We start from the raw sequence: 70,206 nt of genomic DNA on the forward strand, positions 1-70,206 counted from the left end.
GAAGGTTACTGTATTTATAAGTTTTTTTGGCGCCGGTTTCACGTAAGGGGGATCCCCAGGTGACCCACGAGCTGAAAGGGCATGCCCTAGGTGGGCACCCTCAAGGCTTGTGGCTCCCCTAGCAGCCCTCTGGTCCTTCTCCGAGTCTCAGTGGGTCTCTTCTGGTCTATAAAAAATCACCATAAAATTCCATGGCATTTGGACTTTGTTTGGTAGGGATTTTCTACGAAACAAAAAATAGCCACAAAACAGAAACTGACACCAGGCACTAGGTCAATAGGTTAGTTCTCAGAAATCATATAAAAATGCACTAAAAACATATAAAATTGTTGCAAACATGACATGAATACTTTATAAATTATCGATATGTTGGAGACATATCAGTCTTCTGATTACTCACTGATAGCTTGGCCCGCATGACGAGGACCGCCTTGGCAAGAAAGGATAACATGCTCACGGAGGCCTGCAAAGTTGTAGCCTTCTACTCGTAACAACATGACTGCGGAAGTGGAAGAAGCCGAAGCATCCACCGCTTGTGAGGTAACTCCCAAACAGAGGAACAAACCAAATTATTTATAGTCCACTTGTTGAAATCCTACTAGATATTCTTGTTGAAATCAGATTATGTACTTGCGTGTAGCCTCGACAACCTCATAATATTTATGGAGGGCGCTGCATATGCATTATGGAAGCTGACAATAAAGTGACTCCTAGTGTCGCTTTTAGAGCATCTCTAGTGGACTGAGAAAACCTGACATCATGTATATTTGCGGATGCGCCAATGGATAGCGTCGTCTCGCCTTTTATTTGTCTGTGTCGGCAATTGTCCCTTCATATCCAACCCCAAATCGATACAATCCCACGCGACTTAGATCAACACATCGTATCTAAATTTAACACAGCATAACATTGTTACATCGGACATAACAAGTTCATCATAAAACCGGAGCAAGCAAGTTCAAAACATAGTTAGTTCACGACTAGGACATACTAGATACGAGTACATAGGGATAAATTTCACCACTTCCTCACCTTCCCCTTCCCCTTGTCGTCTCTGAAGCGATGGAGTATGAGTCGAAGTCGTCGTATGCACTGTCGTCTAGAGGACCATTGAAGTTGCGAAGGTGCCAAACAAGGAGTTGAGCTCGACCAGACGTCAGGCGACGCATGCCTGCTCCTTGGCGAGGTGACTTGCCTTCGGCGGTGGACATCGCTTTCTAGTTCGCGAGGCACTCGGACTCCTAGAGGCCGAGCCACAATGCTTTTACATTTTTGTGGCCGTGGTGGCAAGCATCCATCTCAGCCTTGGTCAAGGACTGGTGCAGGGACCAGTGCATATATGCAAGAGTCACAAACAGAGCGAATAGATCCGACCAGAGTCGCCTACCTCACAGAACGATCTACCCGCACATTTTACTCATGGAGTCGCAGTCACGAGCTTGGAGGTGCCGTGACCAACACCTAACACCGGCCGAGAGGAACAAGGTCTGAAGGGTGACATCCCGGAGGTGCAAGAGCTCCACCGAGATGATCTCACACCATGAGGCACAATGTTGGATGAGCCCTGGGGAGCCATAGGGATGGCCAACTACTCGTTCGAATCCATGTTGAGGGCATCCCAATCATCGGTGTCAGCTTTAGAGGAGGAGCTGCTGTCAGATCCGGCCATGGTGGCGATGAAAGGTGGCGAGAGGAGAGGCCGGGGAGGAGAAAGGACGGGAAGTAGTGGTCGAGTGAAGTGAGGCTAGGATTTGGTCACGTGAGGTGGGATGAGGTTTACGTAAGGTTAGGGTGGGCCAACTGGATCAATCTAATATGACAGCCGTGTCGAGATCATATATGAGGGATGCCGCATAGTCCACACAATAAGCTCGATATAGGGCTCTAGTTTGATGTTTTTTTTTCTCGAATTGTTTGTTTCAACATATAAAAAAAGTGATGGATCCGATTAAAGATGCTCGTACGTTTTATTATGCCTACTATATTCCATACTATTCATCCTCTCGTGTCAAGTCCCAACCGACCTTAACTAAGCCAAATTTGCCATCATTTGCATAAATATCACACTTAAGCTTTGTAATTCATTTATTGTGTTGGGTTTTTCTATTTTCTTTTAAAATCCGGTCAAAATACATTTCAAACTCACCAAAACATGACTAGATTTCTTGAATCTTCAAACTTGGACAAATCTCACCTGAAAACTCAAACACGAATAATAATGGAAACTTGATGGAATGTGGTTTAGTCGCCTCATAGAATTGGAAGATCTTTGACATATCAGGCCCAAACTTTAAACCCTAGAGGAGGAAAAATCTGTCCCCGACACAAAATCCCCCAAAACCCTTCCCCCCCTTCCCCCCCTTCCCCCCGCCGCCATGAAGCGGAAGCAGAGCGCCGCCGCCGCCGCCGCCGCCGAAGTCGACGCCGACGAGCCATCCCAGGCCCCGCTGCCCCTCGACGACTACTCGGGCGACGTCTGCGCCGCCCTCACCGCGCGCTACGGCCGCTCCGCCTCGGCGCAGCACCGCCACCTCCTCGCCACCGCCGCCGCCATCGGCTCCATCCTCACCGACGACGGGAAACCCCTCACCGCCGAGTCATACCTCCCCGCCGTCGTCTCCGCGCTCGGAGCCGCCGGCCCCTCCGACCCCGCCGCCGCCGCCGCCCTCGCGTCCCTCCTCGTCATCCTCATCCCCCACATCTCCTCCCTGCCGCCGGCCTCTGCCTCGGAGCCCGCCTCCTCGCTCGCCGCCTTCCTCGCCTCCCCTGACGCCTCCAAGCTCCCCACCGGCACCGTGCGCTCGGTGGTCAAGTCGCTCGGCCAGCTGGCCCTCCATCTCGACGCTGCAGCCGATTGGGGCGCTGTCGCCGCGCCTCTGGAGGCTCTCCTCGCTGCCTCTGTGGATCAGCGGGCCAAGGTGAGGAAGCCAGGATTGGAGTTCCTGTTGCTGATATAGAAATCACACTCATGTGCACGCCATTTCTCACTTTGCTAGGTCCGAAGATGTGCACAGGAGAGCGTGGAGAAGCTATTTTCTTACTTGGAACGTTCCGGTTGTGCGAAGAAAGCTAGCAGTGCTGCAACTGACTTGTTTGAGAAGCACATTTCATCGGTGAGAAGTCCTGCCAAGTTGGATTCAGACGCTTCCGAGGCTAAGGAGATGGAAGCGGTTCATATGCTAGGCGCGGTCACAGTTTTAGTCCCATATCTATCCAAGAAGGCAAGGAGTACGGTTTTCTCGGGTGCTTATCGGCTATTGAGACCCCGTTTTAGCCCACTCACAAGGCATGTCCTCAGGCTTATGGAGACCTTGTTGGAGCATCTTAAGGCTGAGAATATTGAGTCTGAGTTGGAGAAGCTCATCTCCTTAGTGTTGGCTTACCTGCCTTATGATGAGAAGAAGCCTGATGATACCATCATCGCAGCATTACAGCTGATGAGAAATTGTTTAGGGAAACTGGCTGGTCGCCCAAAATTGTGGACAAAGTTTCTTCCGTCTGCATTCGAGGCAGTTTCAGGTTTGCATCTTCTTGCTTTTCATGCGCCAGGATTTGATGCAATGAGCTTCTTATAGATATCCATATGGCCAGTTAAAAGAATCATGACTCTACAGTTGACATACCTAGGCGTTTGTCGTTTAGGAATAATGTGTTCTTCTGGTTATCATAATTTTTTCATGTTGAACAAGTAGTCCTCAACCATGCTTTGTCCAGTGTTATATTTCATGGGTGCATTAGGGGGCAAACTTATCTCTTTGCTCGGTTATGAAAGTTAGCACTTGCCATCTTGTTTTTTGGGTTGCCTTTGAGAGCGCATCTGTTCAAAGTTTGCACGCAGTCCCTATGTAAGGTGTATGACCTGTGAGAACATATTTATGGGGATATTTGTAAATCATGTTGATTAGCATCTTTGACCTTTTCAACACTTCCGATTGGTGATAGATATATCTGGGTTTATCTTATGTCACATATGTATTGTAACACTTACCAACTTAACTTATTTGTAATGCTTCTCAACTTGGCAGGATACCTAATTCTGGACAGTAAATGTTCTGAAGATGTAGCGGAACTGTTAATAGAGTGCATCTATTGTCATGTCGACCAAAGTATTTTTGTGACCAATGAATCAGGGTGTGATGCTGAGGATTCGATCGATGGGGCTGCCATCAAATCAATCTGTTCGTCTATCAATAAAAAACTTAGAAAGTGTGCTTCTCCTCCTCGTAATGTCTTAACAATTGTCTTGGCTCTGTTTCTCAAACTCGGTACGTCTTCAGTTATTTCAACAAGAAAATCTCCTGCCTTAATAATTGGATCACATAAGTAATCATTTGAGAGAATCTTTTGAATTCCAAGTAGTAGTTAACCTGACTCTATAAGGTTTGTTTTGTTTAACGTGGTTTACCTCTACATAGAACAGCACATGCCTTTATATTATCTCTTGCACATGTATTGGAATTTTTTGTCATTTTGAGTACAAATAAGTACACGTGGTGCTACAAAAGGTACATCAAACATGATGCTAAAGTACTTAGTATTTACTCCTGCTAGGCTGCAACTACCTAGCAAACTGTTAAGACATATGCAAGGTTGACAAAACTCTCCGAGCACCTTTTATCCTGCCATATTTTGTCATGCATTTAGTACCCTTTCCGCATAACTGTTCTTCCATTTTGTCATAACATAACTGTTATGTTGATATTACCCTGCTTTACACATCACCACTTTTGATTCACCAACTCTTTGGTATTTGTTAATTTGTCTGCAGGGGAGAGTTCTTATGTCTTTATGAAAGATATCCTACTAACTTTGTCACGGCTTGGTTCGAAAATACACAAAGAACCACACCTGAAGAATGTAAGTTCATTTCTAGATTATTATCACGTCCAAAAAAGGGAACATCCTAGTTTTGTATGTACATCACCTCTTGTGACCCTAAAATATTATCGTATGTCTTTTCCTTTTCCTTGCTTTTCTGCAGATTTTGTCTTTTTTCCCTAAACATGTAAATTGCACATGATAGGATAATACTGTGTTGATGTTATAAATTTATTCCTGATTTTTTATCACCATTTATGGCGCCAATTCGTCGTTGGTATCACAATATCCCTAAAGAGCGGTATCACTGGATATGTTCTCCTTGAGTTCCATATAGTGCAAAATGTAAATAACAGTATAGAATGTTTTAGTATACAGTCAATATTTACTCCACACATATTTGCACTTCACATTTTTAACCTTCCATTTAACTTAGCTTTTCTGTTGTCACATTCGCAGGTTGAGGAGTGCATTGGGGCAGCAATAGTTGCTATGGGGCCAGCTAAAATTCATTCTCTACTTCCAATATCTTTTGAGGAGGCTTGGTTTACATGCTCAAATATGTGGATTGTACCCATTTTAAACAAGTATGTTTATGGGGCCTCACTGCAACACTTTTTAGAGTACATTGTACCGCTAGCAAAATCTTTACGAGAGGCTTCAAGCAGGGGTAAAGACAATCAATTCAATAGGCGCTAAATTCACATGTTAGTATGTTATACGACTTCATGAAATTTTCCTTTATTCTTTCAGCCAAAAAAGCACGGAAATGTAAGGAATTGCAAGGTTGGAGTGATCAATTGTGGAATTTGCTTCCTGCCTTCTGCCGCTATCCGTCTGATGTATATCAGAATTTTGGTTCCTTGTCCAAACTGCTGCTAGAGATGCTAAAGTCTGATCGGTGTCTCTACAAATCCGCTAGTAAAGGCCTGCAGGTTTAGTTTTATACACTGCGATTTTCTTATATTTAATCTTATAGACTCGTATATATTACAAAACTGCTTCATTTCTTCTCTCAAACAATTTATCTATTGTTCGCCAGCAACTTATAGATGGAACTAGAAGATTAAGCAGCAGTGATGAAGATGTAGAAGTCCCTGCAGAAGTTTCAGCCTTGTTCTCCTCGAAGACTAGTAACTTAAGCTGTCTAAGCTTACAACAGTGCTCTAAAAAAGATGCTCGTAAAAGCATGAAGGTCTTGGCATCACATTCTGTGGATCTTCTTTGCACTTTTGCAGATGATTTCCTTGAATCATCAGAAAAGCGTCTTTATTTGAAGGTGCACCACTTACTCAGTTGTTTATTTTACCAGACGATTCTCTTTATAATTTTTTATTTCTCCAAAATACTTGACTCTGTTGCATACACACATTTTGAAACAGCATCTCATGCTTGTGGACAAACATTTATGATTCTATTAATCTCTGCATGTTAGATGCGTGGATCATGGATGCCTGTTAAAGATGTTAGATTTAGGAAACATTTTGTCACTGAAAAGAGAGGCCATTAGAGGCATGTATGCTCGTTCAGTTTGAAATTTGAAACCATAGGCTGAGCTTTAAGTTTCACGCAGATGCAAGACTAAGTGCATTGTGAATGGGGAAGAAAAGAGGGACCTTTTGGAATCCTGTTTGCCTATCCTTACGGATCCTTAATTACGTGGCCGTGTGACTATGTATTAACTAAACAGTCGCATGACTATGAAGTGTGAATTGCTTTACAACATGCAATTTAAAACTCATGCATGGAGTTTCGTTTCTGCATAAAGGAATAGTTTTCTTGTACTTAATGATTGTTCTATTATTTTTTCCTGTGTATGCCGTGCACATGATTTAAAGCTTGTTGTTGAAAGACTAAGAGCATCTCCAGCCGTTAGGTGCCCCCAGGGGCCGAAATAGCTCCGCCTGGGGGCCAACCGGCGAAAAAAACGACTTGGGAGGGCTCGGGTTCCCAGCCGCGCCCCCACCCAGCCGGCCACATGAGGAGAGAGATAGAGAGATAGAGGAAAAAATCCCTTTTTACATGCACATGGTGGGCCTAGCAGAAAAAGAGAGGAGAGAGGCTGACCGGTGGGGTTTGTGCATGCAAAAATAGCGCCGGTCGCCCACAAGCGCCTCCCGGGGGGCTGGGTTTGGCCTGGGACCGCCGGGGCTAGTTTTGGCCAAATCCGGCGCAAAACGACGTCCTGGGGACGCGACTGGGTGATTTTTTTAACGCCGGCGATTAAAAAGGCGCTTGGGAGGGCGTTCTGGGGCACGGCTGGAGATGCTCTAAGTGCAGACTTGTGTAAGGTGGTTCTCACACATGTTAAGAGCCTCAAATCTCTATGTGTATGGCAACAGTATGCCTCCAGCTCTCCGATCCTGAAAGTTTTTTGCTGCACTATGCATTTTTGGCATGATTTCTAGCTACCTGTAAGCGTATACCTTTGTTTGAAAACAAGCATTTATGGGCCACTACTTTTCTTCAGCGTTGTTGAACAATTCCTGTGATACTTTCTATGGTTACCAACACTCCCTTTCAGACCACACATTCTGTGATATTTATCGGGTTATCTTTATCGTTTTACAGGATGCGCTGAGACCCCTGGCTCAACTTTCTGGTAGCGCGAACATCTGTAACCTTTTTCTTTCACTACTTAAAAAATGTGGTTTGGAAGATACTCCATCAACACCAGAGAATCTAGAATGTGAAGCAAATGAGGTAGATGGAAAAGGCGAAGAGAATACTGATTCAACAGCGGAGATAAATAATAAGAGGTTTTCTATTTATCCTTACCCATCTATCGGGTCTGATCTTTTTTTAGTCTAGGTTAAACATTCTGTAGAAAAACACAAAGTGAAAACCAAAATATCAGGTCTCAGCAGTGTCAGAACTTTCTACCATGTAAATAGGTACCTACAAGCCATCATTTTATAAGGAAATCAATGTTGTTAATCTGTAACCTTCTAGGGTGATCTTCCCATCCAGTTAAATAATATCATGACGCTGTTCTCAGAAAATGAAAATGAATCATGGAACAATCATGACATCGAAACTAGGATTTTTCTCGGAGTTTTACCACACATATAGGAAGTTTGTTATATGATTATATGCATCATCATGTATTCACATGTGGTAACTATGTGGTAGCCAACACATAAATGCATCCCATCCGGAAGCTTGTTATGCATGATATGATTATGATTTTGCTTGTGCAGGTCACTTCTGATGGAACTCATTTCAACACTAGCTGAAGCTGCCGATGAGGATGTGCTTGATTTGTTTTTTGGATTCATCAAATCTTCTTTACTGGTATCCTTGCTATTCTCTGCTCTTATTATGCCCCAATGTCCAACTGTTAGTAGGGAGTTCATTGCTCACACTACTTATCGTTTCTCCTCAGGATAGCAGCAAGTCATGTGAGAGCAAAGCTCTCTTTGCATTAAGCACAATTTTGAAGGTCAGCATGAGTTCCTCATATGCAACTTCCAAATTTGACATGTATTTTTTTTTTGCCTTTTAACCCCTTTCTTTACTTTCAGGAACACTATGAATATTCGTTAGCTCAGTTGGATGAAATAATGATGCTTCTTCATGGAATAAAGCCAGATTCTAACAATGCAGTTTTAGAAGGCCAATTAGTATGCTACAAGTATCTGTTGGTTCACATGATTAAGGTATGGCTGTTGCACTTGTAAAAAAATGCAACTACAGGTCTTTGAGCAGTGAGTACCATAAAGAGCACAAATGCTTGTTAATTAGAGGTGCACCCTTCATCTATTAATCTTCCATTGCACATATTAGAATAACCCGACGTCTTAGTTCTGCAAAGTGGATATTATGGACCTTGGTCCACAGCGGTATAAATTGGCTAGGATAAAAGGTCGGAACACCGAGAATAGGGCAAATATAGCGGCAGGGCGCATCCCTGACATAGAAGAGAGGCTCTGAGACTCTTTTGTAATCTACAATGCTTCCTTGTCCATCTTCGCCACTTGCACCTATCCTGCTGCCACTACTACTAGTTGTATCTTCTGGAATACTAGCCATACCCAAGTAGCTAGCAGGCTAACTCATCCGTACCCTTCACCTTCCTTAGTGGACGCACACTGGATGCACCTGCTACCAAGAGAGCATCAAAATCGGCATGATGTTCTTTGACTGCAATACTGCATGCATGTTTTCTTGTGTTACTTTAGTCTAGTTCTATGTTTCATCGATCCTGCTTGCTGAATCATGTGCCATGGTTTTTTACTTAACTTCTACCATTCTGAAGGTTAATGAAGAGAGCACAAGCAAGAAGGCATTCTTGATTCTAAATGAGTTAATACTTGCATTGAAGGTCTGTTACCATACCCTCATATTTTGATCAATTATCAGTTGTATATTAGGTTGCTAACATCATGTCATACATATGACATCACCATTTATACAAGGATAAATTTATACTGGCTTAAAGCAAGGCCATGAAAAAGCTCACGTGATAAGATTCTTTCTTCATCTTGCCATCGACTGCTTTGGTTCATTCCCACTGTTTTCTTTTAAATGCAGTCTAAGAAGGAAAGTAGAAGACTAGCATACGATGTACTCCTGGCTATTAGTACTAGCTTGAGGAGTTCTGACTCGAATAACGGAGATTCAGATCTTCAACGGCTATTCACAATGGTTAGCTAACGAACTTCTTCTCTGCTCTTGAGATATTTTCCTATGGTTTGAGGAGACAATTATTTCTTCTTTCCTGTTCCTAACCACTGTAGGTCAAATGTTTGTTTCGCCTTTCATGAAAGAAAGCAATCAACATGTTCTATCCATTTGTAGCATTAAATGATAGTATTATGAACAGCTTCGGCCATTAAGTTCTTTCATAAGTTATAAATTATTGATGCTTGGTGCATGAAGTCTATGCAAGAACAAGTCTCATGGAAAATGTCAAACTAAGTTGTAGTTTTTCAGCATCCATACTTGAAAGCATACAGTTATAAGATATATAGTCTCTATTTGATAAGAGCGATCTAAGAGCTCGGAGAACATCGCGATGATGTTGGACCACTGCGGTGATGTTTTGTAAATGGCTAACCTGCACACCTAAGTAGAGATCTATCATACCTATATATATTGTTAGATTCAGTATTTATTTTATGATGACTACTCTTATGTAAAGTCGTAAGTAAGAAATATAGTTACAGATGGCAAGTGCATTAGTCTGTCTCATATGCAGGATTTCCATTGTTGAAACATTGAAAAACATCAACTTCGTTAAATTTCAGGTGATGGGATATTTTTCTAGTCCGTCTCCTCACTTAGTGAGCGGAGCAATAGCGGCACTATCATTGCTTATATATACTGATGCTGATTTTTGCGTGGAAGTTCCAAACTTGATACCATCAGTCCTAGTTCTGCTGCAAAATAAAGCTATTGAAGTAACTAAGGTGGGTTCTATGTCTTCTGTATGCCCTGTTGGTTGTTTTCAGTTTTCCTGTCATCGAAGAGTCTGATATTTTTTTTATAATAAAAAAATTAGGCATCTCTGGGGTTTGTTAAGGTGTTGGTAACATCTTTGCAATCAGAAAAACTGTTGGGTTTGCAAGCAGATATCATGACTGGCATATTACCAATGTCATCTGTTACAAAGCACCATTTCAAAGGGAAGGTTAGTCGGTGCAATTGTTCCATGGTTTAGTTTCCATCCATTCATATGTTCTGCATGGTGCACACTTAACAAGATGTGTTTCGATATTTTACATGCAGGTTATACTAATAGTGGAAATATTGATAAGAAAGTGTGGATTTGATGCTATTGACTTGGTTACACCTGAAAAGTACAAGGAGTTTGTTAGAAGTGTTGAAGAGGTGAGATTCCCTTCGCTAGTTTTTTTTCTTCTTAATTTTGCTTTAGAATAGCGATCTATATGTTTTCATCTACTGAATGTTTTGTATACCTTTTTTAGCACTAAGCCCGTAATGGTTTTTGCCAAGCTACATTCAGCCTGTGATTGACCCATATCCATCAATTTTGGGTTAATTTATCAAATGTAAATGTTTAGTGAGAATTAATTCCTTCATAATCTTCATAAGTTCATCATATAACTCACACTAGCTATCCAGTGCAAAGATGCCGAGCTCTTGTTTGAAGTGTTACTTTTCCACACACTTATAAAAATGTTAGTCGAGCCCTTGATAAACGTTACGGTTTCCTCTCGAATAAAAAGGCGTTGCTCTTTAACCGCAAACTTTTCAAAATGGAAAAAACAGCAAACCATGAGGCCATGAAGATTCCAAACTATTCCCTCCTCACAAACTGAACTAAGCTTGCTCGCATGAAAAAAAAAATAGAACTCAAAGTCTATCAGTTTAATAAGCATTGGTACTTGAATTTTGCAGGGCCGCAAAGGGAATAATAATCCAGCAGATGGTGCACCGTCCGAGGCGAAAGACCCCGAGCATCATGCCCCAAAGAGGTAAAGCCACCGCCAGGCGCCAGCCCCTCCTTTCTCATCCTTCTCAACTCGTTGCTTACACCATTTGGTATGCGTGCAGAGGAAAATGGGCTGATCCTAACACCGAATCCGGACAAGAGGAAGCGCCGGCTGGAAAGAAGGAATTCTTCGTCAAAGGGGCAAGGAAGCCTCACTCCCAGGGTGGTTTCAGAGGTAGAGGTAGAGGCCAGCAGCACGGCCGAGGGTCAGGCGACAGAAGCAGTTTCAGATCCAGATCCGAAGCGCCGCAATCAGGAGACGGACAGAGCAGCAGAGGCGGAAGACCACGAGGCCGCGGCATTAGACCCGGGAGTGGCGGGTTCAACAGGACGCGAGGCCGCGGTGGTGGGATGGGGCCGTCCAGCCACTCCCCTAGGTTCAAGAAGCCCAGAACCGCGGCGGCATCGTGAGAGATCAGCCGAAAGTCTGTCGCACCGCCCGGCCATCCTCCTGAAGGCTGTGGATTTTTTTGCCTACCGTGCTAAAAGAGCTTCGCAGACACCCGACGGGGCCGTGTAATTCCGGTGCAATTTAGCGAAGCTCCATGGGGGATGAGTTTTCTGAGCTCCGTTTTTTGGAAGACCTGTGCAATTCAGCCATACAGAGTGGATCGACATGGGGGGAATGCTTGACGGAGCAGTGTATCGAAGGCCGCTTTGGGCCGTGAAATTTTGCCTAGTGAAAACACGAGCTGTAGGATTTGAGCGCCGGACACTGTTCACGGTATTATTGCTTTGCTTCCTCGTGTTTTTTTTCCTTATTCATTTGGAAAGGAATGCTCCAGCTGCTCATACTAGGAAGAATGGCTGCGATACTTCGGGACTGGTTGTTTTGTTCAGTGGTAAAATCGTTGGCTGGACTTTGAAAGAAATCCACATCTGCTCCTGGGTAGCCTGGAAATGCGAGGTGTGTCTGTCGGTTTTTCGCATGTGGCGACCGACCAAGCCAAGCCGGAGACACGGTCACCGGCCACAGTGCCGGCTATGGTGGGGATATGCAGGAGACAAGGACGATGTGGCTGGCTGTGTCATCAAAGAAGACTAAATTCGCCGTTTTGACTCTTCTTTGTGAGGGAAAACGTTATAAATCATCAGGCGTGGCTGTGTCATCAAAGAAGACTAAATTCACCGTTTTGACTCTTTTTGTGAAGGGAAACATTATATAAATCATCAGGCGAATCGTACGCTTGCATCCACCCTCTTCTCTGCGATCTGAATCCTTAGAATACGACAGTCTTGCATCCACCCTCTTCTCTGCGATCTGAATCCTTAGAATACGACAGTCTTGCATCCACCCTCTTCTCTGCGATCTGAATCCTTAGAATACGACAGTACGGCGATGCGACGCTTCTGCAACATAATCTCAGTTGCAAAAAAGAATATCTGCAACGGACCTCGGTTGCAAAAAAAAAACAAACCCTGTAACAGGACTTTCGTTGTAAAAAAAAAAAATCTGCGATAAGACTGTAGTTGTAGAAAAACTGCGACAAGACTTAAGTTGTGAAAATGAAGAAGCTATTCTGTCGCTCGATGCATCAGATGTGGCGGCTCGCGAGCTGACGGATATTTAAAAAAAAATCCGTCGGGTGACCCATAGCATGCCTCTTATGTGAAAGTTGAGCAAGATATGATCCTGGTCTGACAAAATTTCAGGATCTGGCCCATTTTTAAAATCCTGCCCAACTTTTAGAAAAAGTTGAACACACTGAATTTGGCCTCCAAGGGTGAACGGGCGGCCTTTTCCATTTGCGCGCGCGTGTTTTTGCTTAATCAAGAAAGAAAGCCCCAGACCGGAAAGAAACATCGGATCGGACACGGATAACGCTCTATCCGATCCCGACTTTGACCGCAGAGGGGCTCGCTTCAATTGCCCGCCCGCGCGGGCTCGCGGCCCATGTACCCACCCACCTCGCGGCCGGCCCTTCTCCTCTCTCCCTCCCTCGGCTCGGAGCCAGCCAGACTCGGGCGAGCGACCCTACCAGCGGCGGAGGCTCCGGTTCCGGCGGGCGGACATGGCGGTGGCGGCCCCGGGGCAGCTGAACCTCGACGAGTTCCCCTCGTGGGGCTCCCGCGGCGTCGACTGCTTCGAGAAGCTCGAGCAGATCGGCGAGGGCACCTACGGGTCCGTACCTCCCTCCCCTCCCCTCTTTCCCAGCAGCAATTCGCGCGTCGCCGGATCTGGAGCCCCTGACCCCCCTCTCTCCCCCCCGTCGCCAGGCAGGTGTACATGGCCAAGGAGACGGAGACCAACGAGATCGTCGCCCTCAAGAAGATCCGCATGGACAACGAGCGCGAGGGCGTAAGATTCTTCTTCCTCCTCTTGTTCCGTCCGATGTTGGGTGATGCGAGTGTCTACGTGCCTGATGCTTGGTTCCGGCTGCAGTTCCCCATCACGGCGATTCGCGAGATCAAGATCCTCAAGAAGCTCCACCACCAGAACGTCATCCAGCTCAAGGAGATCGTCACCTCCCCAGGTGCTCCCACCCACCCACCCAACCAGCCCTGAACCAGCGCGCCGTCTATTCTCTGAAACTCAACTGACGGAGCGATTGATTCGCGGATTTTGCAGGCCCGGACCGAGACGAGCAAGGCAAGCCAAGTACGGCCCGATTCCATCATTCTTGCTTGCAATTCTAGCGCCCTTGGTTTTTTGCCCGGGGGTCGGCGTCGCCGCTTCCTCTAGTCGTAAGGTTGTCAACGTCTGTCTGACGCATTGTCGTGTTGTTGCAAAAATATAGTCGACGGCAACAAGTACAAGGGGAGCATCTACATGGTCTTCGAGTACATGGACCACGACCTCACCGGGCTCGCCGACAGGCCGGGGATGCGCTTCACCGTGCCGCAGATCAAGGTAGAGCTGCCGCCTGTTCACCCGGCTTCTGCGATTGATTTCCCTTTGATACCAATGAGATGCTAATATTTTGTTTGTGGATTGATCCCGTCTCTCCTGTGTCGTGGTCTTGGATTGGTCACCAGTGCTACATGAAGCAGCTGCTCACAGGCCTGCACTACTGCCACGTCAATCAGGTGCTGCATCGAGATATCAAAGGTATTATATATATTTTGACATCACTGACCGGAGTTTTCGTAAAGTTTGTGAGGCAGCTTGTTGGCCGTTTGCTGAGCTAATACGTTGGTGCTTTCCTTGCAGGTTCTAACCTTTTGATAGACAATGAGGGTAACCTCAAGCTTGCTGATTTTGGGCTTGCGAGGTCATTCTCTAGTGATCACAATGGCAACCTGACTAACCGTGTCATCACCTTGTGGTACAGGTAGGGCTTCTGACAACAGACTTGTTGTCACAATTGCATTCATTATGCATACTTCATTTTTTGCATTTTATTTTACTATACGCTTGAGCGTTTTTCTTGGATTTGCAGACCTCCAGAATTGCTACTCGGAAGCACAAGGTATGGTCCAGCTGTTGACATGTGGTCTGTGGGTTGTATTTTTGCTGAGCTTCTCAATGGAAAGCCAATCCTGCCAGGAAAGAATGAGGTATACTTTTATGACTTGATGAGGCTTTCAGACATCAAGTGTATAACCTAAGCATTTAATGTGATTTAAGCCCCCATTTTACACTCGAGTTATAGCTATAGCCGTTTTTAATTTTAATCTTATATGTCATTACTGCAGCCGGAGCAGCTGACCAAAATTTTCGAGCTTTGTGGCACCCCTGATGAGTTAATCTGGCCTGGTGTCACTAAGATGCCGTGGTACAACAACTTCAAGCCTCCCCGAGTATTGAAGAGAAAAGTTAAAGATGCCTTTAAACAGTGGGTGATATGCTTGGCATTGTTATGTCGTGTAGCTTAAAGTCATGTCGATGGTGCTGACACTTTTATGTGTTTGCAGTTTTGATCGGCATGCTCTGGACCTGTTGGAGAAGATGTTAACTTTAGATCCAACACAGGTACAGAATGGCAAATTTGGGAAGTTTTGATTCTTTTATAAATCTGTTGCAATCAAATGCTTATTTCCTTTTCTTTCTTTGGGCCATAAAAGTTTATTGTTCAACAAATTCACTCTTAAATTGGTCAGAGGATACCAGCGAAGGAGGCACTTGATGCAGAGTATTTCTGGACTGACCCCTTACCATGTGATCCAAAAAGGTAAGTTCTGATCGCTGTTTTTATTGTACTACCAACTAATTTCCTTTCTAGTAACTTCTTGAGCCAAGTTAAATCATGACCATTAAATGTTGGATGACACAGTTTGCCATCGTACGAGGCATCACACGAATTCCAGACTAAGAAAAAACGTCAGCAGCAGAGGCAAGCGGAGGAAGCTGCAAAGCGCCAAAAAATAAATCATCCTCCCCCACATTCTCGCTTGCCTCCGATCCAGCATCCAGGCCAATCACACCAGATCAGGCCTGGCCATGCACCGCCTGTGGCAGGTGGCCCGAGCCACTATGCAAAACCTCGAGGACCTGGAGGCCCTAACAGGTACCCGCAGGGTGGGAATCAAGGTGCAGGATATAATAACCCGAACCGTGGAGGGCAGGGCAGTGGCTACGGGAGTGCCCCGTACCCTCAGCAAGGAAGAGGACCTCCTCCATTCCCTGCAGCAGGTGGTCCACGTGGTAGTGCCGGCAGTGGCTATGGAGTTGGCGGCCCAAATTACCCACCAGGCGGTCCGCCGTATGGCGCGTCTGGTCCAGGCCGAGGAGGCCCGAACTATCCTCAAGGCGGTTCTCGCAATCAGCAGCAGTATGGTAGCTGGCAATAATATTGCAATATCATGTCGCAGCGGTATGGTAGCTGGCAATAATATTGCAATATCATGTTGCAGCAGTATGGTAGTTGGCAATAATATTGCAATATCATGTCGCGATGACACACCCCTCCAGTTGGAGTTTTTTTTTTTTAGAATCTTTGCTGTTCAAATTCTACTTTCTGTGATTGTTGTGCAACAGCTCCTAAAGCACGTCCTTTATGATTCAAGCTGTATTTTATCAATGTATAAACTGAGATTGTAGCACAACATGCTATTGAAGTGTGTCCATTATGATTCAACCTGTATGTTATGAATACACGAATTGTATAATCACCAGAGCTTAATGGCCAACCTATGGATTACAGTGGGTGCTAAGAAACTAGGGCATATTGTTGTACGAGAGTAATTGTCATGCGTGTTTTTGTTACGATAATTTGTAAACTGTCAAACTCTGTTCCCTCATTTAATGGATGAGGCAAATCTTTGTTTTTGTTACGATAATTTGTAAACTGTCAAACTCTGTTCCCTCATTTAATGGATGAGGCAAATCTTTTGCTTCCGTTTCGGTTTTTTTTTTGTATAATCACCTTATGATTCAAGCTGTATGTTATGAATGTATGACCATTAATGAAATGTTCTTGTAGCATGCAAGTCTGAAAAGAAAAGTTTGCTATCAGTTACTCTTCTCTGTTAGCACTCTTGCTCAATGTATCTGCAATGTGCCCTGGGCTTAATCACAATAAACATATAATAGAATGGATAGTTGCTTCTGTTCTGTATGAATAGTTAGGATAAACGACTGAAACAAGTAAGGCGGACGGAGTCGAAACTGAACAAAAAAAAAACTGTAATCGTTGAAAAAATTGTTCTAATAAGTTCTAGCATGTTAGCCAAAATCTTGTTACATGAGAAACACTAATAACAGGGTCAAATTTATGGGAAAATGGCTTCAACAAATGCCTCTGCATCAAAAGGTTGGAGATCTTCCACCCCTTCGCCGACACCAACAAACTTGACTGGAATTCCAAGTTCGTCTACGACGCTCACCTGAGACAGGGTTCAGGTCAGCAAGTTTAGTTGCTACGTATTTATTGAAGACACAGGAATGGAATTTATAACTTATTGAGAAAGGACTGGAATTTGCAACTTATTGAGAAATGACTGGAGTTGTGCATACCACACAGCCACCACGAGCAGTGCCGTCTAGCTTCGTCAGAATGAATCCTGTGATTCCAACAACCTGGCATGAAGCCAAGAAAGTCCCTCATTATCACTACCCAATAGAAAGATAGCCCTTTGAAAAAACAAAAAGAAAAAAAGACATAGCCGGTGAATCAAGTATCAGAACAGCAGAGTGGCAATTACATCGTTGAACTCCTTCGCTTGCTGTAGCATATTTAGTCCAGTTGTGCCATCCAGAACCAGCAAGATCTCCTGAAGAGAATGGAATACATGGTAAATGTTACCGCACACGACTGAACAAGCAAAACACAAAATATTGATGAGATTTGTTTGTGCATCCCTAAACTTGCTAAATACCACTATGCAAAAAATGTTGAAGTAATAATATGTCATAAAGTTAAAATATTTTAAATATAAATACAACGTACATTAGGAGCACCAGGCAGGGCTTTAGCTATGACTTTCTTGCAAGAAACCAACTCTTCCATCAGACCGTAATTTGTATGAAGTCCTGTAAGATTATTATTGCTACAGAACAATTAATTTCCCAAACATGCAAATAAGTAAATATATTATGCTCCAATCTGTAACAACAACCGTACGTCCTGACGTATCACACAGAACAATATCAAATCCTTCACGCTTCCCACGTTTTACTGCCTGCGAAAGAACTACCAAGCGAGTCAAATTAGACGAAACATAAGATTTGGGCTAATTATGATGACATAATACTTCAATCACGCTTGGCAGACCAGAAGTTCATACCTGATGGAGCCTGTGCCTTCTTATCGTTATCAATAACAATCTCTGAGCCAGTTCTTTCAGCCCAAATTTCTAGCTGGTCACGAGCTGCTGCTCTGAAGGTATCACCTGCTGCCATCAATACCTATATTACCGTTGAAAGCAGGAACATAAGCTCTCTAACTTCACAGTAATGTGCTAGAGCAATATATATAGCTGAAGCAGAAGATGTGAAGTAAATGGCCTCACCTTTGCTCCTTCATTCTTAAATCTGTGGGCAAGTTTTCCTGCAAATATTGCAGATAACGGACCAGATAAATTTTCTATTTCATAGCAACATTTTGACAAACAAGAAGATAGTAAAACCTTCTTCCATTTAGCAGTTTTCTTTGCATTAGAACCATGTAGTTCATTTGTCCATAACCTAAGGTAGAAGTTGGAACTAGCACCGGTGGATCAAGCAGATGAATGCAGAGGTCATTTTAAATCAATTTATCAACACAGAATAAGTACAAGGAGCAATAAATTATTTATGCTCCATCCCCAAAGTGCTAAATCACTATAAACCCATAGCATTCCTTCCTGCAACAAAGTATACACCAAATGCAAGCGAGAACCGAGAATACGGTGCTGTATCATCGAGAAGTACCTAGCGATGTCGTTTTGCCGCCTCCGTTCACTCCCACAATCATGATAACCGCTGGCTTCCTGCCAAAACCACAAAGCACGCTCAGACCTCCCAAAATTCAGACACCACTCGACAATGGCAAACTAGTGGCCACTGGCTCCATTCAGTTCAGCAGAGGGCAGGCAGAAAACCTGAAGCCGAGCTGCAGCTCAGTCTTGCTGCCCTTGGTCGTGAGCAGCTCGAGGATGCATCTTTTCAGCGACGCCTGCGCCCGCCATCCGCCACAACCAACAACAGATTAGTCCACGAAACCAATCCCGTTGTGCTACACTGTGACTAACCACTGTAACTGACTGAGACTGAATTGATCACCTTTATCTCGGTCCCGGACTTGAGCTTGCCGTCGCGGATCTCGTCGCGGAGGGTGTCGACGATCCGGAACGAGATCTTGGGCCCGAAGTCCGACACCAGCAGCGCCTGCGCAGCCAAGCGTCAGAGGGAGAATGGAGCAAGCAGTACTGAAGATTCAGTGTTTAGGGAGGAGGTACCTCCTCGAGATCGTCGAGGACGCGGTCGGTGTCGGCGAGGTTCCAGTAGGTGAGCAGCTCGTCGACTACGGAGAGGTTCTCGCGGGTCTTGGAGAAGCCGGAGAAGAGCTTGTCGACGTCGCTCTTGGCCTTCTCCTTGATGAGGCGGCCGAGGCGGGTGAAGAAGCCGGCTTGGCCGGCGGCGGCCGCGCAGCGGAGGCGGACGGAGGGGGCGCGCGGGGCGGTGGACGGCGGCGAGAGGAAGGGGAGGGCGCGGGAGGGTGCCGACGCCATTCTTTGGGCGCTGGCTGGCTGCGGATACCGGCGAAGCGATGGGTGGTGGGAGGATAGAGCTGAGCTGGCCCGGGCAAAGGTGCTGTTTTTCTTCTTCGCAGCAAAAATATACTTTACCACATCCTTTTGCATTATGGATACTCTAACAGATACTCCATCCGTCCCAAAATAATTATCTTCATTTAATACTCCCTCCGTTCCTAAATATTTATCTTTTTAGAGATTCAACTATGGACTACATACGAAGCAAAATAAATGATTCTATACTTTAAATTATGTCTATGTATATCCGTATATAGTCCATAGTAAAATATCTAAAAAGACAAATATTTAGGAACGGAGGGAGTATAATTTTATACTAGAGCTAATACAAAATTGAGACATTTATTTTAAGACAGAGGCAATAAACAAAGTACACGAGCGGATGATATAAAATGAAGAAGTAGCCCTCTTACACGACGGATCATGGGGTAATGAGAATGCGACTACACTGCCGAAAGGGAGCACGGGAAAGTCAGAGTACATCGCCACATCACGCCCTAGCACATCTAGTCTCCATGACAACGTCCTCAAGAGGGAGAACGACGCCGAGCGTCGTCGTCGCCGAGTCTGAAGCGGACATGGGTTTTCACCCGAAGCCTTTGCACGAAGAGAGAGAGCCACAACAACGTCTTCAAAAAGATAGCCACGCCCGTTCTGCGTCGTTGTCGTCTACGCAAAAGCGCAAAGCTTTCGCTCGACAGCTCACCCGTGCCATCACGATGATGCCATGCCATGCGCGACGAGCTCCAACTCCCATATCTGGATCTGGCAACGCCTATGCCAAAGACATGAGACGCGCCCGAGCTACCAGTCGCTACACCCTTGCCGCCCACACGACCAAACGGGTAAGCCACCACCGCCGCCATGAGGCCTGCCGGAGAACCAACCATGGGGACCACCATCCAGGGTCGCCTCCCCGGGATCCGTACAAATTTACACGACTAAAATATTAATAAAAAATAGACAACTCATTACAAGTTGTAACTTGACAAACATTGTTTGTATTTATCCACATAGCACAAAACTACTATACAACCAAATCAGGACATGTGGCGAATCAGGTAGTGGTGCAAAGCCTTATAAAAAATAGAACCCAATGACCCTACACGAGACAAAATACATGACTCAACCTCCTCTGGCAAAATAAAACAATACCACTAAATTGACAGCCCATTGCAAGCTCAAGGATGATAAATATTGTTTGTATTCATCCATGTGGCATGCGGACAATCAGATGCTTACATATGTCATAGTAGGTAGTGGAGCATTGCATGCTATACAATGAGGCGCTCCACCTTTGGACAACTAATGTAACCCAAGGCTTTGAGACTATAAATGTTGATCCCATGCCTTCTTGAGTTTGACACTTGCAGTACAGGCTAGCAAAACATTATGGCTGAAAACCACCAGGCTGTGAAAATGCCAACCTCTTCCAACAAGGAACTTTTACAAGCGCACGCTGAGCTTTGGAATCTCACCTTTAGCTACCTCAAATCCATGGCCCTAGAGTGTGCCATCAAGCTAGGGATTCCCACTGCCATCCACCGTTGTGGAGGCACCGCCTCATTGACAGACCTACTCGCCGCCCTTTCTATACCTGAGAGCAAGAAGTCTTACCTGCCTCGTCTCATGAGGTTTCTCGCCGCGTCAGGTATCTTTACTATTGATTTTCTGGCAACAGGGGAGTGCGCTAACGCAGGCGCAACTGTTACCTACCGTCTCACACCGTTATCTCACCTCCTCGTGGATGGAGATGACACCTATGCCCACCAGTGCACGAGCCTCTCTCCCTTCGTGCTTGCGCAGACCAACAAGTACCATGTCACGGCGGCCATGCACTTCTCCGATTGGTTCACGAGCGATGAAGGCTCAGCCTCGGCCGAGATGCCATACAAGATGGCACATGGCACAGACCATTGGGAAATCATGGCCCGTGATCCAAAGCTAAATCAGGTCTTCAACGCCGGCATGGCGGCCGATACCCAATTTGCGATGAACTTCATCATCAACAATTGTGGCGAGGTGTTCGAGGGGATTACCTCGATTGTTGACGTCGCCGGTGGGACGGGCACGGCGGCGAGGGAAATTGCCAAGGCCTTCCCACACATCAAGTGCTCGGTTCTAGACCTTCCTAATGTGATTAATTCCATCTCGTCCGACGGATTAGTCAACTACATTGTAGGTGACATGATGAGTTCCATCCCAACTGCTGATGCAGTGTTCCTCAAGGTACGATACTAAGTTTGTTTTGATGATTTTTTTCCTCATGAATTTTGTAGTTCATTATGTATGTGTTTGCTGCAGTACGTGTTGCATGACTGGAACGATGAGGATTGTGTGAAAATCCTAACACAGTGCAAGAAGGCGATCACCAAACCAGGGGGAAAAGTGATAATTGTGGATATGGTCGTCGGGTCTCCTTCCACATCCATGTTCGAAGGCCAAGTCTTGTTTGATATGCTGATGATGGTGATGACACCGGGCAAGGAGCGTGAAGAGCATGAGTGGGGCAAGATATTCATGGATGCAGGGTTCAACCACTACAAGACAAGGCCTATTATGGGGTGTATGGCCATCACTGAGCTGTATCCTTAACTGGCCACATAATGGTTGATGTGGCACCCCAAACACCGGTGAAGCTAGTACAAATGCTCAGTGGGTCCATCTTCTTCATAAAACTATTGGAGCAAACAAAATAATGATGGTGCTAAGTAGTGATTTAGTACTAGTAGAACAAAATCAATGGGGTCAGCATGATGTATCTGCTCTTGGCCCTAGAGTATTATTTTTATTGGGCATATTTGTCTCTTTTCATGGCTAATTTTATCCATAGTATAAATTTGTCAAGACTAAGAAGTAGTGTTAGCTTCTACTCCCTCCGTTCCTAAATATAAGTTTTTTTTAGAGATTTCACTAGTAGACTACATGCGGATGTATTTAGATATATTTTAGAGTGTAGATTCATTCATTTTGCTCCGTATGTAGACTTCTAGTGAAATCTCTTAAAAGAGTTATATTTAGGAACGGAGGGAGTAGTTTGCAAATTTTGATTTTTTTTTCATAAGTGTTCACAAATAGGAAAGGAAATTATGGCTTGAAAGTTGAAATAAATTCCCAATTTAATTAATCGGACTATCAAATTGAATGAGTGAAGAAGCAGTGATTCATGAAAAACACACTATTATGGCGCTGTTTTCATTTGTTTGATCATAATATTTGTCTGTTTGCCTTGTTTGCTAAGACTACTACGAGCAATCCTAAGAAAATACTATTACGAGCTGAGAGGGCAGTCCATCTAAGAGCAAGGAAGATGAGCAAATAAGCGGGATAGAACAATTAGTAGTAGATCTGAGCAAGGAAACCAGCTCGGGACGTAGATACGAAAGTGAAGTTACTAAAAAAAGATACCAAAGTGAAGTTACTAAAAAAAAGATACCAAAGTGAAGTTACTAAAAAAAAAGATACCAAAGTGAATCGATCAAACAAGGAGAAAGACGTCCAATCTAGTTGAACGGAAAGTTAGCTAGCATTTCAAATGTTTCGTTTCATCATGTTGTATCAATTCTTTATTCTTACATTAAAATTCTTACAAGATGTCAGTTTATGAAAATTCAATGCACATCACCACAACTTTCTCATATCTGTGGAGACCTCTCAAAATTTGCATGAACTGTCAAATAACTTACAGAAAGCCTAAATATTGAGAAGAGGGAAGATGAGAGACGTGAGTTATGGAGGCTTCAACCTGGCCAGTACAACCAACCTAACTTAACTTGGTTTTCCCACAAATAAACTTATTTTTGTTTTCTAGGAACGCATGTGTATTATTCTGCTGGCATGAGCGGTTAGCTATGTCAAAATCAACAAAAAAAGAACAATAGCAACAGCACTTTACACAGGCACCACATGCAATGCATGAGCTCTGAAATTTGACACTAAGCCACTTTCAATCATTGGAGGAAATTGGACAAACCAGTGCTCGGAAATTAAACAACTTCTGATACTAAGCCACATTAAATCATGCAATGCATATATTTTTTCAAAGTTCTGTTAGATTGATCTCTTCCCCAAAGGGCCCAACGGTGCATTGAAGCCTTGACTCACGCCCTGATCGGGGGCGTCCAGCCCAAACAAGGCTGATGGCCCCCTGTCACGCAGTGCCATATAGAGAAGGTGGGGATCATGGCACAAGGCACGAGGTTCGTTGCCGCCACTGTTCCCCACTCCTAACCTAGTCCGATCGAGAGGGAGGCGCTGAAGCGATGGAAAGCCCACCGACATCACCAACAACTTCACCGCTAACATCTCTGCCTTCACCGGCCACCATCGCCATGGCCGGCACCACTTTCTTTTATGTGGTTCACACAGGGGTGAGTGTACCGTTGATGTCTACGTGTAGTTGTAGAACAAAAGATGACATCAAATGCTTTACTACTGAACGTTTTCAAAGTATAAAACTGAAACTGACCAGGTAAGGGATATGTGTATCATGAGCAACACATAATTATTCCTAGCTAGCCCAGACATTCAAAGTAGTTCCCACGTAAGTGGTAAATGCACGATTTATGCTTGATCAAGCGTAGAACCTCGCCGCGGCGTTCCACCTTCATGCCCGTGAGCATGACCACTTTGGAGTAGTAGTTGGCGACACAGAAGCGGCCATCACCTAGGTGCACGAGGCACGAGCGACCCTGTCGCTCCGTGCGCCCCTCGGGTGCCACGATGCCCATGTCCAGGGAATGTCTCGCCTGAACCAGCGCCTCGACGAAGTACTCCGACGACAACTCATTGTCGGACCGTGTGGGTGAAGCCTTCTTCATGATATACAGATCGTCACCGACGGCGAGCCAGAGGGGATCACGCTTCTCCTCCCTGGTGCTGGGCAATTCGCGCGAGGTCTGCGAGGCATCGTCGTAGAGGACGGGTGCATGGTCGTCCTCAGGTTTCGCGCGCGGGACGCCGATGATCTTGTCCCTGCCGCGGCCGAAGAGCATGAACTCCGTCGCCCTGGCAGCGAAGCCCCTCACGGGGTTGTCGAAGGTGGTGATGCGGGGAGGCAGGCGAGTCTTCACCGGCGCCGGCGCCGGCACAGCCGCCTGCGGCTGATCGTCGCGGTGGAAGAGGGTCGACGGGTCGACGCGGTGCACCAAGCACACACACTCCTTTTGCTGCTCGCCACAGTAGAGCCCACGGCATTTTGGGGGCCTGTGGTGGTTGATCACCATGTAGAGGAACGCACGAGCACGGCTCATGGTCGGCGTGGACTGGCGACGGCAGGCGGAAAGCACGCGTCTTCGACCGGTGTGCCCTGCAGATGGAGATAATTGCATGGCACTATCACATTTGGGCACCGTGTAACGAATTTGTACCAGTAATCAATTTTTTTTCGTGTCAGTACCATCTCATAGCCTAATTATTGCAATACGATTTGACAGCCGTATAAACGCGTATTGATCACGTATCCACATATTGACAATGTATCTGACAAACCTGATCCGCATGTCAAGTTGTTTCCGTCGTTTTAGAGGAATAAATAAAAGAAATAAAATTAAGGGTTGAATAGAATTCAAACATGCGACCGCACGAACAGAGGCAGCAAGTGCTAGCCACCACGCCAGCGAGACATTGGTGATTGTGTATGCACGTCGAGTCTTTTATAATACATTTAGGGAGTTGGGCCGGCTGGGCATTCGTGAGCTGGCCCAGGAGCGCACAATCCCGAATATTATACTTCAAAATTGTACTCCCTCCGTTCCTAAATATAAGTCTTTTAGAGGTTTCACTAATAAACTACATACGGATGTATATAGACATATTTTAGAGTGTAATTGACTTATTTTGCTCCGTATATAGACCATTAGTGAAATCTCTTAAAAGACTTATATTTAGAAACGGATGGAGTAGTATAACTTCCTGTAGGCTTAGATCTACGGCTTAGACAAAAGAAAATCACATTCAACTTAGGTAGCTGAATAGATCCTAAGAATTTATTTTGCGAAGAACAAATATATTCCCAGTGCTACCCCCGACTCAGTATTCAATGCCCGAGACTAAATTTTTTATCTACCTATGTTCCAAATTTAGTATTGTGAAGCTACCTACAAAATCATGAGCTGGTCAACAGACGCATGTCGGAAATTGGATGCATGAAACAGGCCATCACGTCTGTGCAAGCATGAAGCGCGCCACGCATAGGGTTTCCATGCTAGTACATACTTACCCCTCACCCTCCAGAGCTCATCAAACTGCTCAATCAATTGCAGTTACATTGATTTTTTTCCCTCATATTATATCAAGCATCAGCTCCATCATACCACTACAGTCTACATTTTTTTTCCTTCTAGAAAAGCACTACAACACCGGCCATACTACCTACCTGGCCATCAAGTGACATGGAGGCCGAAAACGGCGAGGTTGCTGCTCTAGGCGAGGCCGAAAACTTTTATATTTTAATACATGGTCTATATTTTTATATCTATTTAACATTTTTATGTATAAGTTTAACATTTTTGAATACATGGGAAATATTTTTCTTTACACATTTAACATTTTTCAAATGCAAAATTTTCATGTTTTAAATACATGGTCAGCATTATTGTACGTACTCACCATTATGTGTATACATTTAACATTTTTCAAATGCTTCATAAATATTTTCCAAATACTTCTATAAAAACTTTCTCAAAAGTTTGATTATCATTTTTTTAAATACATCATCAAGTTTTTTACATGGTCAACATTATCTATATACACATTTAACATTTCTCAAAATGCATGATTAACAATTCTGAAACATCACGTGAAGTATGTTTTTGTAATATATTTGTTTGGAATTTTTTGAAGTGTAACCAAAAGTACAAAAAACAAAAAAGTAAATCAAATAGAAAAAAGCAAATTCGGGCTTGTGCGCACCTGGGCCAGCTCACGAATGGCCCAGCCGGCCCAGCTCACTATATGTACTATAAAAGTCCTAACGTGCCAAACGATTTGAAAATACGGATCTAAAAAAATAAAAATTTCCTTACGAAAAGTGACACGCATGCAGTGCGTCACTTGTCCCATTTCTACTGGTGTGTGGAGCCCTCCGTGGACTCTCACAGTCATTATCCTTTATGGGTTGAAGTCTCCACTAACATGGACGTACGATAGCGGCACCTATCGGAACCATGCCAAAAATCATCGTGTAAAGCTAATGCGTTTGATCTCCCTATCTTACTCCTCTACTTTACACTTGCATATTTTACTTTCCTTTGTTCTAATCTTAGAATGGATGTGTAGAGTGTACTTGACTTGCTATAACTCCCGTAGCTGCCTCTCAACTAAAATTGGAAAAAGACAAAAAAAAGTTATCTTGTCAAGTAATCCAATCACACCCTATAGACATACTTTCGATTCTACAACGTAATTGCAAGTGTCATTCGAAACTGTAGTTGCATGTCTTCTGTGCGACCGCAACTCCGTGGTGTTTTTAGTCTAATTTTGTTATTCTTTCTGCATGGTGCCCAACCTCCTTCATCCCAGGTGCAACTACCATTGTACATGTTTTGGTTTATATCTAAAATTTCCGTCCTTCTATGTTTTTTACAAGCGAGCCCACTTTTTAAAATTACAAACATTTTCACATATCCACAATAATGCATGAACACTTTCTAAAAATAGCATGACAAATGCAAGATAATTGTGTACGTTTTTTAACAAAAAAATAAATATAAAAAAAATGAGCGGATAAATAAATAAAACATGAAAGCGTGGCAAAAGAAATAGAAACGACACATTATTGAATGTCTCAAGTTGATTATGCTCGGCTGTGTGTGTGCCTGGCAGCAAATGCTCGTACGAGCAGTCATGACCAGCCAGAACAAAGCTGAAGACATATCACAGCCCATCAGGACCGGTCCATACATATTTTATGCTCTCGGGCGGGAAAACCAAATGGGGCCCTTGTGGACAAAGAAAATCAAACTAGCGATCGATTCTTTTGATTCGTCAATGCTAACTAGGTAGTGTCTTGGGCTTTATTTTTTTCCTCTTATTTTCTGGATCTAAGAAAGAAATATCGCAAAACATATACTATGCTACTACCTGGCCGGGGCCCCTATCTCCCAGGGGCCAGGGCGGGCGCCCCGTTGCCCCGGCCTATGGGCCGGCCCTGCAGCCCATACTGGCGATCTAGAAACTACACATGTGATCGATCGATTTAACCTGTTATGGATACATGATGACCTCACTCGACAAAGCACAAGAAAACCATGTCCCAGCGTACTACACAATACTTCCCAAGAAAACCAATTAACATTACTACCTCTTCTAGCCCTAAAAGAAGGCATGAATCTTATCTATTGTGCTAACAAATGATATGTTTATGGCTAAAAAATATATATGTTTATGCAAATTAATTTCTTCATATATTGAAGAAATTCCTAACACTCCATCATATAAATAGATGAGCGCAGCAACGCGCGTCATTAAAGATCTAGTGGATACATAATGACCTCACTCGACTGAGACTTAACCAAGACTCAGCTGACTGACTCTTAGACAGACACTAATAATAAATTTATCTTTTAATTTGCTACTAGGTTTGACATCTTTTGTTGTAATTACATCCTTATCTATGTAGTTCTTTCATCTTTTATTTGCTATTATGTAGAGTAGTTCATTAGTCAACTGTTCATCACCTGCCTCCTTCTCTTGATCCCGGCCTTGAAGCCGTTCTTCATGTGGAGGATGATTGAGATGTTGGGCTCGACGACGTGCCCCGGCACGGCCTCCACCTCGAAGTTCCGCACCACGGCCGCTGCAAACACCTTGAGCTGCACGAACGCCATGTCCTTGCCGAGGAGGTTCGTGGCCCGGTGTTGAAGGACGCGAACTTGTACGACGGCACGTACCTCTCTAGCTTTCCTCATACTGTATGTGGATGACATATTATTGATGGGGAATAATATAGAGATATTGGAGAGCATAAAGGCCTATTTGAACAAGAGTTTTTCAATGAAGGACCTTGGAGAAGCTGCATACATATTAGGCATTAAGATCTATAGAGATAGATCGAGACGCCTCATAGGTCTTTCGCAAAGTACACACCTTGACAAGATATTGAAGAAGTTCAATATGGAAAACTCAAAGAAAGGGTTCTTGCCAGTTTTGCAAGGTATGAGATTGAGTAAGACTCAGTCGCCGACCACGGCAACAGATAGAGAGAAGATGAGTTCTGTCCCCTAAGCATCAGCCGTGGGCTCTCTAATGTATGCCATGCTGTGTACCAGACCTGATATAAACCTTTCCATAAGCTTGGTAGGGAGGTACCAAAGTGATCCCGGTATGGAACACTGGACAGCGGTCAAGAATATCCTTAAGTACCTGAAAAGGACTAAGGAAATGTTTCTCGTTTATGGAGGTGACGAAGAGCTCGTCGTAAAGGGTTACGTCGATGCTAGCTTCGACACAGATCCGGATGACTCTAAGTCACAGACCGGATACGTATATGTGTTGAATGGTGGGGCAGTGAGCTGGTGCAGCAGCAAGCAAGAAGTCATGGCAGCATCTACATGTGAAGCGGAGTACATAGCTGCTTCAGAAGCAGCTCATGAAGGAATTTGGATGAAGGAACTCATCACCGACCTTGGAGTGGTTCCAAGCGCGTCGGGTCCAATGACACTCTTCTGTGATAACACTGGAGCCATTGCCATAGCCAAGGAGCTCAGGTTTCACCGGAAGACGAAGCACATCAAACGCCGCTACAACTCAATCCAGGACCATGTCCAGAGTGGAGTGATAGATATTTGTAAAGTACACATGGATCTTAATATTGCAGACCCGTTGACTAAACCTATTCCACGAGCAAAACATGATCAACACCATAATGCTATGGGTGTTCGATACATCACAATGTAACTAGATTATTGACTCTAGTGCAAGTGGGAGACTGTTGGAAATATGCCCTAGAGGCAATAATAAAATGGTTATTATCATATTTCCTTGTTCATGATAATCGTCTATTGTTCATGCTATAATTGTATTAATAGGAAACAGTAATACATGTATGAATAAATAGATCACAAAGTGTCCCTAGTAAGCCTCTAGTTGGCTAGCTCGTTAGTCAATAGATGATCATGGTTTCCTGATCATGGGCATTAGATGTCATTGATAACGAGATCACATCATTAGGAGAATGATGTGATGGACAAGACCCAATCCTAAGCATAGCACTAGATCGTATTGTTCGTATGCTAAAGCTTTTCTATTGTCAAGTATCTTTCCTTCGACCGTGAGATTGTGCAACTCCCGGATACCGTAGGAGTGCTTTGGGTGTATCAAACGTCACAACGTAACTGGGTGACTATAAAGGTGTACTACGGGTACCTCCGAAAGTGTCTGTTGGGTTGGTACGAATCGAGATCGGGATTTGTCACTCCATGTAACGGAGAGGTATCTCTGGGCCCACTCGGTAGAACATCATCATGAGCTCAAAGTGACTAAGGAGTTATTCACACGATGACGTGCTACGGAACGAGTAAAGATACTTACCGGTAACGAGATTGAACAAGGTATAGGCATACCGACGATCGAATCTCGGGCAAGTTCTATACCGACAGACAAAGGGAATCGTATACGGGATTGATTGAATCCTTGACATCGTGGTTCATCCGATGAGATCATCGTGGAGCAAGTGGGAGCCACCATGGGTATCCAGACCCCGCTGATGGTTATTGGCCAGAGAGGTGTCTCGGTCATGTATGCCTGTCTCCCGAACCCGTAGGGTCTACACACTTAAGGTTCAGTGACGCTAGGGTTATAGGGAATTGTTATATGAGGTTACCGAAAGTCGTTCGGAGTCCCGGATGAGATCCCGTACGTCACGAGGAGCTTCGGAATGGTCCGGAGGTAAAGATTGATATATAGGACGGATGGTTTCTGACACCGGAAGTGTTTCGGGCATCACCGGTAACGTACCGCGACCACCGGGACCACCGGAGGTGGCCCCGGGGGTCCACCGAAGGGGGGCAACGACCCCGGGAGGTAAGGTGGGCCAAGTGGGGGAGGGAACCAGCCCCTAGGTGGGCTGGTGCGCCTCCCCACTCAGCCCAATGCGCAGGGGAGAGGGAAGGGGGGCAAACCCTAGGCACAGGTGGGCCTTAGGCCCACGAGGTGGTGCGCCACCCCCTCCCACCCTAGCCGCCGCCTCCTTTCCCATCTGGTGGCTGCCGCACCACCTAGGAGGGAAACCCTAGGGGTGGCGCAGCCCTTCCCCCTCCTCCTATAAATAGAGAGGGGTTTTGTCCTTGGGAGACAGACTTCTCCCTCTCCCTCGGCGCAGCCCTGCCCTTCTTTCTCCTCCTCTCTGCCGGTGCTTGGCGAAGCCCTGCCGGGAGACCTCGTCTCTCCATCGACACCACGCTGTCGTGCTGCTGGAGTTCTTCCCCAACCTCTCCCTCCTCCTTGCTGGATCAAGGTGCGGGAAACGTCACCGGGCTGCACGTGTGTTGAACGCGGAGGTGCCGTAGTTCGGCACTAGATCGGAATCGCTGCGAGTACGACTCCATCAACCGCATTTTAGCAACGCTTCCGCTTAGCGATCTTCAAAGGTATGAAGATGCTCTTACCCCTCTCTCGTTGCTGGTCTCTCCATAGGAAGATTTGAATATGCGTAGGAAAATTTTGAATTTATGCTATGTTACCCAACACGTACGATAGCGCCACCTAACGGAACCATGCCAAAAATCGATGTGTCAACTTCATACGTTTGATCAGGGCCGGTCTTGGCTCTTGAGAGGCCCTGGGCGAACTGGAAAATGGGCCCTAAAAACTACTGTAAAATAAAGGGAAACTTGCATAGACACATATCACAAAATTTCACAATGGGAAGCACAAACTGATTTTTTCAATGCGCATTGCTGCCACCTTCCTCATATTTTATTTTCTCAAGCAAATGTCGTTTATGCAGTATTTTTGTTAGAAAGGATTGGGAGCACCTGAATTAGTTGGAGTAAAATAGCAGAAATTCAACTACCCAACCATCTTCGATCTGCCTATGGTTCTTACTCCGCTAGTTCCTCGTCTACTTCAAAAAAACAATATGTACAGAAGAGAGACGAGAAATTCAACAAGAGACAAACTTTAGAAAGATTAAGATCAAAGCCGCAAAGGTAAATAATGCAACCAAATGACCTTAATTTGAGCCCTTGACCTAACAACCCGTAGCTGACCATCGAATGCTGCAAACTGATTCGTTCTCCCACGCCAGGATGAGAGTGCTAATATGAGGGAATAATAGAACCACCCCCACGCCAAGATCTATTAGTTGTGATGTGTGCTTTGGAAGATGCAGTCCAGTGAAGAGGAAAATGAATCGGCAGCAGCTGCCACCGGTGTGCGTTGTTTACCAGGGCAAATGTGGATTCAACGTAGTTTTGTGGCATGATGCCTCACGGGTTGGTCGAGCATTTAATTTCTTTGTTTATATATTTGCGCCTTTGAAATCCAGATTATTTTTTGGTTGAAAGTATATATTACCTTTTTTAGACAAGAATGTATATATTACCAAAAAAACTGCACTAGGTATGGGCCCCTCATCAGCCTGGGCCCTAGGCCGTTGCACTTCTTGCCCCTACCCAGGGTGGGCGCTGCGTTTGATTTCCTTACCTTACTCCTCTACTTTACACTTGCATGTTTTATATTTCGCTGCTATACTCTTAGAAATACATGTGTAGGGTGTGCTTGACTTGCTATAACTCTCATAGCTGTCTCTCAACTAAAATTGAAAAAAGACAAAGATTTTATCTTGTCAAGTAGTCTAATCACCCCCCTCCCTCTCCCGCCTCTAGAAATAGTTGCATGTCTTCTGTGCGACCGCAACTCCGTATTGTTTTTAGTCTAATTTTGTTATTCTTTCTGCATGGTACCCAACCTCCTCCATCCGAGGTGCAACTACCATTGTCCATGTTTTTGTTTTTATCTAAAATTTCCGCCCTTCTATGTTTTTAAAGGCGGGCCCACTTTATAAGTTACAAACATTTTGACAAATCCACAATAATGCATGAACACTTCCTAAAAATACCATGACAAATGCAAGATAATTGTGTACGATTTTTAACAAAAAAAGATATATGAGAAAAATGAGCGAATAAATAAATAAAACATGAAAGCGTGGCAAAAGAAATAGAAACGACACATTATTGAATGTCTCAAGTCGTGTGGACATTAAGATTATATTCGGCTGTGTGTGTGTGCCTGGCAGCAAATGCTCGTAACGAGCAGTCACGACCCAGCCCACGAACAAAGCTGAAGACATATCACAGCCCAATAAACAGCCCATACTAACAATCTAGAAACTACACATGTGATCGATCGATGTAACCTGTTATTAAGAACAGTAAAACTGCATCTAATCCCTGTCTTCTCACGAATTAGACATTTCTGGCCGTTTGATTTCCTCTCTTAAACGTTGCTGGTCGTTAGATCTAAAGTAAACACTATGTTTGCCGCGAACTGGGCCTAAAGTCGCCCGGGCAGCTACTCCCGTAGCTATTTTGCAGCCCTGTGGTTAATTGGGCCACTTTTTCTACACGGCCCAAGGCAACAAAACCCGGTTTAGCTTTACAGAAAATAAAATGTAGTGAACGAGCACCTCCCCCCTTCGCTCCTCACGCTGCCCCTTCCTCTCCCTGCCGCCGCCCACGACGGCATCTCATCCCTCCTTGCTTCCCAACACGCCGATCCCGCCTATGCCTCCGAGTCCCCCGCTCGCCTTGTGGCCACTCACGTTGACCCTCTCGCCCGTGACGACGGATCCTCCCCTCCGAATATCACTCGCGACCTAAGTGAATCCTCCCGACACCATCGCCGGCAAGAGTAACTAGAGTAGCGACGCCCGACGACTTGCCCTGTGAACCTGGAGAGAGACAACAATGATGTGGGCATGACTTGATAGATTTTCCCGGTGGAGCTGAGGAGAGGCGAAGAAGACGATGGGCATGATGCTCTGACGCGTGCAGCTCCTCTGAACCACGCCACCACCCATCTTCTTTTCACAGCCAAGCGCAGGGGAGACGAACTCCCTTGACGCTAGCGTACCTCGCGGACCTAGGTCTGACCCTAGGTGCCGCCGCCAAGACCTCTTGCTCGTGTATCCACTGCCAGCCGTCCGGTAACCAAGCTCGTGAACACTTCGCCACAGGTATGTTCGCACCTCCCTCCCTTGCGGTCGCGCCACCGCTACCTGATGTGTGGATGTGTGACATCTGATTTTTGGGTTAGGCGGACACGATGTTATTCGACGCACATCACGCAGTAGACGTCGAAGGTGTTCCGAAGAGCGATGGAGGGGGTGGATCCGTCTCACGTTGTTCTTCAGTCAACATCGCTGACCAGTTGCAGGCACACCGCGACATGCCGCTAGAGTAGTACCAGGATAATCAATTTGTGGGTACTTGAAGGTCCACGCCTCCCTGACAATTCGTATTCTCGATGTATGCATGTCCTAAGATCTGTCTTGCCTTGATCTAATTTTGATGCCGTGATCTAATTTTAATAGCTTGCATTCAAGTGCCTATTCTTAAGATTATATTGACTCCCATTCTAACATTTTCCTTCTGGTTGTTCTTGGGCTACTAATAATTGAGTTGTATGTGCTTGCTGTTAGTTCTTTTATGTATATATAGATTGAAGTTTGTGTTGTCCTTCTCGCTTACATTGACACAGTGACGACGGGCATGAGGCGCAGGCGGTTGAGCCACTTCCTTCCATCAAGAGACCTCCTCCCCAGCCTCTCTCTAGCGGCAGACGAATCGGTGGTGCGCTGCCGCTGTCCCGGCGCTCCACGTCGGCAGGATCCTGCCTCCTTCCACGAGTGTGCATCCCAATCATAGTTGCTTCCTATATATAACCATTTTTCAGTGTTTTGACAAGCATATCAACTGCAGATGATGTGCAGGGGAAGTTCAGATAACAAGCATATGAAAGCATCCTCGACACTAACGTGTGGTAGCACTTGCTATGTTTTACTGATGGTTTCTCTTGTTGTCTTGTAAAGGATGAATTTGATATGCTCTCTGAGGATTTTCTAACTGTCTAAATGACTTGGGTGTGTCAGGTACATTTACCTAGCCAACTTTTTGTTTTTTCATATGATACAAATATCTGTGTTTTTGGAAAAATTCGACCCATCGGTTAACTATAGAACACCACAAATACAGTGCATTGCTATTTCAGTGGTGTGCTGTTAATTGTTCAGAATATTACAAGGTTGTTTCATCACTACTTGGTTGGGGGAGTTTACACAACATTGAGAAGTTGCAACACTTTTAATATAGATTTTGCTGCGTTGACATATGCTCACTTAGGTGTTCTCTACGGTACTGGAGCAATGGTGCTTGCTTACATGAGCTGAATATATTTCTCGCAGATGTCTTTGTTGCTTATTTAGTTGGCAGTAAAATCTTCATGTATCAAAGAATGGTATATAGCTTAATTGCGTCAGCAATCTCTGAATATTTCAGCAGCTCAAGCAGCGTTCCTTTGACAGGAAACCTCCTTCCACGAGTGTGCATCCCAATCATAGTTGCTTCCTATATATAACCATTTTTCAGTCTTTTGACAGGCATATCAACTGCAGATGATGTGCAGGGGAAGTTCAGATAACAAGCATATGAAAGCATCCTCGACACTAACCTGTGGTAGCACTTGCTACAATGGTATCAATCTATTTTTTTGTTAGATTACTCCAGATTTGTTCATGGTTATATTCTTATTTTGAAGTATCTAAAATATATTTCCTTGAAGAATCTGTTTACAGTCTGGTGGAGTGACTGGTGCATGCCTTGCCGTATCAGCTTCCCAAGCAGTAATTCATCCCCTCTCCTCCGTGATCTGCGTTCCTGATCGAGTGACTGGTGCATGCCTTGCCGTATCAGCTTCCCACAATTGTGCCTGATTGGCAGAGATAGTGGGGGCGCCAACGGCGGCAGTGCCAGATTCCGGTGGAGTTGTAGTGAGCAGCTTGGTCTCATCACCACGGTGGCGACCGGCAGCCCATTTAGGTCCGAGACCAACTCGTCGCCGTCGGCCATGCCTCTCCTTCCACCAATTCCAAGATCTGCCGACACTTACTCTGTTGTCCGGTGCCAGGTGCCTAAGATCAGCACGCCTCCCCCTCATTTGAGTTTCGCTTGGATTTTTTTTCTGCTGACTGTAGGATGCAAACGCATCTCTAATTTGCTTGTGTAGTGAGAGTAACAGTGTGATTTTTGAATTCAGTAAAATAACATTTCTTTCACAAGAGATGGATAAATAGGACAATATATACTTCCAGGCAATACAGTTCTGGGAATACTACTGCTAATGAATGTTTATCTCATCTCCATAGAGTTGCTTCGTATAGATCTTATTTTTTTCGAATCTTTCAAGTTCCTTTTGCTCTGATGTATGCTTGCCGATTTATCTAGATGAGAAGGTTCTTTCAATATTAGGCAGATCTTTCAACTAAGCACGTCTCTTTTGTAATCAATCATGGGTATCATCTTAACACTACTTACCTACTAGCAGATATTTTCAAATGCGTGAAAGAATCAACTGCTGGAGATTTCAGAATCTGATAAACTATGCAATTTTTGGTTACATCTTTTTCATTCAGTTTTGGACTTTAGCTCTGTCGTATGTATGTAACTATCTATATTAATTTTCAAGATCCTCTGATTTCAAGAGTAAAGAATAAGGCAGGTAGGCGCAACATACATGGTGAAATCACTCTTAATTATGTTCTTCACAGGGAATACTTACCCTTATAAGATGAACTTGGTTGGAAGATTTTGGCTCTATGAAGCAGATCCGGACCATGATAGCATGATCGTAATTGCTAATCTTGTTGTTGACTAACAGAAAGGAGTACATATTCACATTGTGGTATAATGATGGTAAGACAATCATATATTTTCTTCAGAAGGTTCCTATTTATTGCTTATTGACGATGAAATATTTTTTTCTTTTCAAAATCTTACTCACAATTTTATTGGGGAGAGATATGGCATATGTTAGTTGTCTCATGTTTTAGGCAACCGACAAAGACTTGCTCAATTTTTACCTATGTTCTTTGCATTGCTTAGGTCTATAAATTTCTGGTATTGGCAAGAAATAATTCTCTATGGTGGGCGATCTTATCGAAGCCTTGCCCGAAAAAATGGTTACATCCCACTTATAGGTCAGTCTTATTCGCTACACTCACATACATAAGCTGACACCTTGTTCAATTACTTTAGAGAAGCATTGCTTTCGGCTGAGTCATGCCAACTCATTAAATTTCATTATTTTCGTGTTAAATAGTGAATCCAAACTCCAACATTGTTTCCAAAGCTCGTTATGTAAGGGAATTTTGTGTGGAGTTATGCAGAAATGCAATGGTCTGTAAATAAACCATTATTATCACCTTCTGTTGAATTATAGTTAACTGGTTATATACCGTTCGCTTGCAGATCCAGATGCACACACTTTTTTATAATACCTACAGATAGGTGAAAGCAGTATAGATTCATGAGGTGCTATCTGGTCGGTTATGAGGTTTGTGCACCCATTGGCCATTAATCTTCATTTATGGTTATCTAACTTCATTATATAATTTGATTAATAAAACGTGGTAGTGTATTTTTGTGTGATTTACGAAAAGTCATATACAAAATTTACCATTATTTAGTGCTTACAAATGATAGCACTCAACAGTAATTATTCATGCCGTATCTGATGATACTTGATGCCCCTATGAGATAGCCATTGGGATTCTTGATGATACTTGATGCCCCTGGAGATAACCATTGGGGTTCTTGATGATATTTCTCGTGCGTCTTTTCATAGTAATGCCTTAGAAGCGGTTGTCTTAGTATACATTGCTTTTCATTGATCATAATATTACAAGTTGCATGTTATCAGTTATTTCGGATCATGTTACTAAATAATTTTATTTTCTTATATATATATATATATATATATATATATATACATATATATATCTGACATGTGATACCTTCCAAATTTACGAATTTAATTTTTGTTTTATGCCAATAAAAATTTACAAAGTTGTCTACCATTTTACGTTTTATTGATAAAATGGACGGGCGCGGCAACGCGCGCCCATCACGATCTAGTGGATACATGATGACCTCACTCGACTGAGACTTAACCAAGTCTCAGCCGACTGAGTCTTTGACAAACACTAATAATAAATTTATTTTTTAATTTGCTACTAGGTTTGACATCTTTTTTTTAATTACATCCTTATCTACGTAGTTCTTTCATCTTTTATTTGCTACTTCCTCCGTTCTAAAATAAGTGTCTCAACTTTATACTAGCTCTAGCATAAAATTGTACTAACTTTGAGACAGTTATTTTGAGACAGGGAGTATTATGTAGAGTAGTTCATTAGTCAACTGTTCATCACCTGCCTCCTTCTCTTGATCCTAGCCTTGAAGCCGTTCTTCATGTGGAGGATGATTGAGATGTTGGGCTCGACGACGTGCCCCGGCACGGCCTCCACCTCGAAGTTCCGCACCACGGCCGCTGCGACCACCTTGAGCTGCACGAACGCCATGTCCTTGCCGAGGCAGGTTCGTGGCCCAGTGTTGAAGGACGCGAACTTGTACGACGGCACGTACCGCAGCTTGCCATCCTCCCCGATCCACCGCTCCGGCCGGAATTCCCGGCAGTCCTCGCCCCACACGGCCTCCATCCTCCCCATCGCGTACAGCGACACCACGATCTTGTCCCCCGGCCGCACCTGGTGCCCGCTCGGCAGTGCCTCGGCGGCGACCACGCCCTTGTGCTCGAACGGCACCGGAGGGTACAACCGGAGGGACTCGCACAGGGCGGCGTGGAGGTACACCAGCCGGCCTAGCTCATCGGGGTCGTAGGTCACCATGTCGTCTAGGGTGGTGCTGGTGGTGGCCTTGATGGTGTCGAGCTCTGCCAGGATCTTGGACTCCACCCGTGGGTTCATTGTGAGGAGATAGAAGAACCAGGACAGTGCCGAGCCGGTCGTGTCGCGGCCGGCGAGCATAAGGTTCATGGTCGTGTCACGCAGGATGACGTCGTCAACGGCATCGTCGTCCTCATCGATGTAGGAGGAGAGCAAGTCTGCCGAGTCCTCGTCGTCGTCCTCGATCACACGTCCGGCCTTCACCGCGTCCCGCCGCTTGGCGATCGCGTCGCCGATGAACCCGTCGATGTCGAGCCGCGCCACCGTCATTTTCCGCTCGTACCCGACCCCGAGCCACCGCACCAGCTTCCACCACGACAGTGGGAGCACACTGCGGACGAGGAGCACGTCCATGGCGTCGTCTATAGCGCGTGCAAAACGCACCTCCGGGAAGCTGACGGTCAGACAGCCCGGGTCGACGCCGAACACCAGCGTTGCCGTCATGTCGAACGTCAGTCTGAGGAACACGTCCTTGAGGTCACACACGCCGCCGGTGCTGGTGGCGGCAACGTGGTCGAGCAGCGGGAGCAGGTCGCGCTCGACCTTGAGGCGGCTGCACCGGGACACGAAGGCCCGAAACCGTGGCCCGGACATGAGCAACTGCGCCTTGGCGCGCTGGCGACGCCAAGAGTCGCCGTCGGCGTTGAAGATGCCGCCGCCGAGGATGTCCATGATCTCGGCGAGCTCAGTGCCCTTGGGGTAGTTGGGGAAGTTGGAGGTGAAGACGTGGCGGACGTTGGCCGGGTCGGAGGTGAAAAAAAGATGCCTCCCCGAGAGCGGTGGTCCGGTGAGGCGGAAGTTGAGCTGGGTGGTGCTGAGGAGGGACGTGACCCAGTCGTGGAGGCGCGGGAGGTTGACGAGGAGCGCCGGCAGCATACCCACGACCGGCCAATCCAGCGGGATCAGTGGGTTCTTGCGCCTGGACCTGACGTGGAGGTAGTAGAGGACGGCGAGGCAGAGCAAGGCGAGCGAAAACTCGAGGAAGGAGACGGGCGCCATTGTTAACGTTTTTGCTAGCTCTTGCAGTTCCATCGGTGCCGTGCCCAAGGTCTGGCAGGAGGAGTGCTGCTACAACGGTGTGGTGGGGGCTGAACGCCACGCGCGCGAGGGCCGTACATGTACTCATGCTCGAGCAGTACTCAACAGTCATGGATTTCCTTTCAGATGCTTACTCCTAATCAATGCTTTGATATGACATTTGCACTAAAAGTAGTACTCAGCACTGCACATATTTACTCAAGTCCAAGGAAAGAGCGCTACCACAGTGCCACTGACGCATCTAGAGTTGAAAGCTCCAAAAGGACGATTACTCTTTTCAAAGGATAACGCCGACACGTGTCTAGTTTGCAAACTGTTCACACGTATAGATTGTGGTTCGTGTGTAGTTGCACGAATTTTGATAAATTTTATCATATTTTTTATGGGGCTGCTACGCGTCCACCGACGGATGCCACCTCAACGACCGTTGGATGTATCGGTGCAGCCGTCCGATCTACGTTCCTGCACCCAATAGTTCCTGAAACAGAGGTCGAGTTGCAGAAACAATAGCCGCCTTGCGAAAACAATAGATGCGGGGACAGATCTGCGGTGCCTCGTCCTCCTCGCGCTGGTGCGGCTGCTGCTGCTGGCGCTCCTCCGTCCGCTGTCGTCGACGTCCACGCGACCCTTGCTGACGCTGCTCGGCGTGCCCAACGCCGACCTTCCGCGGTCGCTCTCGACGTTCGCGGCCGCCATGGGTCTGACCTTGCCGACGTGCTCCGCTACCACGTCCTCCTCGAGTACCTCTCCCCCGCCGACCTCCGTCGCCTCCCGGCCTCTGGGAAGTTGGTCACCACGCTGTTTCAGATTCTGAAACAACTGCCCAGTTTCTGAAACAACGATCCAGTTTCAGAAAACGGTTTTCGTGATTAGACGTTGTTCCAGTTTCTAAAACAACTGCCCAATTTCTGAAACAACGGTCCGGTTTCAAGAAACGGTTATTAGGTCGAGGCGAGATCTAACGGACGAGCGGCCGACGGATGGATCGCGCGGATCAGTCGGTGGAAGGTAAGACTTTCCCATTTTTTATAGGGAAAAGATTACATTTCACCGGCTGATCCTGCGCGATCCATCCGCCGTGCGCTCATCCGTTGGATCTCGATCTGATGACGAACCGTTTCCTGAAACTGGATCATTGTTTCAGGAACGGTCATGAAGCTGAGCTCCTCACTTTTCCACCCTGCGGCTCCGCCTCGGCTCCGGCGACCTCGCCCGCCGCCTGCTTGTTGCCGCTCAGCCTTGCCGGAGCTGCCGCCGTTGCCATGGCCTTCCCCGCCCTGCTCCCGGCCCCGTCGGCGAGCTCCCGCGACCACGGGGCAGCCGCCTCGCCTCACGCGGCCGGGGCCAGCCACCGTCGCCCACACCGCCGGAGTGCTGCGGCGTCCCAGCCCGCTCTCGGCTCCGCCGTAGCCCCTCGGCCACGCCGGCGAGCTCCCGCAACCAGGGGGCTAGACGCCTCGCCGCCCGTCGCCCCGCACCGCCGTAGCGCGGCCCCATCCCAGCCCGCTGCAAAAAATTCCTGAAACATGACCTTTGTTGCAAAAAATTCTTCCGCAACAGCACCCATGTTTGCAGAAAGACGAACATTTTTTTTCCTGAAACAAGCAATTGTTTCTGAAACTCGACCGTTGTTTCAGGATTTAATGGATCCAAAGTTTATTTTTTGCAACAAAGCGATTGTTTCTGCAACTCGAACGTCGTTTCAGGAATTAAATCATGAGCGGATCGGACGGCTATCGGCGAGATCGAACGGCTGTGGAGGTGATGGATTTTTAGTAAATATCCACCGGTGGATTGGTAGCAGCCCCCCTTGATTTAACACTTTGCAAAACAGTTTGAAATTTGAACGAGGCGTTGTAGACCGGTCAATAACCAAAATACTCCGTACTTATCTTGCCCAAAACGGGACTGTGGGTCTGTCTGCCATAGAGAAAGTTAAGAGGCAAGCCTATACTGACTAGTTCGGGGCTCGCTTTGTCCTTTGGTATCGCCGGAGTATTCCCCCCTCCCCCTCCTCCTCTTTCGCTTTGTCCTTTGGTATCGCCTGAGTATTCCCCCCTCCCCCTCCTCCTCTTTCTTCTCCGGCCGAGCGCATCCGCAGCTCCAAGGATGGCCGACGTCGCCGACCCTCTGGAACCCCTTAAGGCAGATCCCGTAACAGGTAAAGCACATGTACCAACTTTTTCCAGTATTTGCATCGCGCTGCCGCGCCGTCCATCACCGGCCGCGGCCGGCCACCAACAGCGTGCCATAGCCGAGCGATGGGAAAGAGATGCAGGGCAGGGGACAAGGGGTGAGGTCGACGCCACGAGGGAGCGCACGGTCGACATGTGGTGGTGAACCGGCCGGCCAGCCGATGGCCGACTGGTGCCCTTCACGGCATTGTCTCTTTTCCGATGCTGCGGCACCGGCCATTGGTGGCCGATTACCTAAGGTTTTGGTCTTTACGACCCCAAACATTAGCAATCGCTCGCCGCCGGTCTCATGAGGTGGGGAACCGGCGGCAATTTTCTTACTTTAAAGCTGACGCCTTTACGACCCCGGACATCAGCAACTGCTCGCCGCCGGCCGGTCTCTCTCATCGCCACCGCGCGCCGAGTTAAGTGACGTTTGGACCGAGCATCATGTCAAGTCGGTCGTCTACAGAGCAGCAAAGGGCCTTGATCTAGGCAAAGGCCCATGCCCAACAGCAGGATCAACGAGGGTGAGGGGGAGAGGTGTTAGAGGGACATCGACCGGCAAGCATCGCCATTGCTGCCATCAGGATGAGCCAATCCTGCCTTCTGATGCTGGAAATATCAGCTACTTCATGTCCCTCTGGTAGTCATGAGCAGAGTCCCCTGTTTGTACTAGTACAAACAGAAAACATTCTTTTCCAGCATCAGCATCTACTGGGTCAGCAAACTAGCGTGGTTTTATATGTATGGTATGTATGTATTTACATATAAAATGAAGAATGGAGTAAACTCAAGAGCTAGTAATACTGATGCCCCAAGATCTAAGTGTTGTTTGTTTGTTTGTTGCAGACTTGCAGTAGTCTTCCATAATTGAGTTCCTAATTGACAATTCACTTTGTTTCCAATAGTTCAAGCCATTAGGGATTGCTATCATTTTCTGGGGACAATCAAAGGCAACGTTAAACTACAACCCTGTGATAATGATGAGGTCCTTGATTTTGATGGCACGAAAATGGAGTTCCAGAAGTGCAATTACCAAGTTGGTACATTCAAATTAATAAGATTTGTCAAGAGGGGGGGTCAGAAATTCAAAGGATTGGGCTATGAACTACCATTTTGTCAGTGCTTTGCAACATCCAGCAGCTATGCAAGTGGAAAATTACTTCCATTCAGAGTGTGTGGTCGTTTCTGCAGTGGATGGCTCATTGGACAAATGGCTGGATACCAAGAAAAGCATAGAACTGTTCGATGAAGGCGATATGTGCCCTATCCTAAGAAATATGCTCAAGTGAGTTTTGCCTTAAACTCTGCTATATATGCCTTCCGTTTTCTACACAGTTGTTAAATTTCTTGTTGTTGCCCTATGTAGCCAACTTGTAGGTCTTGTGCAAAGCATAATTGCCCAGCAAAAGTGTCCCACGGATCTTTCAATGGAAGACTTGTATATCAAGCGGCTTTCTGGTGATATACCTAAGCTACAGGTGTTGATACTTAATGGTAGGTGTCTTCTTAAAACAGGAAAACTTTATATGCGTGGATGTTTGGCACTGATTTCACTACACATTAAAATTAACATAAAAAGTTGGTTTTCAGTTTTTGAACAGATATATGATGAAACAATTTAATCATGTGCACCTTGTTATAAAAGGTCATGAATTTATGTTTGAAACAAGCATGGTTGTTAAGAACAACTATAAGATGTATGCCTTAATATTTTGTCCTACGCAAAATAATTAAATTGGTTCAACCTAAACGATGAATATTGTGCTACCTATTCAAAACATGTGCATTTTGGTCTTTTTGTTAGGACACATATGGTCATTTTGATGATAGCCTGGCTTGCAGCAGGCTCTGTAACACAGCTTTGGGCATTTACATGTTTTAGCACCAAACCGTGTACGAGTACATTACATTTTGTAGCATTGCCACAATCCGTATTTCTTTTTTTACAGTTCCTGCACATTTCTTGTAGTGGAAAAGAGAGGGAGGGGGGGGGTAAAGATTATTGGAGTATATCCAAATAAATGCAGATGTGCATTTGCCATGTGCAAGTACTATATGCACTTGCATTGGGTTTGTACAGATAAATGTTGTCCTGTGCAGAAAAAGACAAGGATGAACAGATAAAAATAATAACTCCTAGTTTGTTTGCACACAACATAATGCAGATATTTGCACAAAAACGAGTAATGCGCATAGCACCCAAACTAGCTCGACGATTGTGAGGTTTTGTTACGATGCAAAAGAAGAAAAGGAAAATCATGTGGGTGTGGTGTTTGTTCAAGTGCCGTTCTAGTATGTTCTTTTTCTTTTGGTATTCTACGATGATACATGTACTAGTAAAATTCATAATTTTTGCTTCTTGATTTTTTTGGTTTATCGTAGTTGAAAACTTTAGCACTATAACCGAGGAGCAGGCTTGGAAAAATGTAAGGGCGATTGTTAAAGAGTGGTTTCTCAGGCATGATGTCGATCCAAGCTCGGGCAGTGCAGACTTCATCTCATGTATTAGGGGTCGGACAAGAAACACACAAGCTCTCTTGGAGGACCACCCGGTGGAGTGGGATAACATGAAAAAAGGCCTATTTCTCGCGGAAACTTACTCGTACTCCCAGCAAGTGTCTCGTAGGATCAATTCATCAGAACTGAAGTGGCCTGTGGAAGCAGATGGAGTAACTACTCCACGGTTGCTATCGGATTTACTTTTTCATGGAAGGAAATACGCGATGTACAACAAGGAATATGCAAATGACTACGTGAGGTTGCTGAGGAACAACTACAAGCACTTCAACGCGCTGCCAAAACATATTAAGGTGCGTGATTTAAACTACCTTCATTTCAGCTGAAGTAGAGTAGTGTTTATAGTGTTAATTGTAGCATCCAAATGGTGAACGGAGTCATCCTAAGTTGGAGGAGGAGCTTGAGTGACAAGAGATTGGATATTAGAAATTCAGCTGAATGTTGTTTTGTTGCAGGAATTGCTTGGAGGCAATACGGATGGACTCCTACGTCAGATCGAAGAGTGGTCGCCTCGTATCTGGCACATCCTGTATGTGGCACTTCACATGTTCTGAGCTCGCTGTAAGTAGAAGACCATGAATATCATACAACATACTGTACTAAAAATTTCTGTATCTATCTGATCACAAGCCCTGAAATGTATGTACTCACTCTTGTTTTTATCCATATACACATGATGTGTGGTTGCTGACCAAGAAGCCGGGTTGGTGCATGGAATGGAGATGAAATTAAGAGTAGCTTAACTAATTATATAGACTAGATCGCACTGGTTATTGTAATCCTATCTATCTATCTATCAATAGATCTAGTACTTTGTCTTTATTTGGCGGGCTGGTAAACAGACAAACACACAAACGGCCAAACAAACAAACTAGAGGAGGATTCTGCTGCCCAGCTTGACGCGACCAACACCAATGTCTTGTACTGGGATATCTCCATCTCCTGGCAATCTTTCCTTGATTGATGGTGCGACATCGTACCGGGGCATCTTCTAAGCAACGATGAATGAATGTATTGGTGTTGGGGGGTTGAAAATGAAACCAGGAATTGTGTTTGTTTCGTGTCTCAGTTTGAATCAACCTGCAACTGTCTGTCGCAAACACCTGCTCCTCCTCACTCTCGAGGTTCCAACGCAACGGGCACAAGTAGGAGGGAGATATTCAGCGTAACAGCTACCTACACTGCTGCTGAGATCCGATTAGGCGCTTATGGAAGTTGGAACTGAATTTTTTTGAACTAAAGCAGCCACGACACATATTTTGGGACGGAGAGAGTACTTCAATGCTTGTTCTGCTGTCTAAATCTACATACATATACTACCACTTGAGCATTGTGTGCTGCGTTCAGAGGTACTATTTGGTAAACAGGCATGGAGGAATACTCCCTCTGTTCAAAGCTCACATTCTCATTTCTCAAGCATGGAAGATACTCCCCCTGTAAACTAATATAAAACCGTGTAGATCAAGCATGGAAGGTAGTACTCCCTCCGTCCCAAAATTCTTGTCTTAGGTTTGTTTAGAAATGGAAGTATCAAAATACTAAAACGTGACTAGATACATTCATATCTAGACAAATCTAAGACAAGAATTTTGGGACGGAGGAAGTACTATTTTGGTACTTGCCTGGCTGGCTTGCTGTTTGGGACAGCAAGTGACTTTTCAACATGAATCAAGTGATTGATCCTTTCACTCTGTCGAGTCAAACATCATGAATCATATTTGCAGCTAAGCATATTTTTTACCACAATCAAAATAGTCTTTCACTCCAACATACATCCATTGCATAATACTAGTATATTGCTACTCAGACAGGTCCAAAAAAGACCTGCTCATTATGTGACCACTATCTTAGTATTATTGATGGCAAGTACAGAAAACAAACCAAGCATCACGCATACGTACTAGTGAATAACATTACAACAGGGGATGTCCACTAATTTAAAAACATGAGCCAATCATCATCCACAATGTCAGACTGCTGAGCTGGGCTAGTTATGTATGTAATACAATCTTCGTAATACTTCCGTCTTGCTGTTATATGAGAAAACAACGGCTCATTTCAGGCCAAAAGGGACAAATCTAGTTTTTTCCTTGCTCAATCGTAGGGTCTAAAGGGAACATATCCACCCTGCAAAGTGGCACGCACATAAGTTACTGGGTTTTTTTATCTCGGGAGAGAATTAACCTTACTTTAACAATAAATACATTTATTAGCATACCTTTTTGTCCAACTTCAACTGATCTGCTATCTCCACCTTCTTCTTAGCATAGTCAGCCATGTTCATTGATTTATGCTGAAACAAGGGATCCAATTATATAACAACAACAATCATGACCACATATAAATTCATAGAGAATTTTTTTCAAAACGAAAATAAAACAAAATCATAAAGGATTCATTGAGACAATACCCTAGTGAAAGATAACTCATTAAACACAGCCCGAGCCTTTTCCTCTTCATCCTACACAAAGGTCTTATCAATGTCAACAACCTATTGCAGTTAGGTATGTATCACCATGTCAAACATACATGTACAATATCCTACTTACAGTCCGCTTAATGCCACCCTCCAGGGCAATATAGTAAATCTACAAAGGAAAACAGATGAAATTAAACATTTGGCTATATGTTGCACATTCCATTTTCACAACATAAAATCACAGTTAGTGGCTATACAGTTTGTTGCAGTGTTTCAAAGTTACGGCCTGCGCGCCCATTGAGTTCAGCACGTAGTATTGGTTTGTGCACATGGAAATTGTCAGACTCATATACTTCCCTCACAGCATCTTTGTAAGTTCTCTGAAATATTTGTGAAACCGTAAGAAACACGCAAAATCACAAAAGCATGTCAGCCGTGCTCTATTGCACAAACGTTTTGATGTAGTAGGATGCTAACATTTCCTTTATAGACAAGCCTCCAGATCTCAAAATAGAGGAGATCTATGTCCTTGAGGGACGCATCCATTTTCAGCTCCATAATGTACTCCTGAATCAAATGGACCAGATTGTGAGTACCACCAGCAAATAACACCACCTCAATTAGCAGAAGACAACATATCCTACATCATAAGCATAACCAGCTAAATCTTTAGTCATATGAGGAATGCCGGTTGCAATCCTCAATGCTTGCCTCCATGCTCTAGTATCCCATTTTATCCACTGAAGTGAAAAGAAGTTAATGATCGTGTGTATGTATATGACTAATTTTGTAATTTTCTGTGGGGCATACTTACATCCTTAGTCCTGTGATCCAGATGCAAATAATCTGCAATCCACTGTTACAAGAAGAAATCTATCACTTTAAAAACATTCCAGCCACTCGTAGTATTTTTCATTCCAACAGCTTGATCACATAATGCATACCTTGATTTTCTTTGAAATTTCTGCATAGTACTTGACATAAGCATCATCAATTTTATATGTATGATAACGCGAGCGGTACTCAGCGTGATAGCCGTACAGGCTTCCACTCGTATCAGGCAGCTACGAAAAAGAAAGGGACAAGAATCAGATGACACGTCTGAAAAGGCACAAAAGTGCAGATACTTAATGGCTACAGTGTAGTGAGACGACATACTATCTCTAGAAGTAACTGACTAAAGATCCACATTTTTTCCTTCTAGTATAGTCTAGCTTGCTAAAAAATAGTAATGTATAACTAAATGACCTTTAACAAGTTAATCCACTGAGACACGGTCGTGATATAATTCAGAAGCAATTCAAACGTCAACTAACTTCAGCAGCCAAATTTAACGGCACAAAATCAAAGAGATAAGAAATTTGAAAATAGTAATGTTTGTCAAAACATATAAGGTAACATAGCTTTGAACCTTGGACTGCTCCCCGCAGTCACAGAAATCATGATATTTTTATCTTCTAATGCTAAACCTCAGCTTTAAAACTAAGGCAATCAAGGAGGTTCAAGAACTAAGTGGGATACCCTTCCTAGCATTTCGCCCCGAGTTAAGGTTACATATGAAACGGCTAAGAACCGACCGATTTTAAGGGATCACTCATTAAAATCAGCAGGAAGGCTTGCCCAAAGTTTGAATAAACACAAAAAACTGGCCACCTTTTCGAATCCAACACCACAAGTACTAAGCATCCATCAGTAGCCACAAAGCAAGGGCTCAATCATCATCATCATCATCCTCTATTAAGAATAAGCTGTCGAAAACAGTTTTAACTCATACCATAAACCCATGGCTCAATATTCTATACTAACGTTGCAGCTGTTGTTGGAGCCACTGAAGCAAAATGAACTACCTCACTGATTGCCGGTTTTCACGGTGTGTTTCGAAATGGTTTCTGAACACCCATGGTTATGATAACGAAACTAGTCAATCGGATGACCAAATGTAGATATAGACAGTACACTTACAAAATTGCGAGGAACAATCCGTTGGTAGTCATTCAATTCAATGTTCTGGATGTCATCAAGATGGGTGTACCACTCAAAATTTTCATCATTCTCTAATGCCTTAAAGTATGACTCGCGGAGAAGTTCCTCATCAGTGTATTCTTCTGGTTCCTTGAGTTCACGTGCGCGCTCTGGATTTACAACCTACACACAGATGATAAAAACACGAGATAAAATCACCCACGCAAACCAAACCAGAAGACTGAATCAGCTACTATGGCACACAGGTATAAAGTTTAAGATGCACGGTGACTGATTGATAGGGCATGTAGGTACCTTGTAATGAGCGATGCGATAGCGTGCAAAGCGCGCTTTTATCTTGTGCCGTTCCTCCCATGTCATATGAAGTGGCAGGTCAGTAGGATAATCGTCCTCCGTCTGAATATTGGCAAGCAAAAGTTGAGAATACTTGTCATAGTCTTCCTCGCTGATAAGGAAGTGCGGCCCGAAACGCTGCTCGCTTTCTTCTTGTGCCGGCTCTGTGTTCAGCAGAAGATCATAATCTTGGCCCGCTTGGAAGGTGTCCTCCATGTCTGTCGCATGAGAAATCTGATCTTGCCCCCCTTGGATGGTGCCCTCCATATCTGTCGCATGAGGAATCGGATCTTGACCCCCTTGGATGGTGTCCTCCATGTCTCCATGGCCTTCCTCGCTGATAAGGACGTCCGGCCCGTATCTTTCTCCTTCTGCCGAATCTGTTCTGAGCAGCAGCTCCATGTCTGTCGCATGAGAAATCGAACCTTGGTGCCCTTGGATGGCATCCTCCATGTCTGCCGCGTGGTCGTGGGCAGTTGCAGGAGATGGGGGCAGGTGCTTGCGGCGCCTCTTCTCCCCTGTCCACGCCTTGTTTGTTCCATCGTCGCCCTGCATGTCGATCCAAGGAAGGATACGGCCGCGGGACGGGGGACGAGGTCGAGCTGGGCGGCGGCGTCGATCTGCTGGAGTAGGGGACGTGGCGGGAGGCGACTGTAGCCGGCAGAGGACGGGGTCGGGGGGATGGGAGGCGACTGTAGCCGGCAGAGGACGGGGTCGGGGGGATGGGAGGCGACTGTAGCCGGCAGAGGACGGGGTCGGGGGGATGGGAGGCAGCGGTGGCGGGGGGTGGGTGGCGACGGCGGCGGCGTGAAACCCTAGGCGCTTGTCGAGACGGTAGGGGCAGACGACGTGGTCGGGGTTCGGGGAGGGGCGGCGGTGTGGAGGACCGACGGGGATGGGAGTCAGCGGCGGCGGCGGCGGCGGCGGGAGGAGGCGGCGGCGGCGGGAGGAGACGGCGGTGCAACCCAAGGTAGACACTTGTCGAGAGATGGAAGGGAGAAGCAGAGCGTGCGGGCTCGAATATGGCTTTGCCTAACTGGTTGCGCGCGCAAGGCGCCGTCGCATTCGCCTGTGGATCAGCGCCACGCGGGCCCACTTGAATCACTCTGTTTCGATTTCTTTCTTTTATTCAGCGCATACGAGAGGAATACATGCATATCGTATCTGTTGTACTACCTACGCGAGCCTCGCCATAGATACGAGTTGCGCGTCGCCATATCGTAACTGTCTTCGTCGACTCCCGTCCAAACCGAGCCAGACCATCTGTCGGTCCTGCCTCGGGTCCCGGGGCTTCTTGGCTCTTGCCACCTGCCATCCACGTCATTGCCTCCGCCGTACACGCCGCCTCAGCCCCTGATGCCTCGGACGTCCAAATTCTTCCGGCAGCCTGGAATTTTCGCCCGTAAGGATTGGTTCCACCTCATCCCCCCTACCCTTTGTCTAGGGTTTTAGTCGTCGGTCTGATCATGGGTGTGCTTGCTTGGACGGAGTTCTTGCTAATATGCTTGCTTGGGGCTATGCAGATGTGAGTTGTTTACATGATAACAAGATCTGGTCTGCAGCTTGTAGTCTAATATGGTTGTGCATTGTAAACAGTAAGTTGAACGCATGCAAATCATCCTCGGTCTTTGCTTGATTGGGGGTTGGAGAGAGTTTCTGATTTGCTTAATCATGGAACGGAGACAACAGTTTTCGTGTACACATTGATGGATTTTTCTCCTCATGACTTATAATTGTTGTATTCTGATTCTTAGGACACGTATTCATGGTTGTGTATTCAACTTTTCCTTTCGACAACAACGATCTTAGTAGAAAAGTAGAAAAGAAAATGGCATCTGAATAGATTGATTAAAATGCACCACTACAGGTTTTCTATGGGTTGTTGTGTGTGCGTGTGCTCACCAGACAACTTAAACTACATCTCTCTTTGAACCTTGATGTCACAAGAGCTATTTTACATATCATCTGATGTACTAAATTACAACATAAGTACAGTAACACTACATTTTACAAACAATTCATGTATCTTTGATGAGGCTAGCATGCAAATTTACTAGTTGGAAATTCAATAACAAGTGAGATAAGTCTAAGAAGTGAAATGCAACAATTTAGTTTAGTTCACTACCAGAAACATCTACTAGTTACAACAGCAGTACAACCTCGAATTGTTTCGTTACTGATACATCATTTGCAGATTATAGAAGATGACAGTAAAGAGTCAAATAATAATTATAATATACACAAACAAGTGACATCTTGATGACAGAGGAACAAGTGATCTGTTCGCAAGTTGAGTCATGTTCATGAAAACTGTAATTAATTTGATATTGCAAAGCTGTTTTTTAGGAAAGAGGAACTTTGATTTATTTTGAATTAACATTTTCCAATTTATAGCCGTTCTTGAATTATATAACCCTTAGACAAACAGATTTGTTTTTTATAGGTACCCGGGCCTTGGTTTATAGTGGGGATGGACGAGCAGCTGCCTTCGCGAGTGAGGGAATCCGGGATTAAGGGGTCCTCGGGCGGTAGGGCTGTTGTTCGTGGGCCGACCTAATGGGCCGCATTATTTAAGATCGGACTACATGACGATATCGTAAACAAGTAGGAAAGCTCCAAAGACTCACATGTCATCCAAGTTATGTAGGCTAGATTGGCACAATTACCCCTGGCTAAGGTCGGTTGTATGTAACCAGGGACCCCTGGTGTCTATATAAATCAGAGGGTTTCATCCTGATGTCTACGGACGCTTCTATTCTTGTAGACTATGTTGGGCCTCCAAGCGCAGAGGGTTGTAGGACAACAACAATTTCTCTCAAGTGGATGACCTAAGGTTTATCGAACTCAGGAAAGTAGAGGTTGAAGATGATCTCTCTCAAGCAACCCTGCAATTAAGATACAAGAAGTCTCTTGTGTCCCCAACACACCTAATACAATTGTCAGTTGTATAGGTGCACTAGTTCGACGAAGATATGTTAAAAGACAAGTGATATGGATGGTAAAACAAGGTAATATAAATCTGAAATAAAAATGGCAGCAAGAAAACATGAAACAAAACTGAAAGTAAACGGTGTTCAGTGGTGGAAAACAAGGCCTAGGCTTCATACTTTCACTAGTGGCAACTCCCAACAACATTAACATAATCTAATCACATGATATTTCCACTAAAACATGAAATGGAGACGTACTTGGAGATCATTCCTTTGTGATCAAGAGAGGACGAGAATTATGTAGGGCTACAAAAGCACACCTCGAAGTTCATAGTTCTCATCTATGGATTTCCCAATGTCACCACGGCCACCCAAAGAGAGTACCACAATCACCATAACATATCTGAAGGATAGTAAAAGACAAGCACCAAGAGACTCTCAATCTTCAATCAATTCACAAAATAGGAAAACACTCATGAAATTATTCTTCTAATCCATGTCCAATAGACCGCTGTCACCATGATCTCGGGGATTATACTAAATAAGATCAAGTAAGTACATCAATACAATACATAGAAGAAGGGGAAACATCATGGGATCACCCTAGATTAACATAGCCTATGATCACAATCAAGATCACATCATGGGAGAGAGAGATGACCACATAGCTACATGTAGAAGACCTCAGCCCCGAGGGGGACTACTCACACATGGCCATGGTGAGCAAGAGGTTGATGGAGAGGTGCAGCCCGGAGAGGAGACGGCGGTCGACGGGGGCCACGACCCTTGGGGCCAGCGGCCCTTGGCCCCCTTCTTCCTTGGATATTGTGCTGGTATGGAGGTGGTTCTCCATCCCAAGGCGGATGTCTGGGAGGAGGAAATCTCATATCTCTTGGTGGCCCTCGAGAAATCAGGTTTTACCTCTCCTTATATGAGTCGGGACGATCATCCTTGGCCCTCCGATGGATGCCCCTTTGATCCAAGGGCTCTTGGGCACCTCTAGAACTTTCCTAGGAACCCCTCTCCTGAATCTATCTAATATGATAAGAGTTGGACTCAATCACGTCACCGATTCCCGTAATCCTGTAATCAGATATGTGTCCTTCAGTAAAACGGGCTTTCCTGGCGCGTCCGAACTCCAAATGGGCTGAATTTTATGTCTAGAATTATCAGCATAAAATTCCCCACAACTTTGCATCTATTACTTTTTCATTTGATGTCATCTTCAAAGCGGAAACAGACGATCTCTAAAATCTGTAGGGGGAACAGATTTCATGAAAGTCAGAGTCCCACTCCAACAAGTTTTCCTCTTCTATTTTTGATAGTTCCTACACATCAAAGTGTAAAACAAGAACATTGTGCACTTTTTAACTATTAATAGGTTAGTACAAATAAATCATAAACTTAATATAGAAACAATTATCAAAAGCATAAAAGTAGCATGAAACCATCAAAAAATATAGATACGTTTTGGATGTATCACATCCCCATAGACAAGTTGAATCATCTAGGGTTTAGATCATAGGATCTCGAAGTAGATCAACTCTATAATCCTCATACTCCATCAATAAAATCAAGCAGGACGTAGGGTTTTACCTCCTCAAGAGGGCCCGAACCTGGGTAAAACACTGTCCTCTTTGTCTCCTGCAATCCATCGATCCAAGGTCCATAGTTCGGGACCCCCTACCCGAGATCCGCCGGTTTTGACACCGACAGTGAGATCCCGTTAAGACGCCAAAGTTTGGTATGCCTTGTATTTACGTTGAATTCTCTTTCTGTTATACTCCCTCTGTAAACAAATATAAGAGCATTTAGATTACTAAACTAGTGTTCTAAATGCTCTTATATTAGTTTACGGAGGGAGTAGTATGTAATATGTGCTAGAACATGCTTGTTTCTTTCAACATTATTTTTATTTGCAAGAAATCGATAGCATATTGAACTTCAGTGTTATGTTCATGTTCCCTTTTCAATATGTATTATTTTTGCCACTTCCGTGGAAATTTTGTACTGGTCCTGTGTAGAAGAAATAATAATCAAATATGCTACTGTACATTACAAGCACTTGAGTTTACCTTCTCATATGTGACGAATAATCATGCCTTTTAGTTATTACACGATCCATTCTTTTATATTCTAGGGAGATGACTAACAAGTATCGCATATATCACTATAGTCTCCTGGTTGTTTTTTGTGCAACCACATATATTATGACCATCTAAATGTTTCTGGTTGCTAATTGTATTGTCCATCTCTACATTATGCACATGTGTTGGTCTTCGCATATACAGTGAAGTCTCTATGGTCCATAACACTTGAAGTAGTTTTTTTGCCTTTTTTTCATGTGGGCTCAAGATCAGAGTTATTTTGAGTCTTCCCTGCCACCTCCAAGAACCAGATAGTAGCAAAGGAAAGAGATGTCGCCCCTAGAAGCTAGTTGTGATGGAATTATTTTAGGACCTGCTACTCTGATCATGAAGTGTGTGCCATTCCTGATATATTTGCACTACTTTGTAATATTCATATTTTGCACTATTTTCCATTTGATAGCAAGATGCTAGTTGTGATGGATTGTGTATGGTTTTTTTTGAACTTGATTTTGTATGGATTGTGTATGGGTTATAGCAAGTTTTTCTTGCTATGATGTTGTTTAAGTTGAAAAGATTGGATTTTTATTTTGCAGCATCTTATCTGTTGTCTTGCTACTCGTACGCATCTTGTATGTTGTTGCTGCTGTCCCAGCCTACTAGATGCTAAAAGATTGGATTTTTATTTTTCATCATCTTTATCAGAATGTTGCATAGCTCTTGTAATTTGTGTTGTTTTGTTGTTGTACCAGACATGGAAAATTATGGGGGTGGGGAATTGAGGGGAATTGAGGGGGTTTGTTGGAGGGGAGGGTATCACCAAATCCTCACCAATCCCAAGCCCCTTGGGGGTGGAAAAACACCAGTGCCAAATGAGGCCTGAAGGGTTTTCTAAACCGATTATTTTCATCTCTAGCACAAATTTAGTGGGATAATTAGGATCCCTAGGATTTAGTTTGCAAAAAATTACAGTTGCATTTTATGAAATTTGAAATTTGAAGTGGTGTTTTTTGGAATCTTGAAATTCAATTGGCATTTATTCAATTAACTCATGTCTCTACCTAATAATAAAGTGGCTACTCCTTTTGGTCGTAACACCGCTTTTGTAGAAAAGTCCTTGTAATTCTTGATAATTGAACCCATAGTCCCTATTTTAGTGGATCTGGAAAATGATTCAATTTCGCAAATTAAACCCTGCATTTTATAAGAATTCCACGCGTGCTCCTTTGTTCATCTTATCCAATGGCAAAGAAGGTGGAAGGGGCCGGGGGACACCTTTGACTGGGATCTCGTCGCTTGTCTGGCTCTCCCCTCGGGTTCCAGCCCTCTCAGACTCTCATGCACCTCTGTCAGCCATCATACTCCCCCCTCCACCTCTGGCACTCCCGGCCTCCTCCGCCTCTGGCATCTGTGACCCCCTGTAGGTGCGTCTCCATCCCAGCACCCGAGCTCCCCTGTGCTTGTCAGCCTGCAGCCCCGGTGAGGCCCTCATCGGCCGGCATCCATGGCGCCATTGCGGAGCTACCTTCCTTCTTCCCCATGTTGGCTCGAGGTGGGTGGAGCAGCTAGGCGCCCATGACCTCCAACATGGTTCTGTCGATGCACTAGACTGCCTACTCGCAGGCGTCGGCCTCCGCCTGCCCTCGCACATGGACACTGTCGAGTTTGCGACAAGGAGTAGTGGCGAGAGAGAAAAAACACCTGCACGACCCAGCCTCCCAATCCCCTCCAAAAGAAAATCCCAAACCCATCTACACGTCCAGCGCGCCACCACCTCGTGTCATGCCACGCCACGCCCCACCTCACCGTGCGCCGCCGGCCAACCCTCACGTCGTCGAGCGCCTGATACGTCCCAAACGTATCTATAATTTCTGCTTGTTCCATGATGTTTTGGGTGACAATGTTATATGTTTTGCTACACTTTTATATCATTTTACACATATTTGGACTAACCTACTAACTCAGTGCACCCAGTGCCAGTTTCTGTCTGCTGATGTCTATTTTGCAGGGGATTTTACCCAATTTTTCGAAGCCCGGAATATTCCAGGAAAAAAATATATATAATCAGCGTAACGGAAGCTTCCAGATCACTAAAGATGGGCCATAGGGGGGCCAGGGGCCGTCCAGGCGACCTGCTGGAGCAGCCTACCCCCTGGTCGCGCCAGGAGGCCGCCTGGGTGGCCCCCACCTCCCCCGATGCCCTCCTTTAGCCTATATTTACTCCTGCGAGAGAAAACCCTTCCACAACTTCTAGAATCGCGAATTTCTCCATCGTTCCGCCGCCGCAGCGCTTCCGAGATCGGGAGCGTCAGGAGACCTCTTCCTGGCACCCTGCCGGAGTGAGGATTGACCTCCGGGAGCTTCTCCACCGCCATGGACTCTTCCCGGACGTGTCGTGAGTAGTCCTCCTTGGACCACGGGTCCATGACCAGTAGCTATGTGATGTCTTCTCTCCAATCTTGTGCTTCAATGGTTAGTCCTTGTGAGCCACCCTACATGATCAAGGCATCTATGTAATTCTCTTGCTATTGCTATGCTTGGTTTGTTGGGATCCGATGGATTATGAGATTATGTTTAGATTGTTATGAGTTATATATTTGATTATCCTTTTATATTATGTTTCTTAGTGATTCATGCATGTTCTCCGTTGCTATTTATTGCTTTGGCCGAGTAGTAGCTTATAACTCCAAGAGGGAGCGTTATGCATGATTGTGGGTTCATGCCCCTCGATGTCTAGCTTGAGTGACAGAAACATGAGACTAGGGGATGTGTTGTTGCCACCAGGGAGAAAACAATGGTGCTTGTGACCACGGTTGCAAGGATTGTTTACCTTACACATAGTTCGTTAATGCAGTTGTCCGTTGCTTTGAGTTTATACTTTGGGTGGGGCTCGCAACTTAATACCGACGATATGTTCTGGATAGATATCTCAAGGTGGCTGATTAGTAAGTAGATGCTGACGAATAAACAGTCTACTTGTCTTGGTGTACTGCCCATTACTATTGAACCTCTAACTATCAAGTAGCATAATTTGCATTGTGGTGCGTTCATAATTATGTTAATTGCCCAACTGTGATTTGTTTACCCAAGCATAGTTTTTATCGTCTTTTGGGAGAGAGACATCACTAGTGAACATCATGTGACTCCGGTCCATATCACCATCATTGTTTACACCTCCATCATTTACCGCTTTCACTTACTTTTCCGTTGCAATCACTATTATTTTTCCCGCTTGTGTTTTGATCCTTTGCAAACTACAAGGACGGAGAGATTGACAACCTCTCTGTACTCGTTGGGAGCAAAGTTATTTGTGTGTGTGCGGGTCCACGTCTTCTGCTAGCGTCATGGTGGGAGACACCTACTTGTTGAGCCCAGGAGTCCTCCTGGTTCGATAAACCTTATAGTCTCGGTGTGAGGGCAAACTTGTTGCTGACTACATCTCAACCTTCCACTTGGGGTAACCAACGAGGAGCGAGAAGTATATACATCATCTCGTCATCAGCGCCGCCTATTCATTAGTCCTTCCCCATATCTACAGTCTTTAAATTAACTATTAGTCCCACCTCACAACTTTGTATCATATCCTACAAATTTATATATGTTCAAAAGTAGACAATCAACAAGCCGAATAACAAAGCGAGATGAGGTGAGAGAGGGGTTTAAGCCGAGATGGCCGGATCAACAAAATAAGAGATGGAGTAGATAAAATGAGCCTCCCACAAGGCAAGTGCATCACTAACGCGGATAAGCGAGTCAAGGCTGTGGCGCCGTGTTCGGCTGGAGCACGGGAGACCGTCGTGTCCTGCGGTGGAGCACGGCCAAGAGTTAGTAAGTATGGACAGAGTTATGGCTAGGGCGGTGGGACCAGTGCCCAGTGGCGCTCAGTTAGTCGTCAGGTCTGGTCGGCCAACGTTGCTTCACACTCCTAGCTGGCGATCGACCTGTGCTCGCCAGGGCTGGTTGGTGTTGGGGAACGTCGCATGGGAAAAAAAATCCTACGCGCACAAAGACCTATCATGGTGATGTCCATCTACGAGAGGAGATTTGGATCTACGTACCCTTGTAGATCGCACAACAGGAAGCGTTAAGAAACGCGGTTGATGTAGTGGAACGTCCTCACGTCCCTCGATCCGCCCCGCGAACCGTCCCACAAACTGTCCCGCGATCCGTCCCACGATCCGCTCCGATCTAGTGCCGAACGGACGGCACCTCCGCGTTCAGCACACGTATAGCTCGACGATGATCTCGGCCTTCTTGATCCAGTAAGCAAGACGGAGAAGTAGATGAGTTCTCCGGCAGCGTGACGGCGCTCCGGTGGTGGTAAAGGATCTACTCCTGCAGGGCTCCGCCCGAGCTCCGCATAAATACGATCTAGAAGAAAAACCGTGGTGTTTGTGGTCGGGCTGCCGTGGCAAAAGTTGTCTCAAATCAGCCCTAAAACTCCACTATATAGGAGGAGGGGAGGGGAGGCTTGCCTTGAGGGCCAAGGCACCCTATGGTGCGCCGGCTAGGAGGTGGAGGAGTCCACCTCCAATCCTTCCCGCCCTTCCCACCTCTTCTTTTTTTCCTTTTCTCTTTGATTTTCTATCCTTGGCGCATAGGGCCCTTTTGGGCTGTCCCACCAGCCCACAAGGGCTGGTGCACCACCCCTAAGGCCTATGGGCTTCCTCGGGTAGGTTGGCCCCTCCAGGTGAACATCCGGAACCCATTCGTCACTCCCGGTACATTCCCGTTAATGCCCGAAAACTTTCCAGTAATCAAATGAGGTCATCCTATATATCAATCTTCGTCTACGGACCTTTCCGGAAACCCTCTTGACGTCCGTGATCTCATACGGAACTCCGAACAACATTCGGTAACCACGCATATAACTCAATTATACTAAAACATCACCGAACCTTAAGTGTGCAAACCCTGCGGGTTTGAGAACTATGTAGACATGCCCTGAGGTACTCCTCGGTCAATATCCAATAGCGGGATCTGGATGCCCATATTGGATCTTACATATTCTCCGAAGATCTTATCGGTTGAACCTCGGTGTCAAGGATTCATATAATCCTGTATGTCATTCCCTTTGTCCTTCGGTATGTTACTTGCGTGAGATTCGATCGTCGGTATTCGCATACCTATTTCAATCTCGTTACCAGCAAGTCTCTTTACTCGTTCCTTAATACAAGATCCCGTGACTTACACTTAGTCACATTGCTTGCAAGGCTTGTGTGTGATGTTGTATTACCGAGTGGGCCTCGAGATACCTCTCCGTCACACGGAGTGACAAATCCCAGTCTTGATCCATACTAACTCAACGGACACCTCCGAAGATACCAGTAGAGCACCTTTATAGTCACCCAGTTACGTTGTGACGTTTGATACACACAAGGCATTCCTCCGGTGTCAGTGAGTTATATGATCTCATGGTCATAGGAACAAATACTTGACAAGCAGAAAACTATAGCAATAAAACGACACGATCAATATGCTACGTTCATAGTTTGGGTCTTGGCCATCACATGATTCTCCTAATGATGTGATCGTGTTATCAAGTGACAACACTTGTCTATGGTTAGGAAACCTTGACCATCTTTGATCAACGAGCTAGTCAACTAGAGGCTTACTAGGGACAATGTTTTGTCTATGTATCCACACATGTATTTGTGTTTCCAATCAGTACAATTATAGCATGGATAATAAACGATTATCACGAGCAAAGAAATATAATACTCCCTCCATTCCTAAATATAAGACATTTTAGAGATTGCACTATAAACTACATACGGATGTACATAGACATATTTTAAAGTATATATTCATTCATTTTGCTTCGTATGTAGTCTCCTAGTGGAATCCCTAAAAGGTCTTATATTTTGGAACGGAGGGAGTAATAACTAATTTATTATTGCCTCTAGGGCATATTTCCAACAGTTGGGACTGTGGCGGAGGCGTGAGAGGATGGCGACTGGCCTGCGCTAGGGCTAGCGCTAGGGCTGGCGTGAGAGGAGGTATGGTGGTGCTCGTTGGCTACCGATGACGCGCAAGGATGGCTGGTTGGGGCGACAGCTTGGATGGTTCGTAAGTCTCAAATGTATCCATATTTTTGGATTGTTCCATGATGTTACATTGTCATCCTAGGATACTTTTTGTGTCATAATTCATCAATTTATATTATTTTTGAGCACTAACCTATTAACCTAGTGCCCACTGTCGGTTGTTGTTTTCTGCGTATTTTTTGTTTTTTAGGTTTTCAGTAACAAATGAAGTCCAATTGCCATGAAACTTTTTTATGATTTTTTTGGGACCAAAAGAAGACCTAGAAGCTTCGGGAGGAGACCTGAAGGCACACATGGATCCCACAAGGCAATAGTGCGCGACCACCCTATTGCCTTGGTGCTCTTGTGTGGCCTCTCTTGCCTCGTTCTTGGGCCTTGATACGTCTCCAACGTATCTATAATTTTTTATGGTTTCATGCTATTATCTTGTCAAACTTTGGATGTTTTGCATGCCTTTTATATATTTTTTGGGACTAACTTTTTAACTCAGTGCCAAGTGCCAGTTCCTGTTTTTCCATGTTTTTGACCCCTTTCAGAGGAGATTTTGAAACGGAGTCCAAACGGAAGAAAATCCCCGAAAAGATTTTTTCTAGAACGGAAAAAGATCGGGAAGCTTGGGAGCCAAGGCAGGGGAGCCTTAGGGGCCTCACAAGCCCCCACCCCACGGCCAGGGGGGAGGCCGCACCATCCAGGCTTGTGGGCCCCCTGGACGCCCTTTGCCCTAAGTCTTTCGCCTATATATTCCCATAAATTCCAGAAAAAATCAAGAGATCATCGAAAGTACTTTTCCACCGCCGCAAGCTTCTGTCTCCGCAATATCCCATCTGGGGCACGTTCTGGTGCCCTGCCGAAGGGGGATTCGGACATGGAGGGCTTCTCCATCAACACCATGCCTCTCCGATGATGCGTGAGTAGTTCACCATAGACCTACGGGTCCATAGTTAGTAACTAGATGGATTCTTCTCTCTCTTGGATCTTCAATACAAAGTTCTCCATGTTCTTCATGGAGATCTATCCGATGTAATCTTCTTTTGCGGTGTGTTTGTCGAGATCCGATGAATTGTGGATTTATGATCAGATTATCTATGAATCTTATTTGAGTTTCTTCTGATCTCTCTTGTGCATGATTTCATATCCTTGTAATTCTCTTCGAGTTGTGGGTTTTGTCTGGCCAACTAGATCTATGATTCTTGCAATGGGAGAAGTGCTTGGTTTTGGGTTCATACCGTGAAGTGACCTCACCCAGTGACAAAAGGGGTAGAGAGGCACACACCATGTTGTTACCATCAAGGGTAAAAAGATGGGGTTTTCATCATTGGTTTTCAGATTATCCCTCTACATCATGTCATCTTGCTTAAAGCGTTACTCTGTTCGTCATGAACTCAATACACTAGATGCATGCTGGATAGCGGTCGATGTGTGGAGTAATAGTAGTAGATGCAGAAAGTATCGGTCTACTTGTCTCGGATGTGATGCCTATATGTATGATCATTGCCTTAGATATCATCATGACTTTGCGCGGTTCTATCAATTGCTCGGCAGTAATTTGTTCACCCACCGTAACACTTGCTATTTTGAGAGAAGCCTCTAGTGAACACTATGTCCCCCAGGGTCTATTCCACACCATATTTTCAGCCTTACACTTTTTACTTCGTTGCACTTTCCGCCTTCAGATCTCACTTTGCAAACAATCTTGAAGGGATTGAACTGAGGGAAATACTTACTGCTCCTTTGCTGCATCACCCTTTCCTCTTCAAGGGAAAAACCAACGCAAGCCCAGCCTCTGTCAACGTGTCAATTTCTGGCGCTGTTGTGTGTGGGATAGCAGAAGAATTTCTGGCGCCGTTTCCGGGGAGGAAGATCAAGTCAAGAACTCATCCAAGTAGGTGTCACAAACTCATCTCTTGCATTTACTTTGTTTGCGAGTTGCCTCTCATTTTCCTCTCCCCCACTTCACCAATTTGCCTTTTTCGTTCGCCTTTTCGTTCGCCCTTTTGCTCGCCTGCTCTTTGTTTGCTTGTGTGCTTGCTTGCTTGCTGAAGTCACCATGAACGAAAACACCAAACTTTGTGACTGCTCGAATACTAATAATAATAATTTTATTAGTACTCCGATTGCTCCCGCCACTAGTGCGAGGTCATACAAAATCAATGCCGCTTTGCTGAATCTTGTTATGAAAGAGCAATTCTCTGGCCTTCCTAGTGATGATGTCGCATCCCATCTCAATACTTTCATTGAGCTTTGCGATATGCAAAAGAAAAAAGATGTGGATAATGACGTGATTAAATTGAAGCCTTTTCCTTTCTGGTTGCGAGATCGCGCAAAAACTTGGTTTTCTTCTTTGCCCAAAAATAGTATCGATTCTTGGGATAAGGGCAAAGATGCTTATATATCCAAGTATTTTCCGCCGGCTAAGATCATCTCTCTCCGTAATGATATCATGAATTTCAAGCAACTTGATCATGAACATGTTGCACAAGCTTGGGAGAGAATGAAATTAATGATTAGAAATTGTCCCGCTCATGGCTTGAGTCTTTGGATGATTATTCAAATCTTTTACGTTGGCTTGAATTTCACTTCTAGAAATATCTTGGACTCCGCCTCAGGTGGAACGTTCATGGAAATCACGTTAGGGGAAGCCACAAAGCTCTTAGACAACATCATGACAAACTACTCTCGATGGCACACTGAAAGGTCACCTACTAGTAAGAAGGTACACGCTATAGAAGAAATTAACTCGTTGAGTGCTAAGATGGATGAGTTAATGAATTTGGTTGCTAGTAGAAGTGCTCCTTTGGATCCTAATGATATGCCCTTGTCTTCTTTGATTGAGAGTAGCAACGCTAGCTTGGACGTTAATTTTGTTGGTAGGAATAACTTTGGCAACAACAACGCTTTTAGAGGAAACTATGTTCCTAGGCCTTTCCCTAGTAACTCCTCTAATAACTTTGGCAACTCCTACAACAATACTCATGGAAATTACAATAGAATACCCTCTGATCTAGAGAGTAATATCAAAGAGTTCATCAACTCTCAGAAGATTTTCAATGCGTCCATAGAGGAAAAACTACTCAAAATTGACGATTTGGCTAAGAGCGTGGATATAATTTCTTGTGATGTTGATTCTTTGAAAGTTAGGTGTGCTCCTCCCAAAATCAACATGGATGAAACTTTGAAAGCTATGCATGTTTGCATGATTAAGAGGCAAGAAAGAACCGCCCAAATTCGTGCTAGACATGAATGGCTTAAAAAGGTGTGTTCTCGTGATGAGAATCACGAAGATCTTAAAGTGCTTGGTGTGACTCCCATTGAATCTTTGTTTTCTTGTGTCAAACGTAATGATTATGGGGCTAGATATGAATCCACTTTGGTTGAAAAGTGCCCCAATGATTCGGAGTCCATCTATCTTGATGCTAAAAGCATTAAAAGTGGAGTAGAAGACGTTAAAACTTTGAGTAGTAATGAAATTACTACCGTGGATTTCAAGGAATTCAATTATGATAGTTGCTCCTTGATTGAATGCATTTCTTTGATGCAATCCATGTTGAACTCTCCACACACTTATAGCCAAAACAAAGCCTTTACCGATCATATCGTCGAAGCTATGATAAAATATCTTGAAGAGAAACTTGAATTGGAAGTCTCTTTTCCCTAGAAAGCTTCATGATGAGTGGGAACCTACCATCAAAATCAAAATCAAAATCAAAAACTATGAGTGCAATGCTTTATGTGATTTGGGTGCTAGTGTTTCTGCGATTCCAAAGTCTTTATGTGATGTTCTGGGTTTTAATGAGATTGAAGAGTGTTCTCTTAATTTGCATCTTGCTGATTCTACTGTCAAGAAACCCATGGGAAGGATCAATGATGTTCTTATTGTTGCAAATAGGAACTATGTACCTGTGGATTTCATTGTGCTTGACATTGATTGCAATCCTACATGCTCCATTATTCTTGGTAGACCTTTCCTAAGGATTATCGGTGCTATCATCGATATGAAGGAAGGGAATATTAGATTTCAATTTCCTTTAAGGAAGGGCATGGAACACTTTCCTAGAAAGAAAATAAGATTGCCTTATGAATCCATGATGAGGGCCACTTATGGTTTGAGCACCAAAGACGACGATACGCGATTCTATCGCTTCTATGCCTAGCTAAGGGCGTTAAACAATAGCGCTTGTTGGGAGGCAACCCAATGAATTTATCTTTTTCTTTCTGTTTTGTTGCGTCCACACTTTCATAATTCTGTTGTGACTGTGTTTTTGTGTTTCTTTTGTGTTTGAGCCAAGCAAAGCCTTTATGACTAATCTTGGTAATGGTTGTTTGATCCTGCTGGAAAAAGACACAAACTTTTCGCTCACGAGATGATTTTTCATTTTTATTTAGAAAGAGATTTTGAGTTGATTCTTTTTTCTGCTGATTGTATGCTGTTTTCCCTGGCCGTCGTAAGTTTTCAGATATTTTGAGGTACCAGAAGTATATGAAGTATACAGATTGCTACAGACTGGTCTGTTTTTGACAGATTCTGTTTTTGTTGAGTTGGTTGCTTGTTTTGATGAAACTATGGTTACTATCGGGGGGTACTAGCCATGGAAAAGTGAGAATACAGTAGCCCAACATCAATATAGGTAGAATTCAAGTTTGCTACAGTACCAAAAGAAGTGGTAGTTTGTTTTCTTGTGCTAATGTTATCACAAGTTTCTGTTTAAGTTTTGTGTTGTGAAGTTTTCAAGTTTTGGGTGATGTTCTCATGTACAAAGAGATAAGGAGTGGAGAGAGCTCGAGCTTGGGGATGCCCAAGGCATCCCAATCCAAATTCAAGGACACCAAAAAGCCTAAGCTTGGGGATGCCCCGGGAAGGCATCCCCTCTTTTGTCTTCAATCCATCGCTAACATTACTTGGAGCTATATTTTTATTCACCACATGATATGTGTTTTGCTTGGAGCGTCTTGTATCTTAGGAGTCTTTTCTTTTTGTTGTGTCACAATCATCCTTGCTGCACACCTTTTTGAGAGAGAGAGACATGCACTCATCGTGATTTTGCTAGAATGCTCATAATGCTTCACTTATATCTTTTGAGCTAGATACTTTTGCTCTTGTGCTTCACTTATATTTTTAGAGCACGGCGGTGCGTGATTTGGTAGTTGGCTTATGCTATGAAAGTAGTCCCAAATGTGCTAGGTACCCAAAGAGGATGCAAAAACCTCTATCTTCATGTGCATTGAGTAGAAAGAGAAGTTTCGATACCTCTCAATTAGTTTTGAGACGTGGATTCAGTAATATTGAGAGTTATGTTAGTTGGGTGTTGTGAATCTAGAGATACTTGTGTTGGAGTTAGTGATTCCTGTAGCATGCACGTATGGTGAACCGCTATGTTAGGAAGTCGGAGCATAATTGATCTATTGATTGTCATCCTTTGTGTTGAGGTTGGGATTGCGCGATGGTTTACACCTACCAACCCTTCCCCTCGGAGTATGCGTTAAGCACTTTGTTTTGATTACTAATAAAAACTTTCGCAATAAGTATGTGAGTTCTTCATGACTAATGTGAGCCCATGGTATAGATGCACTTTCACCTTCCACCATTGCTAGCCTCTCTAGTGCCGCGCAATTCTCGCCGATGCACAAACCCACCAAATTCCTTCCTCAAAACATCTACCATATCTACCTACTATGGCATTTTCATAGCCATTCCGAGATATATTGCCATGCAACTCCCATAGTTCCGTCTCATGACTTGTGTCGTCACTCTCATATTTCCATTGCATGATCGTAAGATAGCTAGCGAGATGTTTCAACGTCATACGCCATGCTAGATCGTTGCACATCCTGGTACACTGCCGGAGGCATTTCCTATGGAGTCATCATCATTGTGATCTTTGAGGTGTGAGTAAATAAAAGTGTGATGATCATCATTATTAGAGCATTGTCCCATGTGAGGAAAAAATAGGCCAAAGAGCCCAAAAACAAAAACAAAAAGATAAGGAAAAAAGAGAGGCCTAAGAGCCCAAATGAAAAAAGAGAGAAAAAGAGAGAAGGGGCAATGCTACTATCTTTTTCCACACTTGTGCTTCATGTTAGCACCATGTTCTTCATGATTGAGAGCTTCTTGCTTTGTCACTACCATATGCTAGTGGGAATCTTCATTTTATAACTTGGCTTGTATATTCCAATGATGGGCTTCCTCAAAATTCCCCTAGGTCTTCATGGGCAAGCAAGTTGGATGCACACCCACTAGTTTTCCTTTTGAGCTTTCACATACTTATAGCTCTAGTGCATCCTTTGTATGGCAATCCCTACTCATTCACATTGATATCTATTAATCGGCATCTCCATAGCCTATTTGATATGCCGAGTCAGTGTGACCATCTCCTCCTTTTTGTCTCACAACCACCACCACACTCTATTCCACCTATAGTGCTATATCCATGGCTCGCGCTCATGTATTGCGTGATTGTTATAAAAAGTTTGAGAAAAGTAAGAGTGCGAAAACAATTACTTGGCCAATTCCGGGGTTGTGCATGATTTACATTAGTTGTGTGAGGATGATGGAGCATAGCCAGACTATATGATTTTGTAGGGATAACTTTCTTTGGCCTTGTTATTTTGAAAGTTCATGATTACTTTGTTAGTTTGCTTGAAGTATTACTATTTTCATGTCAATAGACACATATTGTTTTGAATCTTACGGATCTGAACATTCATGTCAAGTGAAAGAAGTTGCAAAGGATAACTATGCTAGGTAGCATTCCACATCAAAAGTTCATTCTTTATCACTTCCCTACTCAAGGACGAGCAGGAGTTAAGCTTGGGGATGCTTGATACGTCTCCAACGTATCTATAATTTTTGATGGTTTCATGATATTATCTTGTCAAACTTTGGATGTTTTGCATGCCTTTTATATATTTTTTGGATCTAACTTATTAACTCACTACCAAGTGCCAGTTCCTGTTTTTCCATATTTTTGACCCCTTTCAGAGGAGATTTTGAAATGGAGTCCAAACGGAAGAAAATCCCCGAAAAGATTTTTTCCGGAATGGAAGAAGATCGGAAAGCTTGGGAGCCAAGGCAGGGGAGCCTCAGGGGCCCCACAAGCCCCCACCCTGTGGCCAGGGGGGAGGTCGCGCCATCTAGGCTTGTGGGCCCCCAGGACGCCCTTTGCCCTAGGTCTTTCGCCTATATATTCCCATAAATTCCAGAAAAATCAAGAGATCATCGAAAGTACTTTTCCGCCGCTGCAAGCTTCTATCTCCGCAAGATCCCATCTGGGGCATGTTCTCGTGCCCTACTGGAGGGGGATTCGTAAACGGAGGGCTTCTCCATAAATACCATGACCTCTCCGATGATGCGTGAGTAGTTCACCATAGACCTACGGGTCCATAGTTAGTAACTAGATGGCTTCTTCTCTCTCTTGGATCATCAATACAAAGTTCTCCATGATCTTCATGGAGATCTATTCGATGTAATCTTCTTTTGCGGTCTGTTTGTCGAGATCCGATGAATTGTGGATTTATGATCAGATTATCTATGAATCTTATTTGAGTTTCTTATGATCTCTCTTATGCATGATTTCATATCCTTGTAATTCTCTTCGAGTTGTGGGTTTTGTCTGGCCAACTAGATCTATGATTCTTGCAATGCGAGAAGTGCTTGGTTTTGGGTTCATATCGTGCGGTGACCTCACCCAGTGACAGAAGGGGTAGCGAGGCACGCATCATGTTGTTGCCATCAAGGGTAAAAAGATGGGATTTTCATCATTGGTTTGAGATTATCCCTCTACATCATGTCATCTTGCTTAAAGTGTTACTCTGTTCGTCATGAACTCAATACACTAGATGCATGCTGGATAGCGGTCGATGTGTGGAGTAATAGTAGTAGATGCAGAAAGTATCGGTCAACTTGTCTCGGACGTGATGCCTATATGTATGATCATTGCCTTAGATATCGTCATGACTTTGCGCGGTTCTATCAATTGCTCGGCAGTAATTTGTTCACCCACCATAATACTTGCTATTTTGAGAGAAGCCTCTAGTGAACACTATGGCCCCCAGGGTCTCTTCCACACCATATTTTCAGCCTTACACTTTTTTACTTCGTTGCACTTTCCGCCTTCAGATCTCACTTTGCAAACAATCTTGAAGGGATTGACAACCCCTTTGAAGCGTTGGGTGCATGATTGTTTGTGTTTGCGCAGGTACTCTGAACTTGACGAGACCCTCCTTCTGGATCGATACCTTGGTTCTCAAACTAAGGGAAATACTTACTGCTCCTGTGTTGCATCACCCTTTCCTCTTCAAGGGAAAAACCAACGCAAATCCAACCTCTGTCAACGTGTCAATTTCTGGCGTTGTTGTCTGTGGGATAGCAGGCCTATAAATTCATAAATATGCTAGAACCCTAAAGATATACGCCAAACACTTTTTATGCCGTCGCAAGTCTCTATTCCATGGTGATCCCATCTGGAGCTCTGTTCCGGCACCCTGCCATAGGGGAGATCGATCATGGAGGGCCTCTTCATTAACCTTAGTGCCCTCATGATGATGTGTGAGTAGTTCACCACAGACCTACGGGTCCATAGTTAGTATCTAGATGGCTATCTCTCTCTCTTCATCTTCCATACAATGATCATCACATCTTCGCTTTGATCTATCCAATGTAATTCTTTTGTATGGTGTGTTTGTTGGGATCCGATGAATTGTGGTTTTATGTTCAGATTATTCATGAAAAATATTTGAGTTCTCCCTGAGTTTTATGATTCTTATTTGCATGATCATCATAGCTTCGTAATTCTCTCTGATCTATTGAATTGATTTGGCCAAGTAGTTTGGTATTTCTTTAGCGAGAGGGGTGCGTTGTAGTGGGTTCAACCTGACGAGTTTCTATATCCCAGTGACATAAGGGAACAAGTTATGTCTTTGTATTGCTGCCACTAAGGGTAAAACGATGGGGTTTATTCATATTGGTTGAGTTTACACTAGTAGAAAACAAACCTTTCGTCTGCAACATTAGTCCCGGTTGGGTTTCGGTCTGGGACTAATGTGATCATTAGTCCCGGCCCCAACGGCTAGGAGAGGATGGGGGCACGACCACCATTAGTCCCGGTTCATTGTGACCTTTAGTCCCAGTTGATATTACAAACAGGGATTAAAGGGGTGGTGGAAGGTTGGCGTTAGGTTGGGGGCCCGACGAACCCATTTTGTCCCGGTTTGTATCAACAACCGGGATTAAAGAGGTCCATATAAAAACCTCTTTGTCCAGCCCGAGCTCATCCTCTCGATTTTCCCCATAGCTCGTGCTCTCATCCTCCATTTTTGCCAATATTTGTCAAGATTTGAGGCACCCCATCTATCCAAGGGTTGTAAAATGTTAGCAACTTCATGCGTTCACCTCTAACTGTTAGTTTAGCTTGTTTCATGCTCTATAAGTATAGTGAGTTATGGGTTTTAATTTGGGAGTATTACGTGGGAGTTTATTTGATTAATATGCAATATGAGCTCAGATTAACTTATTAGTTTGATATGTGTAGGTGTGGTTTACTTAGTGCCTTCCCATCCACGTCCTCACTGCCGTCAATCGCCCGTGCCGGCACGTCGCTGACACCACCTTGGTGAGGCTCTTGTTCTTATCCCTTTTTGGGGGAAATCTTATTTGTATGATTTAGACAATTGCTTGTATAATTTTCTTACTTGTATGATTGCTTGTTATACGTAGTGCCATGGTTTTGATATTCATCCCCGTCTACCCTCATCCAGTTTATGATTTGGATGTGGTATAATATATGTTATAACTTTTTGTTGCATTTCGTGTTTATGACAATTATGCCCATCATGTTGACATATATATTTTTATCTAGGAGGTATGTGAACCGGAATTGCATCCGACCCTCTTGTCAAGAAGTTCAATTTAGTTGAAAAATAAAACGAGTATTTGAAAGAAAAATTGAAAAGAATTTAAGAAGAGAAGACGGAATTGGAGTTGTATGTTGGCGATGTCGTAGATGATCACAAGATCAAGATGGATGCAATGCGCTTGAATATTAGAAAGATTGGAAAATATGCCATTAATAAAGAGGTTGGTATCATTATGCTGTTGGATCAATTATTACCTTATCTGTGATTCTGATGGCATTTGTTGTTGCATTTAAATGCTTTAGCTATATAGTTGTATGTTGTTTTATGAGAATAAGTGTGTATGCACTTTATGTATGAAATTGTATTAATTTGGTATTTTCGGTGTTGTGTAATGAAGATGAACCACCAATGGATGTACAATGACCCGCGCTCTCCCAGTTCATTAATGGCGTGC

At 44.6% G+C, this 70,206-nt stretch overlaps 5 protein-coding genes across 7 annotated transcripts; 2 read left to right on the top strand and 3 right to left on the bottom strand.

Moving 5' to 3' along the window:
• The first annotated feature begins 2,375 nt into the window (after positions 1–2,375).
• On the top strand, positions 2,376–16,293 carry LOC123442212 (ribosomal RNA-processing protein 12-like). Its single transcript, XM_045118267.1, has 30 exons — positions 2,376–2,918; positions 2,997–3,519; positions 4,026–4,265; positions 4,769–4,857; positions 5,278–5,488; positions 5,572–5,753; positions 5,861–6,097; positions 7,390–7,577; positions 8,019–8,112; positions 8,204–8,260; positions 8,343–8,477; positions 9,077–9,142; positions 9,352–9,465; positions 10,068–10,229; positions 10,322–10,450; positions 10,549–10,650; positions 11,182–11,258; positions 11,338–11,685; positions 12,999–13,397; positions 13,493–13,574; positions 13,659–13,749; positions 13,845–13,874; positions 14,014–14,126; positions 14,252–14,324; positions 14,427–14,547; positions 14,656–14,773; positions 14,912–15,051; positions 15,131–15,188; positions 15,317–15,387; positions 15,490–16,293. Exons 1-30 carry the CDS (start codon positions 2,376–2,378, stop codon positions 16,004–16,006), a joined length of 5,310 nt encoding a protein of 1,769 aa, XP_044974202.1. The 3' UTR covers positions 16,007–16,293.
• Positions 16,294–16,722: 429 nt separating this feature from the next.
• Positions 16,723–19,387, bottom strand: LOC123445564 (cell division protein FtsY homolog, chloroplastic). Its single transcript, XM_045122564.1, has 11 exons — positions 19,094–19,387; positions 18,918–19,022; positions 18,737–18,810; positions 18,567–18,625; positions 18,167–18,204; positions 17,942–18,062; positions 17,779–17,847; positions 17,605–17,687; positions 17,360–17,428; positions 17,172–17,234; positions 16,723–17,041 (listed from the first exon to the last, which is right to left on the bottom strand). Exons 1-11 carry the CDS (start codon positions 19,364–19,366, stop codon positions 16,928–16,930), a joined length of 1,068 nt encoding a protein of 355 aa, XP_044978499.1. The 5' UTR covers positions 19,367–19,387; the 3' UTR covers positions 16,723–16,927.
• Positions 19,388–20,755: 1,368 nt separating this feature from the next.
• On the top strand, positions 20,756–22,250 carry LOC123441016 (flavonoid O-methyltransferase-like protein Os11g0303600). Of its 2 annotated transcripts, XM_045117546.1 has the most exons (3): positions 20,756–21,059; positions 21,162–21,637; positions 21,713–22,250. In XM_045117546.1, the coding sequence occupies exons 1-3, from the start codon at positions 20,801–20,803 to the stop codon at positions 22,001–22,003; spliced, it is 1,026 nt and encodes a 341-aa protein (XP_044973481.1). In that variant the 5' UTR covers positions 20,756–20,800; the 3' UTR covers positions 22,004–22,250. The 2 variants fall into 2 exon arrangements, with proteins under 2 accessions (XP_044973481.1, XP_044973480.1); XM_045117545.1 differs by having other exon boundaries at positions 20,756–21,637.
• Positions 22,251–34,046: 11,796 nt separating this feature from the next.
• LOC123441017 (alkane hydroxylase MAH1-like) lies at positions 34,047–39,481 on the bottom strand. 2 transcript variants are annotated; one of them, XM_045117547.1, is made up of 2 exons: positions 37,836–39,481; positions 34,047–34,285 (listed from the first exon to the last, which is right to left on the bottom strand). In XM_045117547.1, exons 1-2 carry the CDS (start codon positions 39,399–39,401, stop codon positions 34,058–34,060), a joined length of 1,794 nt encoding a protein of 597 aa, XP_044973482.1. In that variant the 5' UTR covers positions 39,402–39,481; the 3' UTR covers positions 34,047–34,057. The 2 variants fall into 2 exon arrangements, with proteins under 2 accessions (XP_044973482.1, XP_044973483.1); XM_045117548.1 differs by lacking the exon at positions 34,047–34,285 and adding an exon at positions 34,560–34,977.
• Positions 39,482–46,293: 6,812 nt separating this feature from the next.
• LOC123441018 lies at positions 46,294–49,541 on the bottom strand. Its single transcript, XM_045117550.1, has 10 exons — positions 48,801–49,541; positions 48,486–48,668; positions 47,468–47,587; positions 47,338–47,379; positions 47,168–47,263; positions 47,001–47,090; positions 46,781–46,903; positions 46,654–46,692; positions 46,515–46,565; positions 46,294–46,397 (listed from the first exon to the last, which is right to left on the bottom strand). Exons 1-10 carry the CDS (start codon positions 49,392–49,394, stop codon positions 46,314–46,316), a joined length of 1,422 nt encoding a protein of 473 aa, XP_044973485.1. The 5' UTR covers positions 49,395–49,541; the 3' UTR covers positions 46,294–46,313.
• Between the last annotated feature and the right edge of the window lie 20,665 nt (positions 49,542–70,206).

The sequence above is a fragment of the Hordeum vulgare genome, chromosome 3H (genome assembly GCF_904849725.1).
Source record: "Hordeum vulgare subsp. vulgare chromosome 3H, MorexV3_pseudomolecules_assembly, whole genome shotgun sequence".
In the NCBI taxonomy this organism is placed as follows: Eukaryota; Viridiplantae; Streptophyta; class Magnoliopsida; order Poales; family Poaceae; genus Hordeum; species Hordeum vulgare.

Excerpts from the sequence above, each read along its gene's own strand:
- LOC123442212 (XM_045118267.1), top strand. The coding sequence starts at position 2,376 with ATGAAGCGGAAGCAGAGCGCCGCCGCCGCCGCCGCCGCCGAAGTCGAC. Across the intron at positions 11,686-12,998 it reads AGAACCGCGGCGGCATCGTG|GGTGAACGGGCGGCCTTTTC; the intron begins AGAGATCAGCCG and ends TTGGCCTCCAAG. Across the intron at positions 13,750-13,844 it reads GGAGATCGTCACCTCCCCAG|GCCCGGACCGAGACGAGCAA; the intron begins GTGCTCCCACCC and ends CGGATTTTGCAG.
- LOC123445564 (XM_045122564.1), bottom strand. The coding sequence starts at position 19,366 with ATGGCGTCGGCACCCTCCCGCGCCCTCCCCTTCCTCTCGCCGCCGTCC. Across the intron at positions 17,848-17,941 it reads GAAGGCACAGGCTCCATCAG|TTCTTTCGCAGGCAGTAAAA; the intron begins GTATGAACTTCT and ends CTCGCTTGGTAG. Across the intron at positions 17,235-17,359 it reads AAGCGAAGGAGTTCAACGAT|GTTGTTGGAATCACAGGATT; the intron begins GTAATTGCCACT and ends GCTTCATGCCAG.
- LOC123441016 (XM_045117545.1), top strand. The coding sequence starts at position 20,801 with ATGGCTGAAAACCACCAGGCTGTGAAAATGCCAACCTCTTCCAACAAG. Across the intron at positions 21,638-21,712 it reads CTGATGCAGTGTTCCTCAAG|TACGTGTTGCATGACTGGAA; the intron begins GTACGATACTAA and ends TGTTTGCTGCAG.
- LOC123441017 (XM_045117547.1), bottom strand. The coding sequence starts at position 39,401 with ATGGAACTGCAAGAGCTAGCAAAAACGTTAACAATGGCGCCCGTCTCC. Across the intron at positions 34,286-37,835 it reads GGATCAAGAGAAGGAGGCAG|GAAGCAACTATGATTGGGAT; the intron begins GTGATGAACAGT and ends GGTTATATATAG.
- LOC123441018 (XM_045117550.1), bottom strand. The coding sequence starts at position 49,394 with ATGCAGGGCGACGATGGAACAAACAAGGCGTGGACAGGGGAGAAGAGG. Across the intron at positions 46,904-47,000 it reads GGCTTGTCTATAAAGGAAAT|AGAACTTACAAAGATGCTGT; the intron begins GTTAGCATCCTA and ends CAAATATTTCAG. Across the intron at positions 46,693-46,780 it reads TTGAAACACTGCAACAAACT|ATTTACTATATTGCCCTGGA; the intron begins GTATAGCCACTA and ends TTTCCTTTGTAG.